The 72,089-nt window shown below is 44.5% G+C and overlaps 1 pseudogene; it reads left to right on the plus strand.

Annotated features, from left to right (window-relative positions):
* Positions 1-22,908: 22,908 nt before the first annotated feature.
* Positions 22,909-23,562, plus strand: LOC145528626 (transcription factor BTF3 pseudogene; annotated as a pseudogene).
* The last annotated feature ends 48,527 nt before the right edge of the window (positions 23,563-72,089 follow it).

The raw sequence follows: 72,089 nt of genomic DNA on the forward strand, positions 1-72,089 counted from the left end.
CAATACTTTGGCCACCTCATGCAAAGAGTTGACTCATTTGAAAAGACCCTGATGCTGGGAAAGATTGAGGGCAGGAGGAGAAGGGGACAACAGAGAATGAGGTGGCTGGATGGCATCACCGACTCGATAGACGTGAGTTTGGTTAAACTCTGGGAGTTGGTGATGGACAGGGAGGCCTGGCGTGCATGGGGTCGCAAAGAGTCAGACACGACTGAGTGACTGAACTGAACCTCTGTCCGTGGGATTTCCCAGGCAAGTATACTGGAGTGGGTTGTCATTTCCTTCTCCAGGGGATCTTCCTGACCCAGAGACCGAACCCACATTTCCTGAATCTCCTGCGTTGGCAGGCAGGTTCTTTATCACTAGTGCCACCCAGGAAGCCCTTAAGAGCATTAACATCCAGTTTTAATAGAGAGAAACTAGATGTCTACAATCTGAAATAAAGATTTCAAGGTCATGCCATCTCAAGCTATGAAACTGGATTTCTAAGCCAGGTCTGTCAGATTCCAGATGCTCTTCTCTGTCCTCAGACCACGCAGCTTGCGCTGTGAGCCAGGCTTCCTTATTTCATGTGTAAGCTCTCTCCTCACCAGGCATTGCCTCCACCACCAGCACCTCTCTGAGCATCAAGTAGGCACCCAATAAATATTGTTGACTTGATTAGTGGATTAACTCTCTCCTTGTACCTGGAGCACAGACCACATCTTTACCATGTTGTGAAAAAAAGCGCTAAACCCAGAGCCCATCTGCAAGTTTTCAGTTAGCTCTGAGTGGAAAATTACATCTGTGTAGATGGCACCTGTAGACTAAAGCTTAATTAATAGGCTTATCTTGGGTTGAATGAGTTGAAGATACAGTACCTTGTGCAAAAGGCACCTGGGAGCATATTGATTGGGGAGGGGAGGTGGGGGGGAGCATGTTTCACTTCTCTCATTTCATACTATTAAAGCCATGTTAATGAAAACGTATTCGTAGTAGTAATAATAATAAAGATGAAAATCCTCTCCCTCTCCTGATCCCTTACAAATATTGTTTTTCATTTTGAATCCTCAATCCTCCGGGGAGAAGTGGGAGGGAGTGTCGCAAATCCAGATAATGATCCTGGGTATTACACTGTTCATTTGGAGCTCTGATTTAGCGAAGCTGACAGATGTTGGGGAAAAACATATCTAGCCTGGAAACTCTCCGGTGGCCGCCCAGCTGTGGCTGCAGAGGAGCGAGCTTTCTCCAACAGAGCTTCAGGTTCATTTAAATTCAGGATCTGACATGCAGAGTCGCCCCTCTCTAAAGGCAGCAGTCACGACGACGCACAGCGATGGTAGATACGGGCTCCAGCCTCGTGCTTTGGGGACCGCATCACCTCTAACCACACAGCTCTCTCCAGGTGCCTGAAGTCAGTGTCGCAGGCTACGCCCTGCTGTCTTGAACAAAACTGCCTTGCTTATTACCCAGTTACCATCTACTCCAGAAAAAAACCACCTTTGTCTTCACCAACACCATGTGATCTTCCTTTGTTCTCTCCCCAGAGCAGTTTAGGAATATTCAATTCACCTTTGACTGATACCAGTTTCCCTAACAACAGTCTGAACTCTCTTTTTCCCCCCAAAATAAACAGAGAGGCACCCTGGGGGAAGACCCACTCCAAAGAGATAAAGCTCTGTGAAGGGCGACCTTTGATGTCCTTAAGCCTTAGTTTTCCCACTTGAAAAAATTGGTAAAAGGCGCGTTGATCTCAAAGGAGAAAACCTGCTAAAAAAATAAAAGGCAGAAGGCAATATTCTTCTCAGCAATGGTCAAGGGAGGTCGGCCCTCCGCCTCAGCCTCAGGAAACATTGCACAAGGCTGCTCCCTCTGGGTTCTAAACCCCAAATGAACAAACGAACCTGATTTCAGAAATGCCTGTGGCATCTAAATAGCCCACGTGTTTTCTGAGAAACAGAACCCTTCCTGTAATCTAGACTACGTGGTTTAGAGCTTTGAGTGCTAATTTTTATCACACTGAAGTTTTCGGGAAGAAAAAGTGAGGGAGGTACTCGAAAATAGTTAAGTTAATCTATAGGGAAAAAAAAGACATCCATAGTTAATTTGTCACTGTAAATGAGATCTAGCCACGGGTCTTTCAGAAATACTAGTGTTCAAAACATTCTCTTAGAAATACTACTAGACTCCTCACACCTGAACCCCATTTCCAAACAAATGAATGCGTTTGCAAATAGGGTACGAAAAAAAAGAATTTTAACAAAACAGACAAGCCTTATAGGTTTACAACGGCCGTGGGATGAAGGACACTGCAGAGACCCCTGACTCCCAGGCTCCACCCTGGGTCATGACAGAGGCCTGTGGCTGCCCTCTTGGACGTCTGTTTCCTTCTCAGACTGTTGGCAAACTCAGGTTTAGCTGCAGGCCGCGCAAAAGCCACTACTTGAGAGACAAGTGTTGTGCTCTGCCTGAATACCTGTACTCCACCTGGGTGGGGCCTTAGTTCTTGCCAAATTCAAAGATATATTGTTATGTGTGATTTTGAACTGGAGTGTTGGAGAAGACTCTTGCGAGTCCCTTGGAGTGTAAGGAGATCAAACCAGTTCATCCTAAAGGAAATCAGTCTTAAATATTCATTGGAAGGACCGATGCTGAAGCTCCAATACTTTGGCCACCTGATGTGAAGATCTGACTCTTTGAAAAGACCCTGATGCTGGGAAAGATTGAAGGCGGGAGGAGAAGGGGACAACAGAGGATGAGATGGTTGGATGGAATCACCGACTTAACGGACATGAGTTTGAGCAAGCCTCAGGAGATGGTGATGGACAGGGAAGCCTGGCGTGCTACAGTCCATGGGGGTCACAAAGAGTCAGACAAGACTGAGCAACTGAACAAAAAACACAGATTGTTATGTGTATCCTTTGAAGAAGAACCAGGACCTGCCCCATCCCTGCACTGTTGCTTCTTGACTGCCCCTCCTTTGTCTCTGCATCCCCTCCCTTTCGTCTCTGATTAGCAACTGCTTGAATTTGTCCTTTGTGACTCAGGGAGGGTTAAACTGGTTGAATGAAGCCACTTTCCTGCAAACAAGAAATGAGGGACATAGAAAGGATCTGAACAAGCAAGGGGTGGGGGGAGGCCCAATAGGGTCCTGCTAGGTTTCAGGACTCCTAGCTGTGTTCCACGCTATTTTCAAAGTCAGCCATGTCATCTAAATGACATTTTGTTGTTGTTGTTGTTGTTCAGTCACTAAGTCATGTCTGACTCTTTGTGACCCCATGAACTGCAGCACGCCAGGCTTCCCTGTCCTTCACTATCTCCTGGAGTTTGCTGAAACTCACGTCCATTGAATTTGTGACACCATCCACTCATCTTGTCTTCTGTCATCCCCTTCTCCTCCTCCCTTCAATCTTCCCAGCATCACAGTGTTTTCCAATGAGTCAACTCTTTGCATCAGATGGCCAAAGTATTGGAGCTTCAGCTTCAGCATCAGTCCTTCCAATGAATATTCAGGACTGATTTCCTTTAGGATTGACTGGTTTGATCTCCTTGCTGTCCAAGGGACTCTCAAGAGTCTTCTCCAGCACCACAGTTCGAAAGCATCAATTCTTCAGCATTCAGCCTTCTTTGTGATCCAACTCTCACATCCGTACATGACTACTGGAAGAACCATAGCTTGGACTATACAGACTTTTGTCGGCAAAGTAATGTCTGCTTTCTATAATGACATTAGTATATTCATTGTATCAGCATCGCTTCTGCTCTAATCTCATCAAAATTCACCTGTGTCTTGATACAAAATGGGAGAGCAAAGGTATTACTCCAGGGTCAATTGTCCAAGAGAATACCTAGAATTTGCCTCGCACTTTTATCCTAAAAAGGCTTCAAAGTCATTAGAGGGAGGCATTCACATCAACAAGAGCGCCACAGAATGCTTTTAAGGTAAGGGAGAAATGCCAGGGGAAACACTGACTAAAACCACCAACAACCCCGCTGCCCCGGGCCAGACCCCACAGTAACCACTGGCACAGGATATCTTAGAACAGGAGGTGCTGGTAAGGAACATGGAACTAACAAGCTACCACCAACCAGAAGAATTTGGGAAAGGTCAAAAGGAGACAGAGATGCCAGTCCATATGTCCTCCCAGAATACTTCTTGCTGGAATTCATCTTACCTGAGTGGCGTGTGCACCATCAGGAAGGACCCTGAGTCAGAATGATTGGCCAGAGACTACCCGGAAACTAACCCATCAGCATAAAAGCCAAGACTTCAAGTCACTGGCAGAGCAGGCCTCCTGGGTTCCCGTACCCTCCTGCCCTCCACCCGGGTGTCCCTCCCCAGTAAAGCCTCTTGGTTTGTTGGCACGTACGTCTCCTCGACAATTCACTTCCAAGTGTTAGACAAGAGCTCACTCACAGGCCCTGGAAAGGGTCCCCCTTCCTGCAACAGGAGAGCACGATCGCTCCTCCTTCCCCTGATCTTTCTGAACCTGGAGATGAGGACTCCTAAGCAGCAAGTTTATGTATCTTACTTAAGATCCACCAGCTCCTTCCTTCACTCCTTCATTCAACAAACATTTGTGGAACATCTCCCCTGTGCCAAGCTCTGGGACTAAAAGCATAACTAGAACCCTGACCCTGCCTCCAGAGGGGCAACCAGGCTAGTGGAATGAACAGATCAGTGGAGAGATTGTCCCAGGGAGTGTCCCAGGAGAGGCAAAAGGGTTTGTGTGTCCACCTTGCAGAGAGCTGAACTCTGACAGTCGGTGTGTGTGACAAACTAAGGGTTTATTGAAGGTGACAAGCAAGCGAGTGGGAGACAAGCCTCAGACCAAACTCCAGCTTGTCTCTGCATCAGGGGCTTTCTTAAAGGGGAAGTGCAAAGAAGCTGGGCTTAAACATCATCTTGTCACATTCCTGTGACATTTCTTAATCCTCGTTTCCGGAGTCAACATGTCTCTGGTAGGTAGTCCATGGCTTAGAAGGCGGTTCGCTCATTTGGCCCTGAGTTGGTCCATGAAAGATGTTATCAACAATAACAGTTTTAGTCACCTGACTCTCTGGTTGACGAGTGTTCACTTAGCACAAGGCTGAGGTCAGATGGGACAAGAAAGGTAGTAAAGCTTTGGACAGAGAGGTTAATCATAAGCTTGACAGGTAACTGGGTTAGGGAGACTAGGTTTCAGGCTTTCACTGAGATGTGTACAAGGAGCTATTGGAGTAGGGAAGAAAAAACTATCTGGACAGTGATGAAATCCAGAGTAGAAATTAAACATAAGAAGCAAACAAACAAAAAAGTCCTATTTATCTGTCTCCTAGACCAGCAGATCTCAGTCCTAGGAGTACAATAGAATCACTTGGGGAGCTTTTCCAAGTACTGGTGCCCAGGCCCTTCCATAGATTCATTTTCATAGAATCAGGGTCTCTGATACAGGGACCTGTTATGGACTGAATGTTGTGCATTGTTTTTAGTCGCTCAGTTGTGTCTGACTCTTTGCGACCCAAAGAACTGTAGCCAGACAGGCTCCTTGTCCATGGGGATTCTCCAGGCAAGAATACTCCTCCAGGGGATTTCCCCAACCCAGGGATTGAGCCCAGGTCTCCCGCATTGCAGGCAGATTCTTTACCATCTGGGCCATTATGTCCCCCTAAAGCTCATATGTTAAAATCCTAACTCCCAACATGATGGCATTAGATAGGACTTTTGGGAGGTGATTAGTCATGAGGGTGAAGTCCTCACGAATGGGATTAGTGCCCTTATAAGAGACAGAAGTGCTTACTTTCTCATCCATTTTCTATCTCCCTCTCCCTCTCCCTCTCTGTCTCTCTCTCTCTCATCTCTCACTGCCTTCTGCCACATGAGGATACAATGAGAACACAGCCAACTACAAACCAAGACATGGGCTCTCACCAGATATCAGATCTGCCACCATCTTGGTTACGGACTTCCCTGCCTCCAGAACTCTGAGGAGTAAATGATTGCTGTTTAGGCCATTCATTCCACAATATTCTTGTTATAGGAGCCTGGACTGACCAAGACAGGACCTGAACATTCACCTTGTTGAAAGCTTCTCTGGTAATGCTGTGGTGCAGTACCAGTTGAGTACTGCCATATCAGACTAGGCCAAGGCGATCTTCACCAAAACCCTGAGCTCATGTAATAATGCAACACTGGATACCTCCTTAAGTGTGTATACCCTGTCACCTTCCAGATTATTAGCTCCTTCTTCCACTCCCCCAAGCAATGCCTATGGAACCAAGCCTACCATAGTGACATGATAAATAGTTAACAAACACACCCACTTCAGTGAAGAAGGTGACAAAACCATGTTTAAACTTGTCCATGAATGTCTTAGGTTCACAATCTAAAAGCTGAGGTTGTGCCAACACAATAATGAATATAACAGGTAGTTTTAGTTCAGCTGGATCAGAAAGATGTGTATGATTAAATCCAAAGACAATGATTGACTTGATGACCAGCCACCATCTGCTGACGAGTTTTTCCTCCAGAAAAGCAGAAAACAAAAATGATGCCCAAGATGGCATGCCACCATTTGTCAGAGGGAAAAGGACCTCAATTCCAGTGAAGTGGAATTTTTTTTTATTTAAAGCAAGTTGATAGCATCCAGCTCTCAGCTGGCAATCAATGGATATACAGGGAAATGAATTCAGCCTTTTGTTGGATTAACTGCTGGCCTTGTAAAACGGAAGCCACTGAGAAGCTGTGCCAAGTTTAAGGTTCACTTACTCAGTCAGAAGTTTCCAGTGCTAAAGTCTTCTTGAAAATGGTTGTCTGGGACAGCAGGACAAACAGCGGGAGGTGGGGGGGTGCTGGCTAAATCCTACATGCTGAGATGCTGCTCAATCCAGTGTCCACGCCAGTTCACTTCTCCTTCGCCCAAGACAGAGTGGAACTTCCCCGACTGAACTAAATCTTCCAGGCTTCATTAAATCACGCTTTAGTACCACATTGTTCGGCCATCACCGCTCCCAGTGCTGTATGTCAAACCTGTCCCCTCACCGTCTTGGATAATAAAGTGTTTTATGGTTTTGCTGGATGATTGCTCCACGTCCCTTTTATTTTCAAAATGGCACATAATAAATACCCCTGCAGAGAAGGACTGATTTGATGGAAAACACTGCACCACGTAGAGCCAAAAGCAATCAGGCTCACCCAGAAAAGACAGTGCAGCTGGTGGGGGTTCTGGAGCCATGTGATTTGCAAATGTTTCCGCATCCATTCATGAAAAGCACAAGCAGCAGGACATGGCTCTGTGCCCCTCAAATAAGTGGCCTGTGATACAGCTGGCAGTCCAGGGGATTTGGTCCCGTATGTGGTCAGTTTCAACCAGGCTGCAGTGACCAGCCCTTGGTTCAGCTAAGACATCTTAGAAAGATCTGCATCTCTGCATGCTAAGTAGCTACAGTCATGTCCGACTCTTTCCGACCCCATGGACTGTAGCCCTCCAGGTTCCTCTGTCTGTGGGATACTGGAGTGGGTCGCCACTTCCTCCTCTAGGGGATCTTCCCCATCCAGGGATGGAACCCACATCCCTGACGCCTCCTGCATTAGCAGGCAGGTTCTTTACCATTAGCGCCACCTGGGAAGCCCAGAAAGATCTGATGGACAAGCAGATGTAGTACTGAAGGAGGACTGATAGCTCGTACTGCCCTCAGGGGGCAGAGAGCACTTTGTTATGCTCAGCACATCTGTACCTTCCCTCTGAAGGCTAATCCTGTGAGCCTCATCATTTCGCTGTTTGATAGCGTAACTGCCATTTCCCTCACAGAGTCCAATTTAGTTTATAGAGGAGGAAGCTGTCATCTACAATCAAGACTGTACAGCGTTCTGACTGGAGTTCAGTCTGATATTTTGATTCCCAATTCAATTATTTTAATAATACATAGGCTTGGGTTTCAATCCAACCTAGTTCAGTCGACTTTTAAAAAATGAAACTTTGATGCCTTTTTGTAAAAATCAGCTTTTGATTTTGGTTGTAGGTTCCAAAATTGGTGTGATCTATTTCACTTGGGCTTTGAAGGTTTTGCTAAGGGCTTTGTTCTAGACAGACTCATTATCTGGGCTATCACCAGGGTTGTAACTTGCATCCTCAAAAACATCACCGTCAGTAGACTGCATTGATTTAGCCAAAAGTAAGCATAGCTCCTCAGTTAAAAGATTATAAATGGTTCTCTTTATATCGATTTGTTAAACTTGAGCATATGTAAATAATTTCATTTTTGATTATTATTATCCGGGACGCTGAGACCACCTTTAAGGTAACATAAAGACATACAAGTTATCCAAAGAGCCATTTGTTTTGCTTCCTGGCACAAAATGCAGATGTCAAACACCTTTGAAAGGTAAACAGAGACATTTGTTTGTGGTCACTATTGGCTATCTTTCATCAATGACACCATCTTTTTAAGGAAATAAATGAGTCAAGGTCATCTTGTAAGAAAGAGATCAATGAGGTTATTGCTCTTCTCAGCCAGAACACTAGCCAGCAACTGATAAAATGAACTTTCTTTGTCAAGATCCTATCAGTCAAATGAAAGCAAGTATTTCTCCATCAAAAGTTTCATCTCAAAAAAAAAAAAATTCTCATCTCCAGCATAAAAACCTTCTTTAGAATGAAAGAGGTTTGGATCAAGTAAAACCAGCCCAGGCAGCATGCCTGGAGGAAGTACAGAGTCATGACCGCTTGGCTCCTGGCTTGGTCTAGGGAGCAGTGATATCAAGCAGCAGGTCATCGGAGGTCAATATGCAGGACCGGGTGCTAGTGGATACAGAGGGTGATGTACACCAACTAGCCATCATCTCAATAAAGAGGTAACCCATCTCCCCAGTAAGCTGTCTTACAAGAAATTAAAAATAGCCCCTGACATTTACATAAGTTTCTTAGACTCTGCCCTACAATAGGAAAGCAAGAGGGAACCCTGGAGCTCCCGCCTTGGAGCCCTTGCAAGCCAGCCTTCTGCTATGGTCACTTCCCCAGGTCTTGAGAGGAAGGAGATAGTCCATGCAACTCTCAGAAGGGTTCCCAAACACTTTGTATTGCACATGCATGCGTGCTAACTCACTTCAGCCATGTCCGACTCTTCGGGACGCTATGGACTGTAGCCCACCAGGCTCCTCTGTTCATGGGATTTTCTAGGCAAGCAAGAATACTAAAGCGGGCTGCCATGCCCTCCTCCAGGGGATCTTCCCATCCCAAGGAACGAACTGACATCTCTTACGTCTCCTGCATTGGCAGGCAGGTTCTTTACAACTAGTGCCACCTGCAAAGCCCTTTTATTGCACACCCCAGCCATAAACATTTCTGAACATGCACTCCTGCTCAATTTAAATTTATTTATCCATTTATTTATTATTTAAGTAAATGCACACACAACTATATTGATAGAACATGTACATTTTAAAACTTTCACCTAAAATAGACATTTTATAAGAATGAGATAAAACAGAACAATAGGACTCCTCTTTCTGATGACAGACAAGCTACCTCAATCTATCACCTCTGATGAAAATAACTAAAGATGGTAGATACATATTTTCTCAAACCTATGTAAATATGAGGATGAACTGCAGACAAAGTAATATATTTTCCGAGGCCAAAAACTAACTGAAAAATGAAACCTCGGAGAGTATAGGGAGGATAGAGGCAACTTCTATCTGAGGACGTTTGCTGAATTCGGTGAATTTAAGCATCAGCTTTCAGCGCCTTGGGAAGTGAAGGGCACAGGAGACAAAGGCTAAGGCTGCTCCAAACGTGGAGAGTCTGATAGGAGACCCCTCTTACAAAGCTGAGATCCCAAAGAGCTGCACTCTCCACATAGAGATAAACTGGAAGTAAATGCACTCCTCCCCTTGGCAGACAGCAAAGTGTTCCCCTGTTTTAAGCCTTGAAACAAGGTAGAGAAAAGTCCCTTGAGAATTTGTAACCAGCAGTTGACCCTCGTCCAGCTTTTCAGTCCAAGTTCACCTTAAGCCAAGACTTCAGTTTAAAGTGGTCCTCGGTGTGTAGTATCCCGTATGTGTACGTGCTCAGGCATTTAGTCGTGTCTGATTCTCTGTGACCCCATGGCCTGCAGCCCGCCAGGCTCCTCTGTCCATGGGATTCTCCAGCCAAGAACCCTGGAGGGGGTGGCCATTTCCTGCTCCAGGGGATCTTCCCGCCCCAGGGATCCAACTTGCATCTCCTGTATTGGCAGGCGGATTCTTTACCACTGCACCACCTAGGAAGCCCAGGTGCCTAGTAAAAACAAACCAGAGATTCTCTCCATACTAGTAGGTGGTTTTAATTTTCACTTCCCTGGTGATTAATGATGTGGAGGACATTTTCATGTGCTTATTAGTTATTTACATATCTTCTTTTGTAAAATGTCTGCTCATGTATTTTATCCACTTTCATTGGGTTGTTTACTTTTTTATTGTTGATTGGTAGTAGTTCTTTGTATGTTCCAAACATAAGTATTTAGTCAGATAAAGACAGTCTGATGAGTAGAAATATTTTATTTTGATGAAGTTGAAGTCAGTGTATTTTTGTGTCCTGTCAAGAAATCTCTGGGCTTCCCTGGTGGCTCAGTGGTAAAGCATCCATCTGTCAATGCTGGAGACACAGGTTCGATCCCTGATCGGGGTAGATTCCACAAGCCATGGGGCAGCTAAGCCCTTGCACCACAGCTATTGAGCCTGTGCTCTAGAGCCTGGGAGCGGCAACTACTGAAGCCTGTGCTCCTAGAGACTGTGCTCTGCAATGAGAGAAGCCACTGCACCGAGAAGCCCGGGCAGGACACCAAGAGAGAAGGCCCCACTCACCACAACTAGAGGAAAGCCTGTGCAGCAGCAAGGAGCCAGCACAGCCAAAACAAATAAATACAATTTAAAATAATAGATAAACAAAATTTATGATAAATAAATATAAAATATAAATAAATATAAATATTTACCATTGTTATGTGTTTATTTAAAAACAAAATATAGATAAATAAAATATAAAATGTAAATAAATAAAATTCAAAATAAAATTAGTTTTAAAAAAAACAACTTTTCAGTTGTTGTTCAGGAGCCTTCTAGTTGTCGTTCAGGAGCCTCAATTCCACTCACAAAGAAGCAAAGAGGTCAGTGCAAGGCAAGAATCAACTTGGCTTATAAAGGCACATGCTCAGTGCCCAAAGACCCAGCAGAGCCAAAAATAAATAAATAAATAAGAAATCTTTGCCCACTCCAAGGTCACAAATACATTTTCCTTTTTTCTTCTAGAACTTTTACGTCTCTTTTATGTTTTAACAGTATGATCCACCTTGAATTAATTTTTATTGAGGATATGAGAAAAAGATTATGGCTCCCTTTTTTTTTTTCATACAGATTATCCAATCATTGAATACCACTTTCTGAAAACACTTTCCTTTCCCACATTGAATTACATCAAATGCCTTTATTAAAAATCAGTTGACCATACAGTCATATGGGACTTAGCAACTCAGCAACAACAAATACAGCCTGGAAGGGAGGGGAGTTTGGGGGAGGATGGATACATGTATACACATGGCTGAGTCCATTTAATGTTCACCTGAAACTATCACAATGTCATTAATCGGCTGTATGAGTGCCTGCTAAGTCATTTCAGTTGTGTTCAACTCTTTTGACCCTATGGACTGTAGCCTACCAAGCTCCTCTGTCCATGAGGATTCTCCAGGCAAGAATGCTAGAGTGGGTTGCCATGCCTTCCTCTAGGGGATCTTCCTGACCCAGAGTTCAAACCCCCGTCTCTTATGTCTCCTGCACTGGCAGATGGGTTCATTACCACTAGCACCACCTGGGAAGCCCTAATCAGCTATCAGTTCAGTTCAGTCACTCAGCTATGTCCAAATCTTTGCAACCCCATGGACTGCAGCACACCAGGCTTCCCTGTCCATCACCAACTCCCGGAGTTTACCCAAACTCATGTCCATAGAGTCGGTGATGCCATCCAACCATCTCATCTTCTGTTGTCCCCTTCTCCTCCCACCTTCAATCTTTCCCAGCATCAGGGTCTTTTCCAAAAAGTCAGTTCTTTGCATCAGGTGGCCAAAGTATTGGAGTTTCAGCTTCAACATCAGTCCTTCCAATGAATATTCAGGATTGATTTCCTTTAGATGGACTGGTTGGATCTCTTTGCTGTCCAAGGGACTCTCAAGAGTCTTCTCCAACCCCATAGTTCAAAAGCATCAATTCTTCGGCACTCAACTTTCTTTATAGTCCAACTCTCACATCCATACATGACTACTGGAGAAACCATAGCTTTGACTAGATGGACCTTTATTGGCAAAGTAATGTCCCTGCTTTTTAACATGCTATCGAGGTTGGTCATAGCTTTTCTTCCAAGGAGTAAGCATCTTTTAATTTCATGGCTGCAGTCACCATCTACAGTGATTTTGGAGCCCCAAAAATAAAGTCTCTCACTGTTTCCGGTGTTTCCCCATCTATTTGCCATGATCTTAGTTTTCTGAATGTTGAGTTTTAAGCCAACTTTTTCACTCTCCTCTTTCACTTTCATCAAGAGACTCTTTAGTTCTTCCTCACTTTCTGCCATGAGGGTGGTATCATCTGCATATCTGAGGTTATTGATATTTCTCCCGGCAATCTTGATTCCAGCTTGTGCTTCATCAAGTCCAGCTTTTCTCATGATGTACTCTGCATATAAGTTAAATGAGCAGGGTGACAATATACAGCCTTGACGTACTCCTTTCCTGATTCAGAACCAGTCTGTTGTTCCATGTTCAGTTCTAACTGTTGCTTCTTGACCTGCATACAGGTTTCTCAGGAGGCAGGTCAGGTGTTCTGGTATTCCCATCTCTTTAACAATTTCCCACAGTTTATTGTGATCCACACAGTCAAAGGCTTTGGCATAGTCAATAAAGCAGAAGTAGATGTTTTTCTGGAACTCTCTTGCTTTTTCGATGATCCAGTGGATGTTGGCAATTTGATCTCTGGTTCCTCTGCCTTTTCTAAATACAGCTTGAACGCGGTTCACGTACTGTTGAAGCCTGGCTTGGAGAATTTTGAGCATTACTTTACTAGCGTGTGAGATGAGTGCAATTGTGTAGTAGTTTGAGAATTCTTTGGCATTGCCTTTCTTTGAGATTGGAATGAAAACAGACCTTTTCCTGTCCTGTGGCCGCTGCTGAATTTTCCAAATTTGCTGGCATATGGAGTGCAGCACTTTCACAGCACTATCTTTTAGGATTTGAAATACCTCAGCTGGAATTCCACTAGCTTTGTTTGTAGTGATACTTCCTAAGGCCCACTTGACTTTACATTCCAGGATATCTGGCTCTAGGTGAGTGATCACACCATCATGGTTATATGGGTCATGAAGATCTTTTTTGTATAGCTCTTCTATATTCCAATACAAACTTAAAAAAAATCAGTTGACCATATATATTGTGGGTCTATTTCCAGACTTTATACTATTTCACTGATCTATTTGTAAATACTTACCCCAATACAGTACTATGCTTACATTAATATTCAACTGTCTTGATTATTATAGTTTTATAATAAATCTGGAAACTGTGAGTGTAAATCCTTCAACTTTGCTTTCTCTTTTTCAAAACTGTTTGGACCCTTGCAGATATTTTGCTTTTCCATAAAAAATATAGATTCAACTTGTCAATTTCTTCAAAAACATATGCTGGGATTTGGGTTGAGATTTCCTTAATCAATAGGTCAATCTGGGGAGAATGGATGTCTTAACACTATTCAGTCATCGGATGCATTAACATTCTACCTGGACTTTGCTTACACCATTTCTATACATTAAAGTTTTTGTCTTTCAGCCAAAGCTAACTTTAACTACTACATCAATATAGGAATGTGGGTAAAATGCCTAATTTCCAGATCATAAAAGGGGAAAATGAAAAAAATGTAATGATTCAATCTCACGAGAAAGAGAGGGAGGAAGAGAAAGAGGAAGGACAGGTAAAGAGAAAAATAGTCATCACTGAAAGCATAAAAAAAGGTGGTGCAAATAAATATAAAGAAGAGTCATGACAGTAAATATGAATGGGCAACCAGCTGGGCAAACTAGAATGTACTGCTAGCTTCTTCCACCAAAAAACAAGACGAAGAAGAAGAAAAAAATGACTAAGAAACTGCAGGAGCAAGAGAGGAAAATGGAGCTCAGAAACTAACCAAAAAGCAAGAACTCTAGGAAGATGAAAGCATGACTTTGTTGGTAACTCAAGTGAAAACGTAAGTGGTGGAAGCCTGGGGCTGCCAGACGCGGAAGTAAAGCGCTGACTGGGATGAAGTTTTTCAAGTTCTACTCTTGCCTCCCCCCGCCACAACCTCCTAGGGATCCTCTTTGCTTGTCTCATCACTGCAGAAATTAATGGAAACAATCCACACAGCAAACCAACTGTCCAAGAGGTAAAATTAGGGAAGCATACATACCCCTCTGGGCTTCCCAGGTAGCACAGTGGTAAAGCATCTGCCTATAATGCAAGAGACACAGGTTTGATCCCCGGGTTGGGAAGATCCCTTAGAAAAGGAAATGGCAACCCACTCCAATGTTCTTGCCTGGAGAATCCCAGGGACGGAGGAGCCTGGTGGGCTGCCGTCTATGGGGTCGCACAGAGTCAGACACGACTGAAGCCACATAGCAGCAGCAGCAGCAGCAGCAGACTATATTTATCATCTAGAGCGGAATTATTAGATCTAATTTGAAAGAAGTTCAGGGAATATATTAAGGTGATAAAGGGAGATATTAGCCACTTGAAACAAGAATAAGAATCCATTTTTAAAAGCGGGAATATTGTACATAAAATTTGAAATTGAAATAGAGGACAAGATGATAAAATAAAAAATAGAATTGATAGAATTTAATCAAGACTTGTGATCGTGTAAACTGGACATTCATATTAAGGAACTTTCAAGACAGCAACAGGCAAGATGAAAGAATTCATAGAGCAACAAATAGAAGATAAAGAAAAAATCCTTGTTTTAGAGGACTTTAAGAATATTAAAGATAAAAAGAAAATTCTACAAGCTTCCACAGAGAAAGATGAAATCAGTTCTGAAAAATTAAGCTAATGTTAGTTAGTGTGTTAATCACTCAGTCGTGTCCAATTCTTTGCAGTCTCATGGATTATAACCCACTAGTCTCCTCTGTCCATGGAGTCCTCCAGGCAAGAATACTGCAGTGGGTTACCATTCACTTCTCCAGGGGATCTTCCCAACCCATGAATTGAACCTGGGTCTCCCACACTGCAGGCAAATTCTTTACCATTTGAGCCACCAGGGAAGTCCTAAAAAATAAGACTCAAGTACAAGGAGATAGCACCTCACACCTATTAAAATGGCTAGCATCAAAAAAACAAGACACAGTGTTGGTGAGGGTGTGCAGAAAAGAGAAATTTTGTGCACGCATGGTAGGAACAGACATTTAGTACAACCCCTATGGAAATCATACAGGGTCTTCCCTGTAGCTTAAATGGTAAAGAATCTGCCTGCAACACAGGAGACCCGGGTTTGATCCCTGGGTGAGGAAGATCCTCTGGCAAACAGAATGGTAGTCCACCCCAGTTTTCTTGCCTGAAGAATCCCATGGAGAGAGGAGCCTGGCAGGCTACAATCCGTGGGATCGCAAAGAGTCGGACACGACTGAGCAACTAACACTAACATTATGGAAATCATTGTGGAGGTTCCTCAAAAAATGAAAAATCAACTATCATATGATCCAGTAACCCCACTTCTAGGTCTATATACAAAAGAAATAAAAACAGGATCTCAAAGAGCTATCTGCATGCCCATGTTCATTACACCATTAATCCTGATAACCAAGATATGAAAACAACCTAAGTGTTTGTCAACAGATTAATGCATTAAATATATGTGTGTGTGTGTGTGTGTGTGTGTGTGTGTATAATGGAATATATTCAGCATGAGAAAGAAGGAATCCTGCCATGTATTCCCTACGTGGCCCTACATGGATGGATCTTGATTACATCATGCTAAGTTAAATAAATCAGGCTATAAAAGATAAATCCTGTATGATACCACTTACAGGTAGAATCCAAAAAGGCCAATTCATAGAAACAGGTAATAGAATGGTGGCTACCAGGGGCTGGGGTGGGAGGTAGGGGGAGTGGGGAGATATTAGTAAATGGCATAAACTTCCAGTTACAAGAAGAATAAGCTCTGGGCATCTAATATACAACATGGTGGTTATTGTTAATAATAATGTACTATATACTTGAAAATTTCCAAGAGTTTTAATCTTAAATGTTCTTACTGCAAAATAGAAATAGTAATTATGTGACATGATAGAGGTGTTTAATCATCTTGCAAACGCATCAAATCAACAATGTACATCTTAAACTTGTTATATGTTGTTATACGTATATATAATATAATATGTCAATTATATTTTAGTAAAACTAGGAAAAAGAAGAAACAGGAATCACATTGACATCTAAGTTCTCAACCATAACACAGGAAGCAAGAAAATGATGGGGTAATACTTTAAAGTATTTAAGTGAAAGAACTTTGAAGCTAGAATTTAAAATATACAGTCAACTCTTTATGTAGCTATGAAGAAGTAATGAAACTTTTCCTATGCAGCCACACCCTTGGAAGTTTTGCCACACAAAGACCCATATTTCAGGGGGCGGGTGGTCGGCGACGGGTGAGGAACACCTTAACAGCTGAAGAAAACACTCAAGAAGATGTTGTACCAAATACGAAAACTAAGATTCTTTACCACTTTGGTGAAATGTACTGTTTAAGAGGAAAAGAAAAAAGAAAAAGAAAAACCACAAGCAGAGGAAAGGGGTATAACCAAACAAGAGAAAGAAACGTGTACCCATAGTATGAAGCACTAAAATTCTGACAGCTGCAGCAAGACAGGAAGGAAAGGTTATACACAAAGCCGGTATGAGAGCATGTTAAGTGCAGGTGTTAATGAGAAGATACAGACACTAATAAGCTCAAGAAATCAGGGATAAATAAATATGAGTATGATTTTTAAGCTAAGGGCAGCCATCATATGCAGAAATTGACCAGTAGGAGAAAACTCAAACTACACAATGAAAAGAAAGAAAGGAGAAAAATTAAGGGGAAAAAAAGGAAAACATGCTATGGGAAACATGAAATAAGTTCTAATACATATATATAGAATAATAAAATAGAGAAATGAGTTCTAGCACAGTAATTAAAATAAATCCCAGTATGTTAAACTCATCAGTTGTATAATGAAGACAAACAAAAGGTAAAAATATACAGCCAAAAGACACATGGAAAGGCAGAAAATAAAGAATAGATGAGAAACATAAACTAAAACAAGCTGAGCAGTAGTCTTAATGTCCAACAATATAGATTATAAAGCCATATACACATATGATGTATTTCATAAATGGCATAAAGTAATTAGCCCCCAACTAAAATAAATAAATTTATTAAAAAAAAATCACATAAATGGCAATATGTGGTAAACAATAAATAAGAAAATATATCAATCATAAACATATTTACAGCTAGAAATATTGTCTCACAATACATTGGGAAACAGTTGATAAAACTGCAAATAGAAATAAGCAAGTCAACAATTGTAGTTAGAGATTTAACTTACCCTTTTCAGAAACCATTAAGCTAAGCAAGGTGCATTGAAAATATGAACTATGCAACAAAGAAGTTTGATCTCAGAGAATTTGCATTTTTGCAAGCATATGTGGAATATTTACAAGATAGACCATGTATTAGGTCATAGAGGAAAACTCAAAGTCTCTAAATGATCAGTATATTAAAACTGAGTAATCTAGTGAAATTAGAAATTAATTTTTTAAAGTGACTTTTTGAAAAATCCCAAACTAAATAACATTATTTAGACTTGCAAACTAAAATAACATTATTAAAAAATTTTTAAAGCAAAAATAAGGAAAATTTAAAACTGGAAAAGAAAACAGCTAAAAATGTAGAACATAAGAGATATTTTCTTATTTATAGCTTTAAAATACATGACATGGAGATATGAGTTAATGATGTGGGAATCATCTCACCACCATAATGGCATGTAAGTGTACCAAATAACCATGTCGTACACTCTAAACTTATACAATGTTATGTGGCAATTATATCTCAGTAAAGCTGGGGAAAAAAGAAAGAAAAGAAAGGTTTAAAATAAGTAAGCATTTGATGAAGGTAGGTGGGATAAAAGCAACATGAAGTGAAAGTGCTAGTCACTCAGTCATGTCCAACTCTTTGCGACCCCATGGACTGTAGCCCACCAGGCTCCTGCATCCATGGGATTCTCCAGGCAAGAATACTGGAGTGCATCACCATTGACCTCCTCCAGGGGATCTTCCTCACCCAGGGATCAAACTCCAGTCTCCCACATTGCAGTGGATTCTTTACCATCTCAGCCACCGGGGAAGCCCTAAAGCAACATAATGAACTCAGAAAATCATGAAGAAGGGAAGTAGTAAATGAAAAAATCAATAAAACAAATTGATAAATGGTTAAAGCCAGTTCACTTGAAATATTAGTAAAGCAGGCAAACCTCTGATAAAACTACTCTAGAGAAAGATTTTTAAAATTCAAATAAAAATATATAGACAGAAAAGGGAAAATAGCTAGAGATATTTTTTAAGTAATAAGATAGTATCATAAATAACTGGTAATAAATTTGACAACTTGATAAAATGAATACATTCCTAAAGAATAAATAAAGAAATGAATGCAATTTGTGCTACCAGAGGAAATAGATAACTTGAACAAACAATAAATATTAAATACATGCAGTGTTCAAAGATTTACCTCTCAAGACAGGAAAAAAGTGATTTTATAAGTGAGCTTTACTTAACTTTCAAGAAAGCACTAAATTCTAACTTACACAAGTTGTTCCAAAGAAAAGAGAAAAAAAAAAAAGGTACTCAGTTCATTTTAGGCAGCTAATGAAATATTGATTTCCAAATTAGAACAGTAAAAGGAAAAAACCATACAGAATTTCCCTTCTGAATGCACATGTAAATGTAAAATCATACAACATTTGCCTCATAAATAGAAATGTTAATATAGTCCTACAATGTATTACAAACATTAATACTTAAGTTTCAAGTAAGATTTCTCCCACGAATGCAAGAATGGTTTAATACTAGAAAAAAATCAATCAATGTAATTCAGCATATTAATAAACATTCTCAATGCAAGAAAAACATTTGATAAAATACAACCATGCATAACTTTTTAAGAATATAATTTAAAAATAGAAAGGAGTTACTTTATTGGAAATTTATATTTTAAAACCTATAGTTAACACTATGCTTAATGAAGAAATTTTAGAAACATTCCCTTTAGAGTTGAAACTAATACAAGGATTTCCAGAATCCCCACTACTTTTAACATAACTAGAGTTCTGCCGTATACTGTAAGGGAAAAAATGGTATGATTAAGAATGGACAGGAAAAGATAAAACCTTTTTCATTTGCAGATGGTATAATCATCTGTCTAGAAACTAACAGAATCAAATTCAGCATATGAAAGCAATAGTAAAAACAAAAATCCTTTCACAAAAGCAACAAAAAAGACAAAGTTCCGTGGATTAAATTAATAGGAAATACACAAAAGCTCGATGATGAAATATTTAAAGCTCTACTAAAAAATAGAAAATGGTTTGAGTAAATGGAAAGATGTTTCATGGTTTTGGATGATATAACAAAGATGTCAATATTCCTCCAAACTAATCTACAAATTCAATATAATCTCAATTAAAATTCCATCTGGATTTTCTGAGACACTCAATAAAGCTTTCCTGGAGAAACAAAGACTTACACAGAGTTAAGCTGACCTTGAAGACGAGGTGGAGTGTCTGACCTACCAGACTTGGAACACATTTTTTTTTTTAAATTATTTGTTGTTGTTCAGTTGCTCAGTCATATTTGACTCTTTGCGACCCCATGGACTGCAGCACTCCAGGCTTCCCTGTCTTTCACTATTTCCCAGAGTTTGTTCAAACTCGTGTCCATTGAGTCAGTGGTGCCCTCCAACCATCTCATCCTCTGCCGTTCCCTTCTCCTCCTGCCCTCAATCTTTCCCAGTATCAGGGTCCTTTCCAGTCAGTCAGTTTTTCGCATCAGGTGTCTAAAGTATTGGAGTTTCAGCTTCAACATCAGTCCTTCCAATGAATATTCAGGACTGATTTTCTTTAGGATGGACTGCTTGGATCTTCTTGTAGTCCAAGGGACTCTCAAGAGTCTTCTCCAACACCACAGTTCGAAAGTATAAATTCTTCAGCGCTCAGCCTTCTTGCCTGCAATGCAGGAGACCAGGGTTCGATTCCTGGGTTGGGAAGACCCCCTGGAGAAGGAAACAGCAACCCTCTCCAGTATTCTTGCCTGAAGGATCCCATGGACAGAGGAGCCTGGCGGGCTACAGTCCATGGGGTCACAAGAGTCAGACACAACTGAGTGACTCTCAGTCACTCAACTTTCTTTATGGTCCAGCTCTCAAATCCGCACATGACTACTGGAAAACCATAGCTTTGAGTAGAGAGACCTTTGTTGGCCAAGTGATGTCTCTGCTTTTAAATACGCTGTCTAGGTTTGTCATAACTTTTCTTCTAAGGGGCAAGCGTCTTTGGTTCATAGCAAAATTGAGAGGAAGGTGTAGAGATGGATACCTTGCCCCATACATGCATAGGTTCTTTCCCCCATGATCAACACTCACAACCACCCTGCACTAGAATATTCATTACAATCAATGAACCTATATTGACACATCCTAATACTCAAAGTTTATAATCTACATTGGGTTTACTCTTGGTGTTGTAGGTGCTATAGGTTTGGATGATTGTATAATGTCTGCATCTGTCATTATGGTATCACCACAGTATTTTCCCTATGCAAAAATCTTCCGTGCTCCCTCTCTTCAGCCCCACCACTCACCACCTTTCCCTTGGAGACCACTGATCTTTTCACCATCTCCATAGTTTCTTTCTCTCCAGAATGTTATATAGTTGAAAACATGCAGTATGTAGCCTTTTCAGATAGTCTTCTTTCACTCTGTAATACACACTTAAGCTTCTTTCAAGTCTATTCATGAGTGGATAGTTCATTTCATTTTAGTGCTGAATAATATTCCATTGTCTTGAGGTACCATGATTTATTTATCCACTCATCTATAAAAGGACATTTGATTGCCTCCAAGTTTTGGGCAGTTATGAATAAAGCTGCCACAAACATCTATGTGCAGAATTTTGTGTTGGAATGAAATGGAATATGCTTTCCATTTCTTTGTAAATAACAAAGAGTGTGATTGTTGGATCATATCATCAGAGTTTGTTTATTTTTCTAAGAAATTGCCAAACTGTCTTCCAAAGTGATTGAAGCACTTTGCATACCCACCAGCAATAAATTATAGTTTCTGTTGCTTCACATCCTTGCCAGAATTTGATGTTGTCTGTGTTCTGGATTTTGGCCACTTTAATAGGTGCATCTTTCTTTATATAGTTTCAATAACAATCCTTTATCACATGTATTGATTGCAAATACTCTATCCTAGTCTGTGGCTTATCCTGTCATTCTCTTGCCATTGTCTTTTTCAGAGTAGAAGTATTTAATTTTAATGAAGTCCAGCTTATCAATTATTTCTTTCATGGAGCATGCCTTTTTTGTTGTATCTAAAGAGTCATAGCCAACCCAAAGTTATACAAGTTTTTCCTATGTAATTTTCTAGGTGTTTTATAGTTTTGTATTTTATATTTACATTTGTGAACCATTTGGGGCTTCCCAGGTGGCCCTAGTGGTAGAGAACGACCTGCCAATACAGGTAGACTAAGAGATTCAGGTTGATCCCTGGGTGGGGAAGATCCCCTAGAGAAGAGCACAGCCACTAATACCAATATTCTTGCCTCGAGAATCCTATGGACAGAGGAACCTAGAGGGCTGCAGTCCGTAGGACCATACAGTCAGACACACCTGAAGCAACTTAGCATGCATGCATGTGCTCCGTTATGAGTTAATTTTAAGAGGGTATAAGGTCTGTGTCTAGATTTATTTTTTTCATATGGATGTCCAGTTGTTCCATTACCATTTGTTAAAAAGACTAACTTTGTTCCATTACTGCTTTTAGTCCTTTGCCAAAGATCAATTAGCTATATTTATGTGGATCTATTTCTGGGCTCTCTAGTCTGTTTCATTGATCTACTTGTCTATTCCGTTACCATTACCACACTATCTTGATCACTATAGTTTTACAGTAAGTCTTAAAGTTGAGTATTGTCAGTCCTCCAACTTTGTTCTTCTCTACCAGTATTGTTTTGGTTTTGGGGTGGGGTCTTTTGCCTAGAATATTACTTAAAGCTATAGTGAAATAATAATATGGTTTGGCTCAAGTAACTCAGAGACAGATTCATCCATATACAAGAACCTGTTATGCAATAAATGTAGCATCAAAAGGAAAAAAAAAAAAACAGACGGCTTAGTAGATGCTGTTAGGAAAATTTCTTTGCTGTAAAAAGGAAAATAAATGAACACTTCATACAAAGGTGAACGCCAGGTGAATTAAAGACATAAACATAAAAGGTAATAGAATAAAGTTACTAGAAGAAAACTAAGTTTTATTTGTAATCTGGTGTTGGGAAGAACTTAAAACTTCAAATGCATATACTATTAGGCAAAAATGGATGAATATAACATCAACCTTAAAGATTTGTGTTCAGCCAAATTTACCATTGAAAAAAATTAATAAACGACCAGCAAAACAAGGGAAGATATTTGCAATGTCTAAAGCTGACAAAAAGCTAATAGGTAGAATATCCAGGAAATGCCTACCAATCAAGAAGCAAAGGACAGAAACTGCAATAACATAAAGTAGCAAGACACAGGCAAAGCATTTGAATAGGCAATGTACAGAAGACACCCGAAAAAAAGCAACAAGCTCATGATAAAATGTACCAAAACAACTGGTAATGAGATAACACAAAAACAAAAATGCTTGTCACTTTACACCTGCTAAGACTGTTAGAGCTAGCTGTCATCTTGCACTCCCGTCTGTGTGTGCCTAATCTCAGCTGGTCTGCCCGAGACCTCCTGAGCGCCACCCCTCGAAGTCCCAACCCCCATCCCCACCCCCACCAGCTCCATTTCCACTGCAACAAGACGAAAGAAATGATCACGAATCAGGAGAAACTACAGGCACGAGCGCTCATTGACGGGAAGAAATTGCTCGCAGAAAGAAGGTTCACAGAACAACCACAGCAGATAGCAAAAACCTTCAGTCCTCTTTAAAGAAGCTAGAGGTAAAATCATCTCCTACTCAAGAGGTGAATGTGGTCACAAACCAAGGAACCATTATCCACTTTAACCACCCTGAAGCATCTCTGGCAACACACACTGTCACCATTTCAGTCCACGCTGAGACAAAGCCGCTGACAGAAATGCTACCCTGGGCGCAGGTCGTCTGACCGTCTAAGGAGACTGAGTGAAGCTCTGCGCAAACAATCTGGGGGCAGAAAAGCACCATTCGCTCCTGGAGAGGATGCTGATGAAGTTCCAGATCTTGTGGAGAATTTTGAAGAGTCTTCCATGAACGAACGAAACTGAATTGAGTCATCCTCTGAAGAAGACAAAACTTGAAGTGACTGAGACTGCTATTTCATATGATGATTGCTTTTTAAAATTTTGTCCATAAATTTTGATAAAACCTAGATCATTAACATTTTGAAGCCCAAGCCCCTGGACACTGCAGCTCTTTTCAGTTTTTGCTTATACACAATTCATTCTTTCAAGCTAATTAAGCTGAGGAAGCCTGGGGATAAAGTTTGAAACAAAGATTAACAACGTTTTTTGCCTAGAGAAAAATAAATAAAGAAAAAGTTTTAAAAAAGGAGCCTATTATACAGAGTGAGGTAAGTCAGAAAGAAAAACACCAATACAGTACATTAATGCGTATATATGGAATTTAGAAAGATGATAATGACGACCCTATATTCAAGAAGCAAAAGAGACACAGATGTAAAGAGCAGACTTTTGGACTCTATGGGAGAAGGGGAGGGTTGATGATTTGAGAGAATAGCTTTGAAACATGTATATTACCATATGTGAAATAGATGGCCAGTCCAAGTTCAATGCGTGAAGCAGGGCCCTCAAAGCCGGTGCTCTGGGACAACCCAGAGGGATGGGAGGGAGGGAGGTGGGGGGTGTGGTTCAGGATGGGGAACACATGTACACCCATGGCTGATTCAGGTCACTGTATGGCAAAAACCACTACAATATTGTAAAGCAATTAGCCTCCAATTAATTTTAAAAAGCATAAAAAGAGACTGTTAGAAGTTGGAAAGGTGGATGAACTCAAGCATCAGGTGGGGATGTAGAAATATAAGCATCCCCATTCACTGCCAGTCTTCCTGGGTGGCATCTGTGGTAAAGAACCCTCCTGTCAATGCATGAGACATAAGAGATGCAGGTTACACCCCTGGGTTGGGAAGATTCTCTGGAGGAGGGCATGGCAACCCACTCCAGTATTCTTGCCTGGAGAATCTCATGGACAGAGGAGCCTGGTGGGCTACAGTGCACAGGGTTGCAAAGAGTCGGACACGACTGAGATGACTTAGAAAGCATGCACCATTCACTGCTGGTGAGGTTGTAGACCAATGAGAGGAATCAGACCTGCTCACTCAAACTAGATATGTGTGTTTCCTCCAGCCCCAAAATTTTGCTCTTAAATATACATCCAAGGCAACTTCCTACATAGGTTCATAAGGGGACATGTTTGAGGATACACATCTAGCATTGCTCAGGAAAACAGGGAACTGGGGCAACCAAGATTTCATCACTGGGAGAGTCAAGACAATAGGGATTATTAACAAAGCCAAAAGTTGGATTTTTTTAAAGAACAATAATATTGACAAAATGGTAGTGATATCGATCAAGAAAAAAGAAGGCACAAATATACATCCTTAGGAATGAAAATAAGATGTAACTACATGCAGCAGAAATTTTTTAAAATAATAACAATAATATGAACGACTCCATGCCAAAAATTTGAAAACTTAAATAGGACGAAAAATTCCTACAAAATTCCTAGAAATAGGAAACTAGAATAATTTTATATCTCTTTTTAAAACACTTGAGTCAGCAGTTAAAAATCTTTCTATGCAGAAAAATAAAGGATTTTGCCAACAAACTCTACCAAACATTTGAGGAACAAAGTATGTTAATTGTACAAAAAACGTACCCAATAGACAAGCAAAAGAGAGAATACTCTCGAACTTAATGTATGAGGCTGGCAGCACAACCTCAGTTCTAAAATCTGACAAGGACAGTTTGAGAAAAGAAAATTACAGACTCAATTTCATTTGTGAACATAGATGCAAAATAACTAAATAAAATGTTATCAAATAAAGTCCAGTCACATATGAAAAAAAGATAATATGTCATGAACAAATATAGGCCAGGATTGAAAGTTTGGTTTAACATTAGAGAATCAATTTAATGTACTTTACCACTCTTGTGGCTCAGCTGGTAAAGAATCCACCTGCAATGCGGGAAACCTGAGTTCGATCCCTGGGTTGGGAAGATCCCCTGGAGAAGGGAAAGGCTACCCACTCCAGTATTCTGGCCTCGAGAATTCCATGGTCTGTATAGTCCATGGGGTCGCAAAGAGGCGGACACAACTGAGCGACTTTCACTCTCACCACATTAAAAGATAAAATAAGAAAAAGCATGGTAACTGATAATAGACATAGGATTTCTTTGGGGCATAATAAAAAAATTTCTAAAATTAAATTGTGGTATGGTTGCATCATGTTTTCAATATACAGAAAGGCATTGAATGATATAATTTAAAGAGATCCATGGTGTGGTATGTGAATTATGTCTCAATAAAGCTGCTTTAAAATAAGAAGACAAGGTGTCTATCATCTGTTCAACACTGTCCTGATGACCTTAGGTAGTGTAATAAAACAAGAATGGAGGGAAGGAAGGAAGGAAAGGACAAATGGAGGGAAGGAGAGAAGAAAGAAAGAGGGGAGGAGGGTGGGTGGGAGGTAGAGAGAGAAGGGTAGATGGAGAGAGGGAGGCAGGGCAGGAAGGGGGGATAAAGGGATGGAGGGGTGGAGGGAAGAGGGAGTTAGGTTAGAAAAAGAAACAGCACTGACAATTCCAACATATGAGAGCTCCCCAAGATCTAAGTTACGAGAACTCACTATAATTTTATCCCTCAGTACTGTCCGACCCTGTGCGACCCCACAGGCTATACAGTCGATGGAATTCTCCGGGACTGAATACTGGAGTGGGTAACCTATCCGTTCTCCAGGGGATCTTCCCAACCCAGGGATTGAACTGGGGTTCCCTACATTGCAGGAGGATTCTTTACCAACTGAACTATCAAGGAAGCCCTCTTATAAGAAAGCCACTAATATACCAAATCAGTATTCAAAAATTAATTGCATTCCTATATATCCTCAACAACACTTAGAAAATACAACTTTTTTAAAGATGATAGAAAATACAGTTTTTTTAAAGGTGAAAGTGAAGTTGCTCAGTCGTTTCCAGCTCTTTCAGAACCCATGGACTATAGCCCGCCAGGCTCCTCCATCCATGGGATTTTCCAGGCAAGAATAATGGAGTGGGTTGCCATTTCCTTCTCCAGGGGATCTTCCTAACCCAGGGACAGAACCTAGGTCTCCCACATTCAGGGCAGACACTTTACCATCCGAGCCACCAGGGAATCCCTAAGGCTGACTTGTGAGGAGTGGGATCGACATCATAATACTCCCCAAAGATGTGAAGTACTAGGAATAAATTTAACAAAAGGTATGCAAAATCTTCATGGAAAAATTATAAAATTCTATTGAAAGACATGATTGAAGAGCTAAATAAATGGAGAGACATACCATGTTCATGAGTGAAGAACCCAATATTGCAAAGACAACAATGCTTCCCAAACTGATTTACAGCTGTGGTGTAATTCCACACAAAATACTGCAGTGTACATCTAGAAGCTGAGAAGCTGATTCTAAAATGAATACAGAAAAGCAAAGGCCCCGACGGGCAAGACATGCCAGAAGTATAGAGTGAGGGGGCTTGATGTACCACACAACAAGAATTATTATAAAATTGCAGAAAGTAACATTGCACTCAAGAGTGGACCAGGCTACTCAAGTTTACACAATTTGAATACCTTCTAAAGAAAATAATGGATGATTACAAATTCTAATTCAAGGATCCATGCCAATGAAGGGCACTGAAGTTTAAACTTCTTCAGCTTCACGGTGAACTCACATCCACCCGCATGGCAATAAAGTTGGAAGAAACAAATATAGCAACAGAGTAAATTCAAGAGCCCAGAAAGAGACCAACTCATATAAACGGATGCTGCATTTAAGACTGAAATAGAATTACAGATCAGTTGAGAAAGGATGGGCTTTTCTGATGCTGGAACAATTTGATATCATTTTGGAGCCTTCCTCACATCATCCTTAAAAATTCATTCCAAATCAAGGTCACTTAAAAACTTAAATGCAGGAGGCAAACTTATGAAATGTATAAAGGAAAATACTGAAAAAATCTTTATGATCTCAGGGTAAAGAAGATTTCTTAAGACATACAAGGTACAAGCTACAGAGAAAAAGATTTTTTATTTGAAGTTAATTTGAAAGATTAACTTAAGAACTAGTTTGCACCAAGAGACAGTATAAAGAAGGGGAAAAGACAAAATATTTTGTAAAATATAGTACATCTAGAAATGGTGCTAAATGGAACAAGCATTTGTTATCTAGAAAACTCATTCATGTAGAAAGACTTGAACACCCATGATGATCGATGATGTATTATAAGAGACCATATTAAAAACTGACTCATTGGAAAAGATCCTGATGCTGGGAAATATTGAAAGCAGGAGAAGGGGATGAAAGAGGATGAGATTGTTGGATGGCATTATCAACTCAATGGACATGAGCCTGAACAGACTCCAGGAGGTAGTGAAGGACAGGGAACATAGCGTGCTGCATTCCATGGGGTTTCAGAGAGTCGGACATGACTGAGTGACTGAGCAACAAATATTTTAAATAAAATAATTATGCATAAATGTTTTCATATTTTCTTTTCATACCTAATAGAGAGCACCTCCACTTTAGAGAACACTGCTAAAAAAAAAAAAAAAAACCTAATGAAATTTCTTGGATCTGTTAATAACCCATGAATCTAGATTTCCTAATCTTACTTTCCTCGTACAGTCCTTCACTGAGCCCCAAAGTCAATTTTTGAAAATTATTTTTAGAAAGGAAATTTTTAGAAGCTTAAAGTCATGAAACCCTTATTAAAGAAAAATTAAATCATGGGGAAAGTTTCAGTGGTATAGCTGAGTACCTGCTATGTGGCAAGCTCCATGCAGAAAATTGGGGTGAACGAGAAGGCAGAACAGGGTCTTACACTTAGAAGCTTTTAGTCTAGTGGGAGAGACAGTCATTAATTCAAGAATCACTCAGATCGAAGTTCAACTATGATGGAGATAAGTGTTACTGATACATGGGTTGTGCAAGTGTGAAATAGAAGTGGTCTGGTCAGTGATGACAGAACTGAGCTATGAGAAAAGAATAGGCAAGATCCAGGCAAGCGTGTTGGGGGAAGGAGCAGGGAGAGGTAATAGGAAGAAAATTCCAGGTAGAGGGACCAGCTAGTGCCAGAGGCCCTATAGCAGAAATTGCACAGAGTTTGTAGTTAAAAACCACAACAAAAATAAAAGTAAAGTCACAATAACAAATAAGTAAACAGTAGCTTGCTTGGGTGAGAAAACGGTGCACTGTTATTGAATAAGTAACAGCAGTTTCTTATCCAGACTTCAGTTCATAACTAACCTTTTTATATGACTAACAATACCTACCCTGCCTACTTTCTGATTTCAATTCAGGTTACACTTGGGAAGGGGTGAATTTTTACAAGGTGAACCCAAAAGTAACATGTAAAGACAATGAGAAAGGAAACTGGTGGGTTCAAAAAATTATATGGGCACGCTTAACACTTGCAAGTCATTTCACTCGAGCACATAAAGCCTAAAACTTCGTTTGTTCCACATTCTGTGAAAAGACAGTCAGTAGTTCATTCCTGAATATTTAAGGAATGCCAAGTATGCACCAGACAATGTGAGAGGTGTGCACAGATGTAAAGCGTGGTCCCTCAGGGAGTTTGCTGTTCCCAGTGAATTAGTCACTAATGGGGGAGCCACGTGGGAAACTGAGGAAGGGAGAGGTGACTGGGGCATTGTTTGGGTGTATGCCAACCTCCCTGAAGACTCGGAACAGGAAAGAGCAAACAATACCGGATAAAACAAAGCTGATTGGTGTGTGCATGCACGCTTAGTCAGGTCTGACTCTTTGAGACCCCATGGACTGTCGCCTTCCAGACTCTTCCGTCCTTGGGATTTCTCAGGCAAGAATCCTGGAGTGGATTGCCGTTTCCTCCTTCAGGAGATCTTCCCGACCCAGGGATCAAACCTGAGGCATCTTCTACACTGGCAGGCAGATTCTTGACCACTGCACCACCTGGGAAGTCCAATAGATGGGAGAATTGCTATAATATTCTTTGCAAAGGCAAGAAGGCATGGGATCTGGTGTACACGTAGGTGGATCGGCCTTAGATAGAAGCGTGCAGAGTTGAGCTAAGGTAAGTAGAATATGTAGGTGCAAAATCCTGGTAGTGTTTATCGTGGTCAGGCTGAAAGTATTCTTTACTTTCCTTGTTCTCAGTGAAGGAGGAAATGCAATCATCAACTGAAAGATGCAGACAGAGGAGGAGGCGTTGCAGGTTTAAGGACAGGTATAAAATGTTATTCTAGGAGTGTAGATGGGCAGATGGACTAGGGAGATCCGTTGCCTGGGAGCCTGAACCTCCCTTTCAGGTTCATAGCTCTAAACTATGAGCTTACAGTCAGCACAACTGTGTCTTTCACTTGCCGGGTTCATCCGTATGGAGTGGTGTTTATCCTGACCATACCTTCACACTCTTTAAAAACTGTGAAGCAGGACATGTATACAGAAAAGGATGTAAGACATTTTTCTGGAACCATCTAGTTCAAGAAATAGAACATTCCTAGCATCACAGAAACTGTGTTCCTTCTAGATTGTAATCCTTTCCTCCTCACTCTAAGTAATCACTATGCTGGCTTATGATAATCATTTCACTGCCTTTCTCCTAAGTCTTATCACACGTGTATGGTTTCCAAAACAATATGATTTGCTTTTCCTCTTTTTGAGTTGCATTTTTTGGTCATAGCTCTTTTACTTACAATTTTTTGGTGAAGTTAACCCACTTTGTTGCATGTATATGTAGTTCACTCATCGTGATTTCATTGTGCATGTGTGCACGCTAAGTCGTTTCAGTTGTGTCTGACTCCAAGTGACTCCATGGACTATAGCTCGTCAGGATCCTCTGGCCATGGGATTCTCCAGGCAAGAATACTGGGGTGGGTTGCCATGCCCTCCTCCAGGGGATCTTCCCAACCCAGGGATTGAACCTTCGTCTCTTACATCCTACATCGGTAGGCAAGTTCTTTACCAGTAGTGTCACCTGGGAAGCCCATTATTTCATTTTATATATGTATAATTTATCCATTTTATTATTTAAAAAAACATAAATCCTTCCAAAAAAAATTGCTGTTGAAGAAAGAAAATGTAATCATGTTACTTGGCTCTGAAGAGTAAGATATTCAAATATTACTCATAATAAATCATCACTGCTATAAGTAAAAAATAATTCTTTGAAGGATGGAGGGGGAAAGAGTGGAGAGGTAGATGATCATAATAAACAATAGATAATATCTAGAGTTGAGGTGGCACAGTGGTAAAGAATCTGCCTGCCAATGCAGGAGACACAGGAGACAGGGTTTGATCCCTGTGTCAGGAAGCTCTCCTGGGGGAGGAAATGGCAACCCACTCAGTATGCTTGCCAGGGAATTCCAAGGACACAGAAGCCTGGAAGTCTACAGTCCATGAGGTGGCAGAGAGTCGGACACAACTGAGCACACATGCGCACAGAGTTGAAAACCAGTAAATAACTACTCAAAGCAGCAGCTAAAAGTGTTCAACCAGCTTGCCACTATGAGATGGGCTGAGGGGTGTTTATGTGTGGACAGCAGTTCTTTCTTCAGGGATTTTTTTTCATCAGGTCCATATACGTATTACTTTGATTTTTTTATCTTTCTATTTTATATTGGATATAGTCTATTAACAATGTGATAGTTCCAGGTGCACAGCAGAGCAATTCACTCATACATATACATGTATCCATTCTCCCGCAAACTCCCCTCCCATCCAGGCTGCCATATAGCACTGAGCAGAGTTCCCTGTGCTATACAATATGTCCTTGTTGGATATCCATTTTAAATATAGCAGTGTCTACATCAGTTCAGTTCAGTCGCTCAGTCGTGTCCGACTCTTTGGGACTCTATGGACTGCAGCACGCCAGGCCTCCTGTCCATCACTAACTACTGGAGCCTGCTCAAACTCATGTCTATTGAGTAAGTGATGCCGTACAACCATCTCAACCTCTGTCGTCCCCTTCTCCTCCTGCTCTCAATCTTTCCCACGATCAGAATCTTTTCCAACAAGTCAGCTCTTGGCATCAAGTGGCCAAAGTATTGCAGCTTCAGCTTCAGCATCAGTCCTTCCAATGAATATTCAGGACTGATCTCCTTTAGGATTGACTGGTTGGATCTCCTTGCAGTCCAAGGGACTCTCAAGAGTCTTCTCCAACACTACAGTTGAAAAGTATCAATTCTTCCACGTTCAGCTTTCTTTATAGTCCAACTCTCACATCCATACATGACTACTGGAAAAACCATAGCTTTGACTAGATGGACCTTTGTTGGCAAAGTAATGTCTCTGCTTTTTAATATGCTGTCTAAGTTCGTCACAGCTTTTCTTCCAAGGAGCAAGCGTCTATTAATTTCATGGCTGCAGTCACCATTGGCAGTGATTTTGGAGCCCAAGAAAATGAAGTCTGTCACTGTTTCCATGGTCTCCCCATCTATTTGCCATGAAGTGATGGGACTGGATGCCATGATCTTCGTTTTCTGAATGTTGAATTTTAAGCCAGCTTCTTCACTCTCCTCTTTCACTTTCATCAAGAGGCTCTTTAGTAGCTCTTCAATTTCTGCCGTAAGAGTGGTGTCATCTGCGTATCTGAGGTTATTGATATTTCTCCCAGCAATCTTGATTCCAGCATGTGCTTCATACAGCATGGCATTTCACATGATATACTCTGCATATAGGTTAAATAAGCAGGGTGACAATATACAGCCTTGATGTACTCCTTTCCCTATTTGAAACCAGTCTGTTGTTCCATGTCTGGTTCTAACTGTTGCCTCCTGATCTGCATACAGATTTCTCAGGAGGCAGGTCAGGTGGTCTTGTATTCCCATCTCTTGAAGAATTTTCCAGTTTGTTGTGACCTACACAAAGCCAAAGGCTTTGGCATAGTCAATAAAGCAGAAGTAGATGTTTTTCTGGAATTCTCTTACTTTTTCTATGATCCAACGAATGTTGGCAATATGATCTCTGGTTCCTCTGCCTTCCCAAATCCAGCTTGAACATCTGGAAGTTCACAGTTCACGTTCTGTTGAAGCCTGACTTGGAGAATTTTGAGTATTACTTTACTAGCGTGTGAGATGAGTGCAATTGTGTGATAGTTTGAACATTCTTTGGCATTGCCTTTCTTTGGGATTGGAATGAAAACTGACCTTTTCCAATCCTGTGGCCACTGCTAAATTTTCCAAATTTGCTGGCATATTGAGTGCAGCACTTTAACAACATCATCTTTTAGGATTTTCAATAGCTCAACCAGGATTCCATCACTTTCACTAGCTTTGTTCATAGTGATGCTTCCTAAGGCCTACTTGACTTTGCACTGGAGGATGTCTTGCTCTAGATGAGTGACCGAACCATCATGGTTATGTCTCATGAATATCTTTTTTGTATAGTTCTTCTGTGTTTTCTTGCCAACTCTTCTTAATATCTTCTGCTTCTGTTAGGTCCATACCATTTCTGTCCTTTATCAAGCCCATCTTTCCATGAAATGTTCCCTTGGTATCTCTAATTTTCTTGGAGAGATCTCTAGTCTTTCCAATTCTATTGTTTTCCTCTATTTGCATTGATCACTGAGGAAGGCTTTCTTATCTCTCCTTGCTATTCTCTGGAACTCTGCGTTCAAATGGGTATATCTTTCCTTTTCTCCTTTGTCTTTCACTTCTCTTCTTTTCACAGCTATTTGTAAGACCTCCTCAGACAACCATTTTGCCTTTTTGCATTTCTTTTTCTTGGGGATGGTCTTGATCACTGCCTCCTGTACAATGTCACGAACCTCTGTCCATAGTTCTTCAGGCACTCTATCAGATCTAATCCCTTGAATCTATTTCTCACTTTCACTGTATAATCGTAAGGGATTTGATTTAGGTCATATCTGAATGGTCTAGTGGTTTTCCCTACTTTCTTCAATTTAAGTCTGAATTTGGCAATAAGGAGTTCATGATCTGAGCCACAGTGAGCTCCTGGTCTTGTTTTTGCTGACTGTATAGAGCTTCTCCATCTTTGGTTGCAAAGAATATTATCAATCTGATTTTGGTATTGGCCATCTGGTGATGTCCATATGTAGAGTCTTCTCTTGTGTTGTTGGAAGAGGGTGCTTTCTATGAGCAGTGTGTTCTCTTGGCAAAACTTATCCTTTGTCCTGCTTCATTCTGTACTCCAAGGCCAAATTTGCCTATTACTCCAGGTATCTCTTGACTTCCTACTTTTGCATTCCAGTATCCTATGATGAAAAGGACTTCTTTTTGGGTGTTAGTTCTAGAAGGTCTTGTAGATCCTCATAGAACCATTCAACTTCAGCTTCTTCAGCATGAGTGGTTGGGGCATAGATTTAGATTACCATGACATTGAATGGTTTGCCTTGGAAATGAACAGAGATCACTCTGTCATTTTTGAGATTGCATCCAAGTACTGTATTTCAGACTCTTTTATTGACTATGAGGGCTACTCCATTTCTTCATAGGGATTCTTGCCCACAGTAGTAGATATAACGGTCATCTGAATTAAATTCCCTCACTCCAGTCCATTTTAGTTACATGATTCCTAAAATGTGACTCTTACCATTTCCTGTTTGACCACTTCTAATTTACCTTGATTCATGGACATAACATTCCAGGTTCCTATGCAATATTGCTCTCTACAGCATCAGACTTTACTTCCATCTCCAGTCACATCCATAACTGGGCATTGTTTTTGCTTTGGTTCCATCTCTTTCATTCTTTCTGGAGTTATTCCTCAACTCTTCTTTGGTAGCATGTTGGCACCTACCAATCTGGGGAATTCATACTTCAGTGTCTTATCTTTTTGCCTTTTCATACTGTTCATGGGGTTCTCAAGGCAAGAATACTGAAGTGGTTTGCCATTCCCTTCTCCAGTGGACCACATTTTGTCAGAACTCTCCACCATGACCAGTCTGTCTTGGGTGGTCCTATAGGGCATGGCTCACAGTTTCATTGAGTTAGACAAGGCTGTGGTCCATGTGATCAGTTTGATTACTGTTCTGTAATTGTGGTTTTCATTCTGTCTGCCCTCTGATAAGGATAAGAGGCTTATGGAAGCTTCCTGATGGGAGAGACTGACTGTTGGGGAAATGGTCTTGCTCTGATGGGCAGGGCCATGCTCAGTAAATCTTCAACTCAATCTTCTATTGATGGGCAGGGCTGAGTTCCCTCCCTGTTGTTTGACCTGAGACCAAACTATGGTGGAGGTAGTGAAGATAATGGTGACCTCCTTCAAAGGGTCCCGTGCACACTGCCACACTCAGTGCCCCTGACCCTGCAGCAGGCCACTGCTGACCCACACCTCCACACATTCCAGGCAAGTCTGGGTCAGTCTCTTGTGGGGTCACTGCCCCTTTCTCCTGGGTCCTGGTGCACAAAAGGTTCTGTTTGTGCCCTCCAAGAGTCTGTTTCTCCAGTCCTGTGTAAGTTCTCTAATCAAATCCCACTGGCCTCCAAAGTCAAATTCTCTGGGGGTTCTCAGTCCCTTTGGCAGATCCCTAGGTTGGGAAATCTGTTGTGGTTCCTAGAACTTTCTTAACAGTGCGAGAATTTCTGTGGTATAATCGCTCTGCATTTTGTGGGTCGTCTGCTCGGCAGCTCTATGGTGGGGTTAATGGTGACCTCCTCCAAAAGGGTTTATGCCACCCCCAGTATGCTGCACCCAGAGCCCCTGCCCTGTGGCAGGCCACTGCTGACCTGTACCTCTGCAGGAGATCAAACACTCAAAGGCAGGTCTGGCTCAGTCTCTGTGGGGTCTCTGGGTCCTGGTGCACACAAGGTTTTGTTTGAGCCCTCCAAGCGTCCCTAGTGGGTATAGGGTTTGATTCTAAACACGATTTCACCCCTCCTACTATCTTGTGGGGGCTTCTCCTTTGCTCTTGGACATAGGGTATCTTTTTTTGGTGGGATCCAACATTCTCCTGTCGAAGGTAGTTCAGCAGCGAGTTGTAATTTTGGAGTTCTCGCAGGAGAAGATGAGAACACGTCCTTCTACTCCGCCGTCTTGAGAGTTATCTCAAGATGTACATACCCATCCCAAACTCCCAATCTATCCTTTACCCCTCACCCTTCCCTGCCAGGTAACCATAAGTTGATTCTCTAAGTCTGTGAGTCTGTTTCTGTTTTATAGATAAGTTCATTTGCAACTTTGATCATTTTTAAACACATGCTATCTTTTTTTTTTAGTTATTTATATTTTTAACTTTTAATTTGTATTGGGTTATAGCCAATTAACAATGTTGTGATAGTTTCAGGTCAACAGGGAAGGGACTCAGTCATACATACACATATATCCATTCTTCCCCGAACTCCTCTCCCATCCAGTCTGCCACATGTTATCTTTGAAAGAAACTATTACAAAGCAAAGTCTACATAAGGTTTGCAGTGCAGCAGATAAATCGATAAATAAACAATAAAAGGTGAGCATAGCTTTATGAAGAGACACAAGAGGGAGTTGAAGGAAGGAAGTCCGTAAAAAAGCTATTAAAATCCTCCTCCAGGACACAGCCCAAGTGGTCCCCAACTAGAGAACCAAGATGTGGTCATTTCCATTTTCCCTGAGAGCCGTGTTATTCCAATGTCCTGTTTCTTTCCTGCCAGATGAGCTTGTCCCAGGCCCAGGGGCTTCCCAGGTGGTGCTAGTGGTAAAGAACCCACTAAGAGACACAGGTTTGATCCCAGGGCTGGGAAGATCCTCTGGAGACAGCATGGCAACCCAGTCCAGTGTTCTTGCCTGAAGAATCTCATGGACAGAGGAGCCTGGAGGGCTACATTCCACGGGGTCGCAGAGAGTCGGATACAGCTGAAGGGACTGAGCACAGTACAGGGCACTTGGCAGGCTGCGCTGAGGCACTGCCACCGTTGTGTGCCTGCTCTGCACATTTCCTCAACAACGCTGAGGCCATCTTCCAAACGCTAAACACACAAGCAGGCAGAGCAGAGAGCCTGGCGTGTAAAACCTACCCCTTATCTCATCTTGCTGCTCGTCTCCACTTGAGAAATCACTATGCACTGTTGTCCTATCTCCCACATTTTGCAGAATGATAAACTCACCATAAAAAGAAAAACGTAGACGTTTTTTGGGAAAGTCACTGCACATGTTCAGTTGTTCTAGAAAGTCCTCTTGGGAGAGATTTGTTCTAAGGACATTTTCTTCTTTGTAGAAAGGAAGGCAGAAAGAGGCTAATTCTCAAAGTGCTGACAGCCCCCTCAGCCCCCTCCAGAGAGCAATACTGTCACTCACCTGCCGGGGGAAACGTGTACATTTAGAGCGAATCTCTCTCCTGGATCCCATATATGAAATAACCATTTACCTTTGGGTGACACTGAAGTATCTATCACCCCACTCACCTTCTCTCATCTCTTCTGCTTCCTCCAGGGTCAGAAACACTAATGGAAAGCTATCGATCAATTTGAGTGAAAAGCTGAAAAGGTTACTGAGAGTCAAGGGGACCCAGTTCTCAAGGGGCAGGACGTACAGCCGAGCTTCCAACTCAGTCAAGGACTTATCTTCAGAGAAAGGTGCTGTATCCTGACAAGGGCTACTGACACTGCTCTCAAGGGAATGGAGGCAGGGACTGACTCACCTTTGGCTAGCGCCAGAACTTCCCCGGGAGGAACCTGATGAGAGTTTGGAAATATTTTACCTCTTGTTTTTGGCAGCTTTTAAATGACTAGCCATTCAATTTTTTTAATTTAACCCCACCATCTTCCAGTTCAAAGATTGGTCAGCTTCATCTTATAAAGACACAGTGAGGAGGACAGAAGAGGGTAGGAGTGAAGCTCTGCGGGACTGGAGGGATGGTGGCCACAAGCAGTCCTGATGGGAGGAAAGCTCCCTTCAGAGATGGCAGCGCTTTAGGGGCTTCCCTGAAAACTCCAATACTTTGGCCACATGATGCAAAGAGCTGACTCACTGGAAAGGACCCCGATGCTGAGAAAGATTGAAAGCAGGAGAAGAATGGGACGACAGAGGATGAGATGGTTGGATGGCATCATCAATTCAATGGACATGAGTTTGAGCGAACTCGAGGAGATAGTGAAGGACAAGGAAGCCTGGTGTGCTGCAGTCCATGGGGTTGCAAAGAGTCAGACACAACTGAGCAATTGAATGACAACTGGTGGTCCAGTGGTTAAGGATCCACCTTCCAATGCAAGGGACTCAGTTGGTTTGATCCCTCTTTGGGAAACTTAGATTTCACATGCCATGAGGCAACTAAGCCCAACTAGAGAAAGCCAACGCACCACGACGAACACCCAACGCAGCCAAAAAGATAAATAAATAAAAGATGGCAGAGTTTTAAAAGCCAGCTCTGGGCAGGACAAGGAAGGAAGCTTGACCTATGTTTTCTCTGCAATGAATTATTTGTTCATCGGCAGCCAAGATGTCTTCCACTATTATAAAGATAAATTGCTAGAGACATCACAAAGTTTAGAAGGATGGAACATTTTAATGCCTTTTAGATATGTATAAGAAAGCAACTAAGATTACATCTTTTCTAGCTTTGATCCTCTGCAGTATATCATTTGCTCTTTTCTCTTGACATATGATGAAGTATAGTATGGTTAGTTATTTGCATATTCATCCTTTCCCTCAATGGGTTATATACTCTATAAAATAGAGATTGTGTCTATTTTTCCCACTTCCCCACAATCAATGCATTTCCTTCATATAATGAATGCTCAGTGGTTGTTTAATTGAAATTTTTGAATGAGACTAATGGTTAGAATTTTAGGCACAATGGCAGCCTAAAGCAAAGGGAAGCATTTTTGGCCTCACATATTATTTCATGCAGATGGCTGCCCAATGTCACCTCCAAAAAGGGCAAATATAAGTTAAGTAAAGCAGTTTCTCCAAGAAAACCAAAGTCAAGTTTTAGCTGGTTTGGGGGGATGTTTGCTCATAGCAGCATCCTTAAAAGTCAGTCTTATACCTGTATTTTGTAGGACACAATATTGCTTGTTAAAATGAGTAGGAAAGGATGGATAAATACCCAACCAGTAGGAAATCTATTGAATAAACTGTTTGATTCTTCTGGCCCCAGGTTTTGCTGTTCATCACCTGGCTTTCCCCGGACAAGCAGTGATGCTACGAGAACAGAATACCAAGGGTGATTTGGTTTGCTCTTTGGGTTCTTGGCTATTGTGAAGAGCTTTCAGGCCAAAGCCCCAGTGTTGGCTCTTGGGAAAGACCCCACTTGACTTATGCTAGTGTACTGAGATATGTCTACAAGAAACTAGGTTTCCAGAAGTGAACCTTGCAGATAGAACTGCTGATATGTTAATGTGTCTTAACTTTTCACCACAATACATGACTATTTCACAATCAAGAGAGGAAAAGAGAAGGAAGAAGCAAAATGCTTCATAAAGTGCTCAGATGTGCCGGAGTCATGGTTTCAGCCCAGAGCCGGTTATACCGGAAGGACTCCAGGATAGATGGGAACTCTTTCCACGATGTCTTCCTCCACCGTCCATCCTTCTTCAGGGAATGAAAGCAGGACCATCAGGAGTGCCCGGCCATTCCTGTTTCAACCAAAACAATTTAAGATGTTGAAATCCCCTACCTTCTCAAAAGCCAAACAACTTCTCCTTTCATTCCACAATTATTCTTGAATGACTCCTCACCCACGCTTCCCTTCACCCAGAACTCTCTCTGCTCCTCATCTGTTTATCCTAAAGACTCTGCCAAGCCCTCACTTCCCTTCAGAGCCCCTGGCCTACCCCCACAGGTTAAGGACCAGCACCTCTGAAACATGATTCATAGCATTCCAAACTTTCCCAGCCCAAAGTATTTCAATACTTGCAAATCTCTCCAGTAAGAGCACATGTACCCAAAGGGCAAGGATCATGCCTGGCATTCAGGACCTGGGCACATGCCATCACAGGGACACGATAAATGTTAGTGGCAGGAATGAGTGTGAACTGAATGGTACTACATGTGCCGTGATGAAAACATAAAGATGGATTCTTGCTCTTGTTCACGGTCAGGCAGCTGGGATGAGAAATAGCAAGTAAATACATACAGATGACTATATGCCAGACACTATTTTAGGTACATCACATGTACAAATGGCAACCCACTCCAGTGTTCTTGCCTGGAGAATCCCAGGGACTGGGGAGCCTGATGGGCTGCCGTCTATGGGGTCACACAGAGTCGGACACAACTGAAGTGACTTAGCAGCGTGTACTAACTGATTTAATTCTCACTAGGACCCTATGGACTTCTCAGGGGGCACACCAGTAAAGAACCCACCCACCAAAGTAGGGGACGCGTATTTGATGCCTGGGTCAGGAACATTCCCTGGAAGAGGAAATAGCAACCTACTCCAGTATTCTTGCCTGGGAAATCCAGTGGACAGAGGAGCCTATAAAGCTATAATAGTCCATGGGGTCGCAAAACGTCAGACACAACTGAGCATGCACACACACGTGACCCTTTGAAAGAGGCGCTACTGTCATCCGCATTTTGCAGATAAGGGAACCGAGGACCAGATTATCGTGCTTAAACTCTCAGAACTAGTAGGTGGCAGACACAGGTTAAAAGCCCAGACAGCTGACTCCTGGGTCCGAGTCCTTAACCAGTGTGCAGGGCTGCCTGTTGGGTCCCCAGATGAGGACCGTACACCGTACGAGTCACGAAGGTTCATGGTGCTCTCAGGGAGACAGGAGGGAGAAAGTCATGCCCGCTGAGGAAATTCTGACATCTGACGTTAGCAGCCCCTCTTCCCCGTCCCCTTCCCCCACCAACTCCTTCAGATTCTGCGAAGGACCAATTTTGGAACCAAGTTCAAAGTTTCAGAACCAATTGACACTCGATCAACCTCCATGCCCCAAATTTAAATGGGACCTTGAGGTTCTATTTCTAATACATATTTCAACATTTGGCTATAAATTGCTTCTTGAGTGGAGCTTGTAAAAATCCTTTACCTCCTGGAAGAGAGAAAATAAGCTTGTTAAATATGACATAACTTGACATAAAATATGTTTTAAAAGAAAGGCCTCTTGTCCTGACCCCTGTACTTATGGGCTGAAAAATTGAAAAGGTTTAAGATGAGAGATTTTTTTTTTTTAATGTTTGGCTTTTCTTGACTTTCCTGGCTTTGAAAATAAAGTGATAATTCATGGCCATAATGAGTCATTCCACACTATGCCTTCCAGAGAATGATAAAGATCCCCCTGCATTCTGTGTTCATATGTGCTGGTGGGGCTTCGGGGCCAGAGCCTGTGACCCCGTGACCTGCCGCTGTTAATGAAAAACACCAAGCCTTTCTCACCCAGCATTTCGGAAGGACGTTGAAAACATTCCTGGGCACTTGCTTTCCTAACCCCATCCCACTACCAGCTCCTTCGAACCCTGAAGAGGCCCAGATGTATTATTGTCGTAAATATCATCTTCATATTTCTTGGGAGCAGGAGTGACTAAGAGAAATTGAAGAAAGGGGATTCCATGGAGTGGGAAGTAAGAGAGAGTTGAATTCCTTTACGGGCAGTCATTGTGTCGGAGTCTTCTGAAAACGATTATTTAAAGTAACTTAATAAAGGAGACATTTTTTAAATTGAAGTTTTTAGACTCCAGAGTGTCATACATTTTCTTTTCCTCCCTCATTAGTTTAAATTTCAGAACAGACAAGAAGGGTACTTATTTTCACCTCCAGAGAAATGGGTGATACCCTCATAAAGTCACAAATGCTTACTTGGCAGAATTATGACAGCATTTTTTAAAATATATTATTTATCTATTTATTTTTGGTGCACTGGGTCTTCGTTGCTGCACACGGGTTTTCTCTAGTTGCAACAAGTCGGGGGAGGGGGAGGTCTCTTCGTTGAAGCGTGCAGGCTTCTCATTGCAGTGGCTTCTCTTGTTGTGGAGCACAGGCTTTAGGGCATGGACTCAGTAGTTGAGGCACACAGGCTTAGTTGCTTCACGGCATGTGGGATCTTCCTGGATCAGGGATTGAATAGCCGTCCCCTGCATTGCAAGGTGACGTTGTAACCACTGGACCACCAGGGAAGCCCATGACAGCATTTTTATACAAAGAAAGTCAAGATATGAAGAAAAATAGAGATCACACTGGACTTTTTTTACTTTAAACATTCTCCTTCTCTCCCTTTTCAGGGCCAGTTTCACTCTCTGAGAATACTGCTCTCATTCTCCCAAAACCCATGCCAAAACTTCTCCTTTTAATGTCCATTGTAGGCTGTCAGACAGAGACCACTATAATGTATATTTCTCTTTAAAGAATCTGCTAAGCATCCTTCCATTGTCCACTGAGTTGATCACTCCCTTCCTGACCATCAGTTCATGCCTCTGAAAGTGACTTTCCCTCAGTGCCTTCATCATCACCATCACCATCATTACCATCAACATCATCATCACCATCATCATTACCACCATCATCATGACTACCTTACCCAGTGCCAGACAGCAGGCATCATTCCCCACAGACATTGCCTCATTCACTCCTCATGACAGCCCTGTGAGGCAGGCAGTTCTATCCACCTCAGAGCTGAGCCTCAAATAAGTCAGGATTTGCTGGAGATCACACAGCTGACAAGGGGCAGAGCCCGGATTCAAAGCCAGGGCCATGGCTTCGGGCATCCTAAAGGCATTCAGATGGCCTTCAGTGGTGTCCAACTCCTTGGAGTCTGCTGGGGTAGAGGGAAAGGTTGGCAATTTAGAACATTGGGAAGGCCAAAGTGGGACCAGGTCTCCTTTCCATGATGGAAGAGGAAGCCAAAGAAACTGGAAATCATAAATTCTTCAAGCTCAGAAGTGCCCCAGCAACACTCCATTGTCAAATGAGTGAGGTCGTGAGGATCCCATCCTCACATGTAAGAATTCTGTTAATAAAATGCGGATCTGATTCAAGAGGTCCAGGGTGAGCCTGAGACTCTGCATTTTACCCAGCTCCTGGGTGAGGCAGGCTTTGAATCAGCTGCTGATCGGTGGACCACACTTTGAGTAGGAAAACCTCCTGCCCAGTGTGTGTGTGATGCCTCTGCATAGACCTCGCCCGCCCAGTGAGTGCAGAAACTGGGGGAAGAGGCTGATGACCCAGAAACTCTTCGAAACACAGGGCCCCAGCTTCTGAAATTGAATGTATTCCTACATTGGCAGTTCAATAAGTTCAAAATTCTGTACTATGAGCTTACTGTGAAGGAGTTACTATCTGCATCCCAGTGTATGTTCACGCAGTATCAAAACAGGCCTAGAAATAGCCCCCAAAATGCACTTGGTAATGGAAAACCACACTGATCCTTAACTTGTGTTGTGACACATGAAGCTTTAATTATTTACCAGTTCTTAATGCCTGATTCATAATTAATACCAGAATGCACTTCTCTCCCTAGCTGCTCCTTGATTGCTGCCATAGCTATGGATTAGCATATCAAGATCAAATCCATCTTTTCTTAGGAAACCCATGAATATGTATCCAGCTCGTTGTCGGAGAAGTTTAGAATGCAATTTGCCAAAGCATTAAGGAACTAATAGGAAAGGAAATTGATAATGGTCACCTCTTTAATTTGAATTAATTTCATTAAATTTAAATTAAAAATTAATATAGCTGGAAAGTTTAAATGGGTCTTTCCCACACACAAAATAACAAAACCGCCTGCAAGTTTTAAAATGTCCCTTGTGAAACAATGAGAAGTAATTCCAGCTTTGTCCATAATAGCATAATTTGTTAAAACATACAGATTGTCCCCGAAATGCTATTTTGTAGAAATCTGAAATAGCAGTAGCTTTCATGAAAACTCCTCTCCCCAGGGTAGGAATTAGCAACACCAGTCACCCAGACAATACAAACACTGCCTTTGTCCCTGAATTCTGGCCTATAGGCAACCTGTTTCATCATCAAAACTAACTGAACCGAGAAGCAGATATTTGAAAGTATATCTGTGGCATTCTTAGTACGGTCACCTCTCCCAGAAAAGTGGAGACTTTATTCAATAACAGGTAGAGGATTTAGGAAAACAAACCACATTAATTTGAAGGAGGAAGGCAAATTTGCATTTTGACAAGTTGGCTGTCATGCTCATGTTTTTGTTGTTTTTAATTTTTACTTATTTATTTGGCTGTGCCAGTCTTAGCTGCAGCACACCAGGTGGGATCTTTCGTTGGCATGCATGATGTAGTTTCCTGACTGGGAGCTGAACCCAGGCCCCCTGCACTGGCAGCGTGGAGTTTTAGCCGCTGGACCACCAGGGAGGTCTCCTGCTCATATTCTTACTGCTGCTGTTCAGAGTCAGACTGTAGGATATTGAAAGTTCCAAGATTTCATCTCAGCAGCACACAAATTTAACTGACCGTTTACAGACAAAGCACCAAGCAGGAACAAAAAGAAAGGCTGACCCCTCTCCCTCAACCTGCCCACATCTACCCTGGCCATGCAACGTGACCTACCTCCCTACATCTCTGCCTTGTCCATACAGATGCCTCTGGAAAGACTGCCTTCCCTCCAGCTGTCATCACCCCTCCCCTTCTTTTCCTCACAATTCTTCTTTCTCAAGACCCAATGCAAACGTCTCTTGCCCTTGCGGAATCTCCACCACCCAGTCCCCCAACATCAACCCCGACTGCCCAGCTGGTCGCTCTGTTTCCCCCACCCTCAGTGGGCCTCCTTAGTGTCATCATCACTTCCAGGAGGTGCTAAGCTCCTCGGGCAAATGTTAGCGCAGAAATTAACAAATGTAGGTGAAATCAAACAAACGAAAGATTAATCGAATGAATGACCAGATTGTTAAGACTGATTATCTTGGTCATCCTCTCGGACCACATGAGATTCACTGCAATCCATTGTTCAGTGATCAGTTATGATGACTAGACTGGAAGCCCCAGGGGAACACAGCCTGCCATGGCCTGATGTGTCCCATGCTTATCACATGGCTTGCACATCAGAAATGTTCGATAAATATTTTTAAGTGGATGGACGTATAGATAAGTAAGAATCAGCCTCCAAACTGGTCAGAACAACACACCACTGAGAAAAGCCCTGCAATGATCCTGTGCAGGCACATCACCCATCAGGGTCTCCACTGATGTCCTCGGACCACACTTTGTGACTCCAGAGCTTAGGCCTGGGGACCTTCTTCTCTTCGTGCCTTGGGCTGAATGGTCCCAAGACTCAAGGCAGCCTGTGACCGCCTTGTGGAGTCTCACCTCTCCTTTGGTTTCATTGCAGATCATTTCATCTTAAACAAAGCCTTCAGGGGCCAAATCACTCTCCAGCGGTGTCAAACCCAGTAGGTTCTCAGCAAATCCTGAAGAGGGCATTAAAAACCACCATGGCTGGCAAGCATCCGAAGGGCGAATCATGGTCCAGGGTCCTGTTTTGTTTGTGCTGTTTAATTAATGGTGATGCACACAGGGCTTGTCAAGCTGCCACTGCTGCTGGCCACCAGGTTGTCCCCACTCAGCAGCTGGCTGTGCACTGAGCTGATGACTCAGACAGGGGTGGACCCCCCGATCCTCACACTGACACTTCGCTAACAGCAGGCCACTGTGGGATTGAGCCTTCTGTCCCCATCATTTGCAGTTTGGATTCAATCTTAAGGGCATATTTCTTTTTCCCCTCCATCAGGCAGTGCTCTGAGGCTTACTGTGTCACTGCCAGCCAGCCTTGGCAAGTTGCTTGGCCAAGCTTGCCCCTGGGATCCCAGCTGCACAGCTTCTGGAAGACTCTTCTCGGGGCAGCTGTGGGTCTGGGGTACGCGATGGCAGAATCACCAGAACACTCCACGGCCTCGCCCTGAGCGGCTGGGTCTGTGACAGCCCAGGACAGAGCCCTTGCACCACCAATGCCCACGAATGGCAGCGAGGGCGTCCGTGTGCAGTACTATCTCTTGTGCTTGAGCTCAGTCATATCCGCCCTCCCTGGTGATCCAGCAGTTAACAATCCTCCTGCCAATGCAGGGGACACGGGTTCATTTCCTAGTCCAGAAGATCCCATATGCCACGGGGCAACTGAATCCACACACCACAGCTACTGAAGCCCACGTGCCCCAAAGCCCGGGCTCTGCAAGAGGAGAAGCCACAGCAATGAGAAGCCAGTACACCACAACTAGAAAGCCTGCTTGTAGCAACGAAGACCCCGCACAGCCAAAAAATAATAAACAGATAAATAAACTTTTAAAAAACACATTCTGAGATAGATCGTAAGGACAGAGGAAGGCCAGGGGAGGGAATAAAGTAATAGATGGGAAAATCCTCGCAAAGCAGATGGATTTAAGGAGTCTTTAAGAATGAATGAAGTCTTGAATGAATGAATGAATGAATGAAGGATTCCCTGGTGGCTCAGCTGGTAAGGAATCCACCCGCAACGCAGGAGACCTGGGTTCGATCCCTGGGTTGGGAAGATCCCCAGGAGAAGGGAAAAGCTACCCACTCCAGTATTCTGGCCTGGAGAAGCCCATGGACTGTGTAGTTCCTGGGATCGCAAAGAGTCGGACACGACTGAACGCTTTCACCACCACCGAAGAATGAATAAAATGTAGGTAAACGGGGCTGACAGGAGAGGGAAGGGTGATCCACGTGGACTGAACACCCACACACAGAAGCGGGCGTGAGTCCAAGGAGGGCCAGGAAGAGATGCACAGGCTTTGCCTTCATTCTCACTCTGCTTTGGTGCATTTTGCAAAGAGGAGAGGAAAGATCTCTCCCATCATGCTCAAGTTCCAGCGAAAAATGGTCCAAACAGGGGATCCTGAAGACTGCTGAGTCATCCTGGAGTGCTGAGCGGAGAAGGAGAAGGAAGCCAAGTTGCTCTTCGGCAGCTTTGGCAGGAGGAGGCCGACCCCAGGGGGGGCTAGCGCACTTGGGGGAGCATCCTGACTGTGGTCCAAGATGCGGAGGAGCCGCCCCCGCGTGGGCCTGCGGGGAGACCCGCGGCAGTGTCACGGTTTCTTGTCCAAGTCAGCCAGTTGGCAAGGATGTGCTGCCGGTCAAGGAGGATATTGATGGACATGTGTTTTTATTTTCTTTTTCTGGTTGGTTTGAGGAGACGGATGAAGATTCTGGCTGAAACGAGAGCCCCAGTCGTGCTGGGAGCTGTGCGGTCACACGAGACAACAGGGGTCTTCAGAGTCGTAAGGGTTCTGAACCTTCTGGCTACACAGTGGGGAAGAATTTTTTTTTTTAATGCAAGCCAGACTCTCTCCTCCAGTAAAAATGAGCGCCCCAAAATACATTCTCTCACACAAACCATTTCTCCTGGTTGAACATTATCAGCCTTTGGACCTTGGCTGAAACCGAGTAGCTCCGCTGTCAATTCAGGAAATACAATTATCCGCTGTCTGGTTTTCTGATAGCAATTCTTTTGTGGGTGAAAAATGCAACTGATGGGTCCACTACGGAGAAATCTTGCTGCCAGAAAACAGAGGAGCCAACCGCAGGCATCTCATCAGCCTCTAAACCTATTTTCTCAGCGCCTGGGGAGCGAATTGAGAAATCGCACTTTTGGGTGAACATGGGAAGATTAAACACTTAAATAATCATTGTCACCAACACTGAAAAGAATAAGAAAGAAATGTGCATCCTGGCTCTAGTTTTAATGCGCAATTTCCTGCAACATTCTCAAGTCGCCACAACCGAGTGGGATCCTGCCCAAGCCCAGGGTCTTGGAGAGATTCCTCACCTCTCTCTCATCCAAATAACATCAAGATCCATTAATTATCTTGTTTCCTTGGTCTACAGGTATGTATTCCCACCAACAAGGCCGGGAATATTGGACTCCATTCTGTTGTGTGCAGAAAGGAAGAAACAGTCTCCCCGGGAGCCAAGTGCTCACGTGTGTAAAGTAAATTACCTCTTCTGCAGTGCAAAATGCTTGGGATCCTACCATTTGGACCCTGGAAAACACTCCCTGGGGGGCAATCTGTTCAACCACATGTGATAAATTCCATCTATTTTGAAACCATCCTCTCTGCCACATCTGGGTGTGAGCCCAGGTGTAGAGAACTAGCCAAAGCAAGTCGATCAAGTTAATTTTTCCCTCTGTGTTGTCATCTTCTTTGGAAGCAATCTATTTCCTCTACACACACACACACACACACACACACACACACACACACACACACACACAGACACCCCTCTGCCCTTGCTCCCCCATCTCATCTCGATCCCTTCCTCCTTCAGTCCTCCCTACCCTCCTCTCACAACCCGCCTGACTCATCTCTAATCCCCTTTTCCTCCTCACTCCTCCCACATCACTCCTCTTCCCTCAAGCTCTTTCATCCCACTCCCCTCCCCCCAAAATGAGTCATGGTAAACAGAAAGCTCTGGCTTTCCGTGCAAATAAACAGGAAGAAACATTCATCAGGAAAAAAAAAAGGCAGGCTCTCTTCTTAATGCAGGGTTTAAACCTTCCAAAAGCTTAATGAAAATTTGGCACACATGGTGCATGAAGCATGCATCTCTGCATTGTAAATCTGCCATCAGTCACAGATAGAATGATTTTGGCTCTTTGCCTTCCTAAAAGAAGACAAAATGTTTGCAGTCATTATTGGCATTACTGTCTAACAGGAGAAAGGAAGACTCTAATTATGAGTAGACAAATCACGAGCAAGGTTCATTTCATTGCCGTCCTGGCAGAACAATGCATTGGGGAAAATTAATGATGACGAGGGATGGATAAAAGAGAAATACCTTTCATTTGCTGAGTGTCCTCAGCTACTGCTTCAATGTAGCCACCCTAGATTATAGAATTCCTGGCTGGTTAATGTCCCCAAGCTCTCCCTGTCCAAGTGTCCCCCTGTTCTACCACGAGGGCTGCCCTGCTCTCTCTGTTGAGAGGCACTTAAAAATGTTCTGTGCAAATTGAGGAATACTGAAAATACTCTTTGGAAAAGTTCATGCTTTATAGGAACCTAATACCAAAACCAGACAAAGGTACCAGCAAAAAGGAAAATTACAGGCCAATATCATCAATGAACATAGATGCAAAAATCCTCAACAGAATTCTAGCAAACAGAATCCAACAGCACAGTAAAAGGATCATACAGCATGATCAAGTGGGATTTATCCCAGGGATGCAAACATTCTTCAGTATACACAGATCAATCAATGTGATATACCATATCAACAAACTGAAAAATCTATATGATCTCTCAACAGATACAGAAAAAGATTTTAACAAAATTCCATACCTGTTCATGATAAAAAAAAAAACTCTCCAAAAACCTACCTCAACATAATAAAGGCTACATATGACAAACCCGTAGCAAACATTATTCTCAACAGTGAAAAACAGAAGGAATCTCTTTGTCAAGAGTGGCCATACCTTCGTCTCTTGGTTTGGTAAATTTCCCTTTCCATGTATCAGGTTTTCTCAAAACAGGCTTAAAAAACAGGCATGTCAACATGGGTGAGTCAGCATCTTCCCAAAGTAAACAAAAGGAGCCTTACAGTTCAGGATCTCAGGCAGGAAGGATGAAGGAGCAGGCGTCATCGGGGAGAGGCGTGGGGCTGCAAGCCAGACATCCTGCCGTGGCCATCACCAAGCATTTGCTTTTCAGGGAAGTGGTGCCTGGTTTTGTCTTTATGTCCTGGTTTTCACTGTCCTTGAAGTAAAAGGAACGACTGAGTATGTGGTACCCAGCCAGAGACAGCCCCTTCTCCCCATCCCTCATGTGGCTGGTGGTAAAGGACCCTGTGGGGACCCCCAGAACAGCCAGAACCCCGTTTCTCAGCTTCTCTAACTCCAGATCTAACTTCCAGCCTCTCTGAAGCCCCACCCTACCACCACCTGGACCCATTCCTACTCCCCACAGTGGAGAGCTGGGAATTAGGAGGGATTGGAGAGGAGAGAGGCAGAATGAGGATGTAAACAAGGGGCACCCCCCTGGCTTCAACCAGAGGAAGGGCCCAAGGAAGGAAAAAAGGGTGATAAGAGGTAGGCATTCCGCCCAACAGCCTGCCCATTTAAACCCTAAACACTTTCTAGTCAATGGACAGTTAGTGCGCCGATAGCCAGTACTGCCTCTTAGGGCCAGGAAGGGCCCAGCATTCCCGTGGTCTGTGAGCCATATTATAAATCTGGAACTTTCCAGATTGATCAGGAAGATAAACATACAACTAACTGCTGCTTATTCATTTGTGGATTAACCAGAACACCCACCTACTCTCTTCTGAAACACTTCAGTATCCTTTTTTTGAAAACCCAAATGACCACTGATAATGTCTGCTGGGCTTCCTAGGTGGCTCAGTGGGTAAAGAATCCACCTACAATGCAGGAGATGCGGGTTTGATCCCCGGGTTGGGAAGATCCCCTGGAGGAGGGCATGACAACCTACTCCAATATTCTTGCCTGGAGAATCCCATGGACGGAGAAGCCTGGCGGACTGCAGGCCATGGGGTTACAAGAGTCAGACACGACGGAAGCGACCGAGCACATGCACACACACACACACAGTGTCTGCTATGATCGGTTTGGTTTGGTGGGGAGCAGATAGGAGGGGAACTTGCCCAAGGTCACCCGTGACCCACATCTTGCCCCCCACCCCAGTTGCTTCAGCCTGGCCTCACTCTGGCTAAAAGAAGCCTTTAGCCTAATGATAGGGTTCATCCATCTGCATTCCAGTTGCTATGGATAATTAGCCATGACTGTTTATTTACATAACTTCTATTTGCCTGGGGACCCATAAGCTTATTTATTCCAATAAGCAGACACCGTAACACCTGTGTAAATGGGGGGAAAAAATGCATGACATTTTTACTGAAACAGACAAGAATTTTTTTTCTTAATAAACTTACATATGACAGTAATAGATTCTCATCAATATTGGACATAGTGTCTCAGAACTGTCTGCTATTTGGAAAATAATAAAAAGCTAATTAATTGACAACTCCAAGGACCAGGTAAACTTCACCAGCTTCACCGGCTTGAGAGTAGCTACAATTTTTGTTCAAAGAACAGTGGGGCATCAGGCAGTGGAGGGAAAGCAGTTGCCTCCAATCAAGCATGATTTTGAATAACCAATATTGATTTAATGAGGTTTTACTCTATATCAGCATTTCAGCCAGCGCTATTATAGCCGACAATGTTCCAAGGTCAAGCCCAGAGGTTTTCCCCCTCACCTGAGGTGGAAAATAATAAAATCCATTTTCCCCTGGGGGGAAAAAGTACCTATAAATCACAGTTTCCACGCCTCACGTGGCTTCCTCAAATGGCTCCGCTCCCCAGCGTGTCTATCTGTCAGTCCTGCAGCTGCCTCAAGGAGACTCCATCAGGCTCCGGGGAGGAAGGAGCAGGAGGAAAGTGACAACTTGGGCATCAGGCTGACAGCCGAGCAGGGCTGTGTTGCAGAGAGGCTGGGACTTCAGGGAAAGAGTCTCTTGGCATCTCACGGTTGCTTTTTCTCCCCTGTAAGTGAAATGAGCCCAAGCCATAATAGTCATTCAGCCTAAAAATGAAAAGGGAGCAGCCTCAGAAGACAAAGGTTACTGGCTAGATGACATCGCTCTTTATTTTCATAAATCAGGTCCGTCAGCTACTGTCCCACCACGGTGAACTACTGTGTGTTCCCTTACACCTCAATTAATGCAAATATGTAGCCTATTATTACAAACTGGTGGTCTTGTCGCATAGACTGTAAGCCACCCATTGAAATCAGGGTCATTCTACTCGAGTTGAATTCACACTTTTCTGTGCAATGATGAGATAACGTGAGGGACTCTGAGCCCTAAGACAAAAAGGGAGAGACTTGGGGTTATTGCCAAGTCCCCTCCACAATGGACTCAGATCCTGCCTGAGCCGTGCAGAGTACAAGAGTCTTGCACCCGCGGAGACAAGTGGTACAGAGTTGCTGCGTCAGGATCTTGCGGGCTTGCGCACGCTGTCGGCCTATGTCAGTTCTGGAAAGCTGCTCCTTGACGGCTGTACATCCTGAAGCCCCTAGAGGGCGCCACAGGGACGCTCTGGGCGCCGCCCTCTCGGCGAACGGACGAGAAGCCAGTTGTCCAGGGAGCGCCGGGAGAGAACGTGCTCAGGGAGAGACGGTCCACCAGGGCTCTGCGGAGCCAGGGTGCCTGGTGCTGACACCAAGCGTGAAGATGAGAAAAGTCAGCCAAGCCCTGCAGTGAGCTAGTCCTCCTACCGGTTCTAGCCAGCAAAAAGGTTGTCCAACGATTGCAGTGACAGGATGGCTACTGTCATGGCCTCAAAAGAATGGTTTCCTCACTTTTCCTGGTATATTGATGATTTTATCCACGTGTACAATGATGTGGGCATTTTTGTGAATTGTCCTAGATCATCTACTTTTATATCTATTTTATCCGCAGATGGGCAGCATCGTGGAGAACAGGTATTTCAGGGCCATAAATCCTAGAATATATCCAATACATTATCTAACAAACAATTGCTGTTTCTTGGCCCTAATGCATCCAGACCACCTGACCTGCCTCCTCAGAAATCTGTACGCAGGTCAGGAAGCAACAGTTAGAACTGGACATGGAACAACAGACTGGTTCCAAATAGGAAAAGGAGTACGTCAAGGCTGTATATTGTCACCCTGCTTATTTAACCTATATGCAGAGTACATAATGAGAAACGCTGGGCTGGAAGAAGCACAAGCTGGAATCAAGATTGCTGGGAGAAATATCAATAACCTCAGATATACAGATGACACCACCCTAATGGCAGAAAGTGAAGAAGAACTAAAAAGCCTCTTGATGAAAGTGAGAGAGGAGAGTGAAGAAGTTGGCTTAAAGCTCTACATTCAGAATACAAAGATCATGGCATCTGGTCCCATCACTTCATGGCAAATAGATGGGGAAACAGTGGAAACAATGGCAGACTTTATTTTGGGGGGCTCCAAAATCACTGGAGATGGTGACTGCAGCCATGAAATTAAAAGACACTTACTCCTTGGAAGAAAAGTTATGACCAACCTAGACAGCATATTAAAAAGCAGAGACATTACCTTGCCAACAAAGATCTGTCTAGTCAAGGCTATGGTTTTTCCAGTAGTCATGTATGGATGTGAGAGTTGGACTATAAAGAAAGCTGAGAGTCAAAAAATTGATGCTTTTGAACTGTGGTGCTGGAGAAGACTCTTGAGAGTCCCTTGGACTGCAAGGAGATCAAACCAGTCCATCCTAAAGGAAATCAGTCCTGAGTGTTCATTGGAAGGACTGATGCTGAAGCTGAAACTTCAATACTTTGGCCACCTGATGGGAAGAGCTGACTCATTTGAAAAGACCCTGATGCTGGGAAAGATTGAAGGCGAGAGGAGAAGGGGACGACAGAGGACGAGGTGGTTGGATGGCATCACTGACTCAATAGACATCAGTTTGAGTAAACTCCGGGAGTTGGTGATGGACAGGGAGGCCTGGTGTACTGCAGTCCATGAGGTTGCAAAGAGTTGGACATGACTGAGCGACTGAACTGAACTGAACTGAGATGAATGCATCCTTGTCCTTCTCTCCACTAAACCATTCATTCCCAACCATCTCATTCTCAGCCATCACCTTGCCACCCACTAAACACCTACTAGGGGCTAGAGCTAGAGTTACAGCTGATTTACTAGGATTTTCTGAGCTCAAGGGATTTACCATCCCAACCCTCCCTCTATATTCCCTTTCACTCAGTATGTGCAGAGAAGGTAATGGGAAATAAAATTTCAGAAAATATTTGGGGCCCAGATAGAGAAAAGCATTAAATTCCACGCCAAAGGATTTTAGATTTCATCCCTTTGGCAATGGGAAGCAATGAAGAATTTTAAGCAGGAGATTTAGATTCAGCTTCGAGTTTTCTTAAGCCTTGAAGGATTAAAAAAATATTCACCTTTCTTAATAATGCAATTAAAACACTGAAATGGCATTTTAACCTATTGAATTGCCAACGTTGTTTTACAAAACAACAAGTAGTGTGGCCAAGGATTCCTTAAAATTAATGATAGTATCCCTTACTGATAGGAGTTAAAAACTGGCACATTCCTTGAGATTTAATTAGGTGTGTATTAACCTCAAGGAATTTGCCAATTTTTAACTCCTGTATATGTATATACATTATATATATATATGCTATGTATATACATATATATATACACATATACATTATACATATATATACATGTGTATATGTATATGTATGATATGTGTATATGTTTATATACATATGTATGTGTATATGTATGCATGTGTGTATATGTGTATACATATAGAGAGAGATGTATATACACACATATATATGATATATACATATGATGCACAAAATGTTCTATCCCCTTTGACCTGAAAATACTTCTAATTCAAGGAAGAAATGATAGAAGTCTAACTAAAGTTGGAACAGAGAGGTAATGAAGGAAAAAAGAGAAAACCAAAAAAGAGATAGAAGCCATAAAACCTGGTAACCAATTATATTCGTAATGATAAATAATTAGGAAAGTGATTCCACGGGTTCCAGTCTGAACAACTAAATCTGTGTAAACACTTGTAAATTACAATTAGAGTAGTCTTTCTGGATAAATTACAGGAGGTCAATTTATAGTTAACTGTCGAGGGACTTCCCTGGTGGTCCAGAGGCTAAGATTCCAAGCTCCCAATGCAAGGGGCCCTGATTCAGACCCTGGTCAGGGAACTAGATCCCACAAGCCACAACTAAGAGTCTGCATGCCACAACTTAGACCCAGGGCAGCAGAATAAATAACTCAATGAATATTTTAAAAACAATAAAGTTAACTGTTGAATATTTGAGAGCACAGAGTACAAGGGGAAATATCTGCAGGACACCCAGAGGAGAAGCCTCATTGAACGTAAAGATTGCAGGAGAGAGTTCAGAAAGTATTTGTGATATTTAAGAAGACTGTTGAGTGGTGAAAACAGAAACCACACCACAAAAGACTGAAGAATAGGTGGCAGGTAAGAAAGCCGAAATAGATCCTAGACCATAGAGTAGGGGACCTAGCTTAAAGGAGAATCGAATCACAGGAATAGTTTGCTTGAGTCTGAGAGTTTTTCAGTGGAAGTAGCTTGGGAAGAAGTCAAAGTTGGGAGAGAGCACCCAGTGGAAGGGGAGAAGGAGAAGGGAAATCATTTTATAGAGGTAGGGGTAGAGTTGCCAGATTTGGCGAAGAAAACAACACGATACTCAGTTAAACTTAAATTTCAGATAAACAGGCAATCATTTTTTAGCATAAGTATCGCTCGTGCAATACTTGAGACATACTTGTACTAAAAAATGTGTTCGCTATTTACCTGAAAGTTCAGTTCAACTGGGCATCCCATATTTTATCCGGCAACTCTAGGTTAGGAGGAGGACCAGGAGCCTGGGAGGAAGGGCAAGCCAGGAAGGGACGTGGGACATGTCTGTTCAATGTGGGAGAGGAGACACGGACCAGCGAAGAGAAAGGCATTTAAGAGGCGGACGTGAGGAGACTTGGGCTTCTGCTTCTCAGAGGCGGGGGTCAGGGCATCTGAGAAAGTGAGCAAGTCAGAGGAAGGACAGGGACCTGATGTAAAAGTGGGGATCTTCAACGGTGCTGGCTGGGAGAGGGGACCACCGAGAGGGCACACGGGCTCTGGAGCCGGGGCCTCTGAAATGCGCAGAGGGGGGTGGAGTGATGCTCAAGGCGTAGCCAGCATCAGAGCACAGAGCACCTCAAAGACCACTTCACCACGTCTACATTCCCCTTCACCGGACCGTGGAAGCCAAGTCAGTGAGAGGTGCTAAGGGCTTTTAAGCATCTCTGCCTACTTGTGGGGAGAGAATTAAAGGTGAGGAAGAGCGGAGGTTAGGATATCAGGGCTCAGACACTGTAGCACTTCAGGGAGGGGATGGGAGAAGAAATCTAGAGAGACAGATGGAGAGAAGGGGAGCTGAGGACAGGATAATCAGGCTTCGCCATTGATTGGATCGGGGGATTGATTAGGAAAAGAGAGGTAAAAGAAAGGCACTCAAGGTAGTTTACTAATTGCGGACATGAGCAAATGAGTAAGGAAACAACACTGAGATAAGGATTTCAAAATGAGACACAGGTTTCATTAGCAAAAAGGACACCCAGCCTTCCTCCCCACCTCCCTGGACCATGCGGGGAGGAGAGACGGCTTGCACCGTGCTCTCTGTTCGCTGAGAATCTCAACACTGAGAGTTTCACACTCACATCTGAACTCTCTGACAGTTCTATAGAACATCATTATCCCCATGTGGCAGGAGGACATTTGGAGTTATTAATCGGTTTTCTATTTTTTTTCCCTGATAGTTCACTTTTTTCACCTCTTCACTGCTCCCAGTTCAAGAGCTAGATCAGTCAATAGCCATCACCTTAGGGGGGCAGATAATACAAGGTAAGAGACAGAGGAAAAAGAAAGAAAGAAAGAATATTCTGGCATTCTGTTCTAAAAGTTCAATGTTCTTATAAGACTCAAAAGACCTTGCGCATAGGTTAAATGTTCAAGTGGAGGGAATTTTAGGAGCTGAGCTTTCTCTGGAGACTTGAAAAGCTTCTTTCTGGCTGGGGACAGGGAAGACAGCTAAAGAGATGCTTGGTAGCAGATTTTCCTGGGCCCCAGAGAGGAGGTCCTGCACCTACTGACCAGCGGAATCCCGCCCCCACCCCCAACCCCGGGAGATGGTAACAGCCCCAGAGAGAAATGTGTGAGTCAAGACAAAGGTACCTTAGCAGCATGACAGAGACTTTTATGCCCCAGTGTTGCTGGGAGCAGCAAAATCATTGCAAGAGACTCATGCGAAACATGGAAACTGATAAGTCTACCTGGAAAGAAGCAAGGGTCACTCAGGGCAGACTCAGTTTGATGGATGACCCAGATCTTGGTGGGGCAAAGAACACTGTCAGATTTTTGTGGTCAGGTGATAGCCAGAGTAAGAGGGGCTCTCCCCAAAGCTCTGATTATATATGAAAGAAGGGGGAGGGGGGAGAAAGAAAAGAAAGAAGGATCCCTACTTCAGCTGTGATTAAGTCACTGCCATCTCAACAGAATGGGGTCTTAGAATAGTTGACTCCCTTTTAGATAAAAGTTATATCGTTTTAAGGACTGTATCATAGGATATAGTCTTATCATAGTTAGAATGGAAAGTCATCACTGGAAATTTTTGAAAGTTATCTCCTTTGTCCAACCAAGTTATAAATGGAGGTTTATATCTACAGCTTAAGTGATGAGTCACTTCAGTCGTGTCCATCTCTTTGCGACCCCATGGACTGTAGTCCACCAGGCCCTTCTGTCCATGGGATTCTCCAGGCAAGGATACTGGAGCAGGTTGCCATGCCCTCCTCCAGGGGATCTTCCTGACCCAGGGATCCAATCCTGGTCTTTTATGTCTCCTGCATTGGCAGGTGGGTTCTTTACCGCTAGTACCACCTGGGAAGCCCATCTACAGCTTAGATTTTATAAATGCAAACACTCAGGTTGGGGAGTTGCTGCGTCTCCTCAAAGCTGAGGAAGGGGAGGAGCGAAGGCACAGCCAGCTGTGTCTGCCTCCAAAGCCCACCCCTCCCCACCACTGTGATTCACTATCCAGGGGGAGCAGTTCTCACCCTTTGCCACCTTTTTCGGAAGTACAAAAATGGGTTTCAATGGGGTTCCGTCCTGATAAATCCATTGTAAGTCAAAAACGTCAAGTCCAAAATGCACTTAATATACCCAGCTTATCAAACACCAGAGCTTAGCCCACCTGAAACATATACAGAACGCTTACATTAGCCTGTAGTTGCACCGCATCGTCTAACACAAAGGCTATTTAAAGCGTGGACTAGCCCATGTAATTTACCGAATACTGTATTGAAAACGAAAACCAGAACGGGTGTGTGGATCCAGATGATTGTAGCCATTGTTTACCCTCACAATCGTGGGGCTGACTGGGAGCTGCTGCCCGCATCACAAGAGAGGATGCACCATGTACCACGAGCCTAGGAAGAGATCAAGGTTCAAAATTCAAAGCATGGTTTCTATTAAAAGCATATCAGTTTTGCACCATCTGTTTTTAAATATTTATTTATTCAGCTGTGCTGGGTCTTCGTTGCTATGCGGGCTTCTCACTGTGGCGGCCTCTCCTGTTGCGGATCTTATGCTCTGGGTACTCGGGCTTCAGAAGTCGGGGCTCGAGGGTTCTAGAGCACAGCAATGGTTGTGGTGCACGGGTTTAGTTGCTCCACGGCATGTGGGACCTTCCCAGACCAGGGATGGAACCCGCGTCTCCAGCATTGGCAGGCGGATTCTTTACCATTGAGCCACCAGGGAAGCCCTGTACCATCTCAAAGTTGAAAAATCCCGAGTCGCACCATTGTCTGTCGGGAACTGTCTGCACTGACTCCAGATCAACCTAGTGAAATGATGGGAGTTGTCACTGCCAATGAGATCCCAAGAGCTAAGAAGCTTCCAAGTTAGGAACTTCCTCTGAACAGTCAGTTACTTGGATGCGGTGGCTGTCAGAATCACTAGACCAATGAATGCAGTAAAAACAACAATTTGCATTCTTAGAGCCCAAATAATGCCACCAGGAGTCAAACTGAGATTTTTATGCTGCCATTAAAGCAAAGTATCAGCCATTCCTCAGGGAAAGGGGAAACCGAGAGTTCAAAGGACACATTAGCAAGTTTCTCAATTAAATGCCTAGCAGTAATACGACTTTGTTCTAACACCCTCATACTCAGTCATTTAATTTTTCTTGGAAAAAGGAAAACAACCCTGGGAGGGGTGGGTGCGTGGAACCAAATGCCTGTCTAAGCAGACGGAACAAATGCTTTCTCGAAGAGGCTACCGAGCAGTAGGTCTGATTATGTCTATTTCTGAACAAGAAAATTGATCCATTAAGGGGAAAGGAGGTTTTCAGAGCAAGCACTGAGGAGAAAAACAAAAACCAAAAAGCTGCAGGCAGTGCTCCTGCTGGGAGTTAATGAAAGTTCTACAGAAGAAGTTAGATTCCGATTGGAAGCCACGAGGGCTGAGTTCACTTCCATCAAGCCAGAGCGAGGGAACGCGCTGGGGAAAGAAGGAACAAAAACGATTTTTCAAGAGTTTATAGAACTGATGTTTGAGCTTCTGGGGGAGGGGCGGGGCTGAGCTCTGCTATCCACGTGAGGAGTTTCTTCCTAAACCATCCGTCTTCAGAGGACAAGAGATGCCAGGTGTCTCAGCTGACCACGATGGGCACAGCATAGTACAACACAGAGGTGGCTCTTTCAGAGAACACTAGAGCATGAACCCAGGAGGTATTTATTCCGTATACATAGGACGAGTGATGAACACTTCCTTGAGCACACAGGGAAAGAAGCACGCGTGGTCACAGTGGACCACAAGACACAGAAAAAAGGGTAATTCTTTGATCGAACTGTAGACAGCCTAGGTTTCTTTATTTTCATCACTGCTGTTCATCAGCACCTATTGCAGAGTTAGCACCCAGTCTGAACTTATTCATGAATGAGTGGCCACAGAGACAATCATCAGACTGGGAGCCATCTCTGAAGGTCAGTTACTCTAAATTCTCATCCACCAATAATAAACTAGGTAGTGGCATTGTCCTGCAGATAAGCAGTCAGGATGATAAATCCCAGGAGAGAAAGATGGCTGAGATGCGTAGATGGCTGAGGGATCTAGACATCTGTCTCCCATGGGAAATCAGTGGGAATAAGATAAAAGTCTGTGTGAGTTTGAGTGTGCTCCTGCCTAGGTAGGGAAGAGAAGGGAACACGCATATAAGACCTATTACTTTAAGACCTCTGAGTGTGCCTTTCCCCGCTGGCCCAGCGGCAAAGAATCCGCCTGCAATGTAGGACACCAGGGACTGCAGGTTGGATCCCTGGGTCAGGAAGATCCCCTGGAGGAGGGCACAACAACCCACTCCAGTACTCTTGCCTGGAGAATCCCATGGACAGAGGAGCTTGGCCGACACAGTGGCATTAGCCTAAGTTTCTCTCCCAATTCTCCTAGTGGCCTTGTGATAATAAATCAATAAGACTAAGAGATCATCTAAAACCACCCCCTCCCTGGCCTCCAACTGTCAATTAATTTTTCTCTCTTTCTTCATTGGTGGTTCATACTCAGGGAAACATTTACTTTGCATATCTGAATTTGTCCCGCATCAGGATGATAAACCTGGGTTAACTTTTGAGATTCTCACCCACCGAGTCCTCTCCCCCTTCCTTACAATGGGCAGAGCTGAGTCCTGCCTTGGGAGGCTGGTTCATTTTGTCCTGGAAAGTTAATACGCGCTAAGCCTCAGAGAGTGGAAGGCGGTGTCCTGAACCCCGAATTAGATGAGGTCCCTGTCCTTGGGGAATTCACACACCCAGACCTCGGGTCCTGCAAAACGGTCAAGTTATAGGCCTGCCATCTGCTGCCACGGACCCACAGATTCCTTTCACTTTTCCAGAGAAAATGTGAAAGTCAGCACCAATCATCACACGGGACTTAGCCATTGCAAAGGTCGCAAGTTCACACCAGGGCATTTTCCCCTTTGAAATGCCTTTGTGGGAACAGACTCCCTAGAACTGGGGAGAGGACCGCCTTCACTGCGTGCTATTGAGGGCCGGGTCTGAACGTGTCACCCACGCCCGCCCACCCCCTGCCTCCGCTCGACTGTCTGACTTGGACTCAACAGTTTGAAGTACCATATGGCAAAGGTTGAGGTCAGACGGATAAAAACGTCTCATTGCGCTGAAGCATGGTTAACAAACACGTGAATGCAAATTGGAACACAATGTAAAACTGTGGCAAACCAGGCTGAAAAGAGACTTTAGTTAGGGCAGGAAATCTGTTTCACAGCTCCACCCCCGCCCTTACACTTCATTACAGGTATTGTGGGGAAGAAAAGGGGGTTTTGTGTCCTCTCTTGGCAATCTGCACCCTGCTTTTTGGCCAGATTTCTAATGACTTTTCAATGGTGACTTAAGAGGGTCCAGGCCCGCAAAGTTGGAGTTCAGCTCGGCTCCGTTCTTTCTCTCTGTTTGCCTCCCTCCACTGAGCTGTGCACACACACAGCTCCAGTCAGCAGGACTCTAGTTTCAGCAACTTTTCTCCGAGCCTGTCTTCACGGCTCCCTCTCCAGGTTACCATGCTCTCTGAGGTCACTGGATCACTCTAGCATCAAGAGAAACCCCTCCAAGGGGCAGTGGTTTAGACTCGAACTGGATCCGGGGCACTTTGTAAAACTTCATTGGTGGTGTGGCCACCCCAACCAGCAAAAATGGAACTCCCTGTAACCCCAGGCAGGGATTTGAACTGAAAACCAACTTTGTCTCTCAAGCCAGCAGCCCTCAATACACACACACACACACACACACACACACACACACACACACAGTGCAGTAGACCCTGCTGAAATGTCCGGAATGCCTCAGCCCTCTCGTCTGAGGCCCAGAGTGGGAAACCTTGGAAGGAGGTCTGAGAGGGACCTAGGAGAGATGGGGGCTTGGGCAGCAGAGCCCAGAGGATATGCTGGGACCACGTGCACTGCTCGCTCGGAAGCTCGCTCAGAAATCTCTTCCTGGGGATCTCCCTGGTGATCCAGTCAGTGAGAATCCGCCTGCCAGTGCAGAGGACACGGGTTCGATCCCTGGTCCGGGAGGATCCTACATGCTCTGGGGCAGCGGAGCCCATGTGCCGCAACCATTGAGGCTGTGCTCCAGAGCCTGCAAACCACAACTACTGAGCTCACGGGCTGCAACTCCTTACCCTGCCTTCCTAGAGCCTGTGCCCTGCAACAGGAGAAGCCACTGCGGTGAGAAGCCCGCGCCCCACCAGTAGGGAGTAGCCCCTGCTCGCCGCACCTAGAAAAAGTCCACGCACAGAACTGAAGACCCAGTTCAGCCAAAAACAAAAAAAATAAATGAAATTTTTAAAAGGGAAAATAAAAGAAATGTCTGCCTGGACCAGATACTCGCTCCATCCCCATCCTTCAGCACTGAGCCAGCAGCAGGGCTACCTCCAGCCTATAAGAGACTCGTGTGCAAATGAGAGAACCCGTGGCACCCCCACGCCCGTCCGGGGTAATCTCACAGCACACCAGGGTGTACCGCTTGGCAAACAGCACAAACTAGACTCCAGCCCCACATGCCCCCGTGGGCTCCACCCACCACAGGACTCCTCTGTAACCACAAAGACTCTTCTCTCTTCTCGGCCACTTCCTTCTCTCCTCAATCAGACCTTCTTCCTCACGCCCAATAGCCTGTTCCCCACCCCATTCAACTGCGCCATCCAGATCAGCCCTGGACTCTTTCTGCTCCTGGTTTTCTGAGGCTGAAATGAAGATCACAGTGCATCATTAATACCTTTCTCTTCATTGGCCCATCAGGCTAACCTGGCTACTGGGTCCTGATAGGAAGCCCATGGTCGGTATCGCGTTCCATAAAATGTCTGAAAAAGGGAATTTAACCCTTGGTTTCTCCACCCCAAAATAGGAAAGATAAAAATCACCATCTTCATTGTCTTTCTCTTCTGGAAATGTCACCTCGGCACCTGTCATTTTTTCCCTCTGAGCACGCACATCCTGACACCCACCTGTGACAGTTCTTGCCCCTAGGGCTGCTACGTACCTGCGCGTTTACTAATGAATTAAATAATGGAGGATGGAGAGCTCATGCATGGGTGTTTCCCACGTGGCTGGTGTTTTCAGCAGCCTACTGGGCATTTCTCTGTTCTTTGTTGCGCTTAATCCTTCCCACAGCTAATTCAGCGTATGTTCTTAGGTAAGACATTTCTCTCCAGATTGTTTCCTCTTCTGAAAATTGAAGAGGTGAAGAAGACGGTTTCTAAGGTCAAACTTCGTTCTAAAATTTCCCTACTCAATGAGCCAAAAGGTCTCTTAAAGATCATGTAAATAGCACATGTTCCTGTAAATATAAGAGACGAAGGAGAATATATTGGGCACACCCAATGTCAAAAGTGAAATGGGGGGATGAATTGGGAGATTGGGATTGACACATATACACTACTGACACTATGTATAAAGCAGATAACTCATGAGACCCTACACAGGGAGCTCTACCCTGAGCTCTGTGGGGACCCAAACGGGAAGGAAATCCAAAAGAGGGGATAGATGTAAACATATGGCTCCTCACGCCAGTATTCTTGCCTGGAGAATCCCACAGACAGAGGAGCCTGGCAGGCTACAGTCCATGGGGTCAAAATGAGTAGGACGTGACTGGGTGACTAAAACTGCCGCACAGCACTTTTGCCGCACAGCAGAAACTAACACAGCGGGGTAAAGCAACTAAACTCTAATAAAAATTAATTTTAAAAAAGTAAAATGAGGGGCTTCCCTGGTGTGTCCCTTGTAAAGAATCCACTTGCTGATGCAGGACACATGTGTTCGAACCCTGGTCCGGGGAGATTCCACACGTCACGGAGCAACTAAGTCCGTGAGCCCCAACTACTGAAGCCCGCGCACCCTAGAGCCTATGCTCCCCAGCAAGAGAAGCCACCGCAATGAGAAGCCCAGGCACCGCAGCCAGACAGTAGCCCCCGCTCGCTGTACCTAGAGAACAGCCTCAGCAGTAACAAAGACCCGGCACAGCCGAAAATAAATAAATAATTTATAAAAGCCACGTACTTATGAAGGCAGGCAAAATGGGTGCAATCGTTCCCCCGGGAAAGGAACTCATTCACTGATGGGCAAGGGTGGGCCGATCAACAGGCTTGATGACATCGAGAATCAGCTTCCTTCACCCTGGTCCTCTGCCCTCCCTCACTCAGCAAGCCCTGGTTTCCAGGCAAAGGCTGGTAATTACCGAAAGACATTTTGCCCTGTTGTTTCTATCTTACACACAAAAGAAAGGACTTGGGTAATAGAAATTGATTTCTTTCCCTGGGAGCCTTCAAATTCTCTTATATTATCTGGAAGTGAAAAAAGGGGGGAAGAGATGAATCCTATGAACATCCAATCAAAATAGCAAAGTTGAATCTTCTACCCTGGAACCTTTAAAGGGAGTTCCTTGAAGACCTACATCAGAGATCAGCATTGACTTGCAGGGATTTCTGAAGTTCTCCGGCCTATCTTATGAACCTCCCACACAATCATTTCAAATCGGTCAAGAAAAAAATAGTAATCCTGGGCTCCTGAGGTTGCCAGTGAGGAGATACACAATCAGAGGTGTGTGTGGTACCAGCGGGCTTAGAGAGAAAGGGAAGAGGCTCGGGGCACACAAAGCCACAGTCAGGGCACAAATTATTTATAAGAAAGCTTGTGAAATGGCTCTTTCCCATCACATTAATAGTATTTGAAAAGAAGTGGGAACTTTCCAGGTCTTCCAACAAGCAGCCAGGGACCTCACGTAGCCCTCCTGGTACCCGCCCCCCCAAATTCACCTTCTCACCCCTCATGAATGATTGACAGCCGAGGAATGCGGTGGTGAGTCCCTTTCTTCGCTTTCTTAGGCTCTTTTTCCTCCTTCCTTCCCCACCACGGGGAAAAACCAGGCGAAGGGCAGTGGGAGGGTCGACTGTCTTTTCAAGCACAGGCCTCAGAAAGAAAGATTTCTCAGCAGGTCGTGGGGATTGAAGCGTCCATCATGAGCACCGAGGGCTCGCCTTGGCCTCGGTGGAGGGGGCGAGAGGATTCCAGCCCCTCATTCTCCTCGCGTGCCTTGGCAGAGCCCCAAGACCTTACAGGGCTCCCCTCCCCTGCCTCGCACGCCTGCCTGATGCCTTCAAGCCTCCCTCAGCAGGGAGAGAGGCAGGGCCCCTGAGAAATGGCCCGAAGGGGTCAGAACATGGCCCCCCAAAGCCAGGCAGGGCTGGGGGTGCTGGACGGGGGCGGGGGGTCCCGTGGGGCTTCCGCCCAGAGCTGGACCAACACCGCTCCTGGAGGAGGCTCTAATCCTATCCTGTAATTAAAATACAAGCCTGATAGCAAAAGAGCTTTTCCTTTAAAGGTTTTGCTAGAGATGCTGGAAGGATCCCTATACTTGAATGAATTCATCACCGCCAAATGACATATTTATGCCGTGTGCTTAGTTATGCCTTTGCTAACTCTATGATTCTAATTTATTTGCTGGTAAAACACCATCCCCGCTGATGTGCTCTGCTGAGTGTATGTCTGTCAAATACCTTCTTGATAAACAAACAACATGACAGATAAATAACAAAGCCCATTGTGGAGAATAGCAATGGATCGCTCCATCCAGGGGGACAACCCTGAGCTGCAGGTGCTTGCTCCCAAAGCTTCATGTGGGAACACCTCCTAGGAGACCCATGCCTCTCCCTTCCCTCCTCCAACATAACCTGAACCTTCGGCCACAGTCTTCACTTTTCACTGACGGTGTTTCCCTACAGTCTGACTTCTTTTCAGGTCTAGAGGCCGCCAGAACTCCCCAACAGCACTACTGAGCTTACCTCGCCAGCCCCCAGCCCCCCACACCACCAACACTCCCCAACATCCCCACCCCCACCCCCCACCAGAAGACTCCCTCATCCTCTGACTCCACGAGCCATTGGCCGGCAGTTTATCCGTTCAGACACCAACCAGCAGAGCTAGTGATCCCAGCTACCATTCGCTGCACACTACCATTCACTTGCCACAGGTCAAGGACATAGGAAGCATGACTTCTATGCCTTGAAAGTATTAGTTGCTCAGTCATGTCTGACTCTTTCTGACCCCACGGACTGTAGCCCGCCAGGTTCCTCTGCTCATGGGATTCTCCAGGCAAGAATGCTGGAGTGGGTTGCCATGCCCTTTTCCAGGGGATCCAACCCAGGGTCTCTTGCATTGCAGGCAGATTCTTTACCATCTGAGCCACCAGGAAAGCCCATTATCTATGCCTTGGGATAATGCTATAAACATCAGTGTCTCCATTTTATTGATGAGAAAATTGGACACTGAGAAGCTAAGTCTCTTGCCTAAAGTTGTGCAGCAGGGTGATGGCAGATGTGGGACTTGGAACCCAGGTCTGCCTCTCCTCCAAACCATGCTGTTGACAGGACATGATACACTCCCTATCAGTAGAGTTCAATGGAGAGTCATAATAATAATTAAAGGAGGCCTTCCCATGTCCTGTGCAACTTCTATGCATTTTATATGTAACTACTCATTTCATTGGAGAAGAAAATGGCAACCCACTCTGGTTTTCTTGCCTGGAGAATCCCATGGACAGAGGACCTTGGCGAGCTACAGTCCATGGGGTTGCAAAGAGTCAGACACAACTGAGCAAGTAATACACACACACTCATTTCATTAATGAGATAAGGTTGTTGTTATCCCCATCCAAGAGATGAAAAAAAAAGGCAGAGCTTATGTAATGTTTCTGGCCCAGTGACACGGTTGGTTAATGGTGATGCCAGGATTCGAACCCATACAGTCTGCCTCACACACGTGCGTGCGTGCCAGGTCCCTTCAGTCGTAGCCTGCCAGGCTCCTCTGTCCATGGGATTGTCCAGGCAAGAATACTGGAGTGGGTTGCCATGCCCTCCTCCAGGGGATCTTCTCGACCCAGAGATCAAACCCGTGTCTCTTACGTCTCCTGCATTGGCAGGCGAGTGCTTCACCCCTTGCACCACCTGGGAAGCCCCCCAAAGCCCACAGTGGGGACCACTATTGTGCTCCCTCTGAAGGCCACTAAGTAGGCTTCCCTGAAGAACCCAGTGTCTTCTTCCAGAACTGAGGATGGGGACCCGGACGGGGCTGGAGGAAGCAGAGGAGGTTCTCACAGACACGTGGGAAAACATATTCTGGGTTCGTGAGAGAAGTCCCGGAAGCTTCTTGATGTTTCTTCTTTCCTCCTACCAGCCCTTCTCCATGTGACCTCTTTCTTCCCACTTTTTCTTTCCCTACTACCCGGAGATGAGCCAGACTTCCCGTGGTGAAGGCACAGTCCTTTGTCCTCACAACACACACCAGCCTTGAGCTCCGTAGTCCTCAGGCTGCTCTCACTGCTGACCAGCCGGCTGCGAGTGCTGGAATTCCCACTATGCTCTCAGGTTTGGTCATTGGCCAGAATGACTCATAGAACTCAGGGAAGTGCTACACTCATGAAGCGAAAGTGTTTAGTCGCTCAACTCTTTGTGACTGCATGGACTGTGGCCCGCCAGGCTCCTCTTCCCATGGGATTCTCCAGGTGAGCATACTGGAGTGGGTAGCCATTCCCTTCTCCAGGAGACCTTTCTGGCCCAGGGATGGAACCCAGATCTCCTGCATTGTAGGCAGATTCTTTACCATCTGAGCCACTTATGATTACAGTTTTATAATGGGAAAAAAAAAAAAAAAGATACAAATTAGAACCAGTCAAAGGGGGAGACCCATAGTGTGAGGTCTGGGATAATAGACCAGATTCCAAACCCAAACATGAAGCTCCCATTATCCTCAGGGATTGTCACCACCCCAGCACATCAATATGGGTTAATACACAGGAGTATAACCACCAGGGCAGAGGGCTCAAGCTTTGGCATCCAGAGTTTTCACTGGGGTTTCATTAGGTAGACAGTGACTAACTGAATCACTGTCCATGTAACTGAGCTTCATCTCCAGTCCCCTCCTCTTCCCAGAGGTTGGGCTGATATCCCTGGCTTCAAGCCCCAACCTTATCATCAAGTGGTTGAGTCTTCCTGCCACGGTCAGCCCACATCCCGAGTCACATCATTACCAAAAACCATCGAGTGTGGTCCAAGGGGTCCACCGTGAGGAGCAAAGACTATCCTACCACTTGGGAAATTCCAGCGATTTAAAGAGGACATCCAGGAGCCAGGGGCAGAGGCCAGCCAAACTCTTCATTACACACCTCTAAGGTGGACTAGAGGGCGGCAGACTCCTCTGTACAAATCGTGTGCTCACATGCTGATGGCTGAGCCACAGTGAGAAGCCAGCACGGATTCAGTTTAAGGACTACTGAGTGAGTGAGTGAAAGTCACGTAGTCGTGTCTGACTCTTTGCGACCCATGGACTATACAGTCCATGGCATTCTCCAGGCCAGAATACTGGAGTGGGTAGCCTTTCCCTTCTCCAGGGGATCTTCCCAACCCAGGGATCGAACCGAGGTCTCCCACATTGCAGGCGGATTCTTTACCAGCTGAGCCACAAGGGAAGCCCAAGAATACTGGAGTGGGTAGCCTGTCCCTTCTCCAGAGGATCTTCCTGACCCAGGAATTGAATAGAGATCTCCTGCATTGCAGGCGGATTCTTTAACAACTGAGCTATGAGGGAAGCCTGAAGGACTACTGAAGAGTCAATGCAAGTTTTCAGGCCATCTTAACTAAATGAGAGGGACCATGCAGCAATCCAATTGGTTTCTCAGAAACTGACTATCAGACAACCCGATTCTAATGATCTTTGATTTGTTTTTTTCTTTTTTTTTTCAAATGGTAAATATACTTTGCTGGGCTGTGAAGCCCTGAGAGACCCTGGGAGAGTCTCACCATTAATCTCTGCCAGTGGAATCTTCCCAACTTTCTCTGGGAGGAAATCAAAGGAGGAAGGAGCTGGGAGGAAATATGTGATGTCGAGGAGTCCAACCCTCCCACTCTACAGCTGGGAAGGTGAGGACAAATGGCTTAGGGAATCCAGCCAGCAAACAAATGCCGTGACACCAGGCCATTCCTCTCCGGGTGACATTTGTTCCTCGGCGTTTCCTCTCCAGCGACCATCCTTGAAAAAGCCAGTATTCCTCCGAGGCTGATCACAGCAGGAGCTACAGCACATCCGGCCGTTTCTCAGTGTCAGTTTCCTAGTCTTTCAAGTGAGTGGACTGACTGGGCGGGGGGCCTCCTAAACCCAGATGCATCTGCCCAAGGCAGACAGGTAACATAACTGATGTAAGCAGGCAATTGTGAAGTAATCAGAGAGGTGGGGCTGGGGAGAAATGGAAAATTTAAGGCCTTCACACTTGAATTTAAGACATTAACTGCAATCCTTTGGCGCAGGGTTTGTAATCGCTGACCTCCATGACCCCAGTCCCTCTCAGACCTGGGAGAATCTGATTCTATTATTTTGTTTTCCTCAGCACATTGTTTATCAGATTGATTTATTCTGTGACAGTCAGTTATGCTCAGGGGATCAAGGGAGTGGGGTGATTTTCCAGGGGAGATATGGGGAAACTTTTCAACTTGAGGATACCATCTTGACCAGGCAGCTACCGGAACATAGCTGTATTGAACCCTGTCAAACAAGAAACAGGGAGTACTCTTGATAATTTCACAGTTTTGCCCTAGGTAATCTCTAATGGAATAACCTGTATCAACTAAGTCCACTGCAGAGAACTTTGCATTCGCAATGAGAAGGGCAGCTTCTGGAACTGGGCAGTCCACAGCCTGTACAACAGTACACAGCAACCCCAAGTGGCCTGACCTTTAAAAAAACAAAACAAGCTCTGGAGACCTCCAGACCCCAGAAGGAATGCTCGGCTGCTCCCAGGCCTGAGGCAACCATTAACCCAGTTTTCCTGCTTCCTGAACCACCAAGTTTTCTTTCTGCTAAACCTCTCTGCCCCAAGGGCATTTAACAGGCCCCGCTATTGTAGCAAAAAGAGGTGCAAGAGACAAGGAGCATTCATCATGCATGCTCACACCCTCTCCTGAACAAGCTCAGCCTGGAGGACAAAAGATGACTACGTTCCAGAGGTGTCTGGCCCCTGGGGATACTGCCCCTCCTTGAACCCTTCTCAGAGCTGATCTGTACAAGTTCCAGGCCCTGGGCCCAGCTTCGGTCCCTTCTCCAAGACCCGCTACCGTGCCGGGAGCGGGGCCTTCTCAACAGCCTGCTGCGGCACACAAGTGCTGAGCATCCTCCCTGGGGTGGGAGAGAGGAGGACAGCAGCCTTGCTAGAAGGAGTCGCACCTTTCTCCGCCATGAGGGACCAGGGCTTCTCCGTCTGCAGCTGCCAACACTCCCGATGTTACTGTGCGCGCGTGGGGACCCCAGGACAGCGCCAGCAGGTTGAATTCACAATTGCTGGCAACCCAGCTCCTGCAGCACCGGCTCCCTCCCCAGGGCCCATTTGCCCTTTTTCAGAGTCCTCCACAAACACTCTGCAAACTCGCTTCTAAGGAAACAAAAGCTTGGACGTCTTGTGTATCCTTAAGAGTCTTCTCGTTTTCAGAAAAACTCAGGGCTGGGGGTCAGGACGTCCTTGGCTGACTCAGTCACCAACTGGGAGTTTAACCCTGAGCCAGATCAGAGTTTTTCTGCATCTCCTTTCCTCACTTTCAAGTTTGCAGGTCCAACAATCCAGGCTGTTAGGAGCTGTGACCCTTCGACTTGTCCAGACCCCACCCCTGTCGCTGAAATGCCTGCCTTCCTCCTAAAATCTGATCTGGTGGCCAGGCACTCTTCCTGGGCCCCCGAGGGTGAAGCAGCTCCTCCACGGTAGACTGGCAAGGGGGAACCAGCAAACAAACAGCCCCAGCTCAGCTTTCTCCTCCCTCTCCCGCTAATTTGTCCCAAGTCACAGCGTCTTCGCCTGGACACTCCACCAGCTCACTTCTCTTTGAAATTGGTTTGGGGCTCTTGTCAAACCCTTGCCTTTTGCAGGGTTTTAGGTGGCGCTAGTGGTAAAGAACCCATCTGCCAATACAGGAGACATAAAAGATCGCGGGTCAGATCCCTGGGTCGGGAAGATCCCCTGGAGAAGGAAATGGCAACCCACTCCAGTATTCTTGGTTGGAGAATCCCATGGACGGAGGAGCCTGGCGGGCTACAGTCCATGGGGTGGCAGAGTCAGGCACGACTGAAGCAACTTAGCATGCAAGCAAGAAGATGATTTTGGTGCCCACCCCTCTAGTGCCAGAAATAATTCCAAACAAATTTGCATTATGGAAAGTGGCCAAAATAGGTACTGAAATTCTAATTGTGTTTTGTTTTTGTTCCCAAGACTTTCGGATCACATATGTTTAAAGCAGTTCATTGGGACTGCATTTGTCTCGATCACCTCACCAAGGCTGCCCATCAGCTGGTATGTCATACTCGCGTCTGAAAGCAAGCGTGAGCATCCCTCAGCACAGCTGCTTGGACCAAGTGTGGACGTCTGACTGGCTGAGCCAATGAGAACCTTGAGCGAGAAAAGGTCTGTGCAAGAGACCAAAAACGAATAGCCTGACAGTGCTAGGAGGCTGGGGTCAGAGTCCCTGCGGCCCGTCAGGGCAGCCAAAGGGGAGCCATGTTCCACAGGCTTGCAGAGGAAGCCAGACTGGAGAGGGGAGGAGGGCAGACTTGGGGACGAGGGAGAGGCCGTCCCTGCTGACAGCCCGTAGGCTCCCAGCTCTGGAGCCAGGGCTGCAGCTCCTGCCAGTGCAGCCATGAGGTGCCCCTGGATGCCCACAGTGACTCCCCGGCTCCCTCATCTTCCTGCCCAAACGTGAGGACAGCCACATCAGGATCACCCGGGGACTTTTTAGAACTGCAGACTCGCCTTCCCGACCCCAGAGCCACTGTATCTGAATCTGCATTTTCAAGAGATCTCTGGTGACGCACTGCTCATGAGAGGCTTCCTTCCTATTAAGACACCCTGCTCAACACCCTGCTCACCCCCATCGCGACTCGACCCAGGTCTGCATCCCGAGTTCCAGCGGCCCAGGCTCCCCGCTGCGGCCCCTCAGCCTCGGCACCTCCCCAGACCCCCAGCCTCACACTGGGCCCCAACACCTGACAAATCCAGCAAGGAGTGAATTAATCGTTGCTAGCCACCAAGCTCCTGCAGCCAAACAGCTCCTCCTCTGGGGAGGACTTTGTGTTCTTCCTCACAGAGCCTGCCCAGCTGCCTCCTTGCCTATCTCCCTGCCTGTGGCCCCAACACCAAGACCTGCACTCCAGAAGAGTCTCTACTCATCACTCAGGCAGTGGATTCACTTGCCCTTGACTTGCTCAGCTGCCACCTCTACAACCAGCTTTTGTCCCCTGAGCAATTGCTCCAGCTCTGGTGGCAAAGGAGTTCTCCTGCTTGTCAACCCACAGACGGTCTTAGGGCTTGGCTGGCAGAAGCTTGTCCCCATGACAGACACACAGCGGAGACCTGGACACGAACTGTCCTTCAACCCCTGACTGGTACCCAGGGACGAAGGACTTGAGGCGCCAACTTCTCTGCCAAAATCGGTTCCAAGATTGAGCTGTATGGCCCTATACCAACATGACCCTCCTCTGGGTAAGGAGGGAGGCATGCCAGGCCACCCAGTTCCTCCTGGCAAAGGACTCTGGGGACCCAAGGACAGCCAGCCTGCTCCAAAGCTGGGTCTTCGCACAGTCTGGGTGGGTCCACAGGTTCAGAAGGAAGCTCCAAACTTCCTGTGTTCCTCTGGGGCCCCTGCCTCAAGCTGACCCATAAGCATGTATCCAACGGTAGGGAGGAGTCCTCTAGAACCACGTGGCCCGCATGACATTGCTTCCAGTACCTTACCTCCTTGAAGCCTCACAAGAGCTCCGAGTCACTCTGAAGGTGGGATACGTGGGCACAATCATCCGCTGAGTGAGAAACCAGTGCTCAGAGAGGTAAGGGGTCTACCCCAGGTCACTCCAGTCTTGGTGGAACTGAGCTCAGATGAAGAGTTTCTGACCGCGGTCGAGCATTCGAGCGCCCCAATCAGCCTCATCTCTTGAGAGCTGTGCTTTTCTGTGCTCACTCTCCCTTCCCGCCTCTCGACCCCTTCTCAGCATACTCCACTCATCTCCCCTCCTCCTGCCACAAA

This window comes from Giraffa tippelskirchi, chromosome 12 (assembly GCF_054371585.1).
Source record: "Giraffa tippelskirchi isolate mGirTip1 chromosome 12, T2T-mGirTip1v1.2.pri, whole genome shotgun sequence".
NCBI lineage: Eukaryota > Metazoa > Chordata > Mammalia > Artiodactyla > Giraffidae > Giraffa > Giraffa tippelskirchi.